This window comes from Vitis riparia, chromosome 12 (genome assembly GCF_004353265.1).
Source record: "Vitis riparia cultivar Riparia Gloire de Montpellier isolate 1030 chromosome 12, EGFV_Vit.rip_1.0, whole genome shotgun sequence".
Taxonomy (NCBI): Eukaryota; Viridiplantae; Streptophyta; class Magnoliopsida; order Vitales; family Vitaceae; genus Vitis; species Vitis riparia.
The window spans coordinates 6,852,598-6,924,686 of NC_048442.1; the positions used below are offsets into that span (position 1 = coordinate 6,852,598).

The 72,089-nt window shown below is 34.5% G+C and overlaps 2 protein-coding genes across 7 annotated transcripts; both read left to right on the forward strand.

Moving 5' to 3' along the window:
• Positions 1 to 9,551: 9,551 nt before the first annotated feature.
• On the forward strand, positions 9,552 to 24,410 carry LOC117926195 (putative disease resistance RPP13-like protein 1). Of its 6 annotated transcripts, XM_034845272.1 has the most exons (22): positions 9,552 to 13,531; positions 13,627 to 13,672; positions 13,797 to 13,878; positions 14,002 to 14,053; positions 14,134 to 14,195; positions 14,320 to 14,463; positions 15,211 to 15,265; positions 15,486 to 15,543; positions 15,817 to 15,888; positions 16,167 to 16,254; positions 16,957 to 17,196; positions 17,286 to 17,462; positions 17,567 to 17,667; positions 17,755 to 17,824; positions 17,912 to 18,182; positions 18,534 to 18,637; positions 18,730 to 18,896; positions 19,318 to 19,404; positions 22,693 to 22,950; positions 23,129 to 23,197; positions 23,291 to 23,518; positions 24,057 to 24,410. In XM_034845272.1, exon 1 carries the CDS (start codon positions 9,672 to 9,674, stop codon positions 13,527 to 13,529), a length of 3,858 nt encoding a protein of 1,285 aa, XP_034701163.1. In that variant the 5' UTR covers positions 9,552 to 9,671; the 3' UTR covers positions 13,530 to 13,531; positions 13,627 to 13,672; positions 13,797 to 13,878; positions 14,002 to 14,053; positions 14,134 to 14,195; positions 14,320 to 14,463; positions 15,211 to 15,265; positions 15,486 to 15,543; positions 15,817 to 15,888; positions 16,167 to 16,254; positions 16,957 to 17,196; positions 17,286 to 17,462; positions 17,567 to 17,667; positions 17,755 to 17,824; positions 17,912 to 18,182; positions 18,534 to 18,637; positions 18,730 to 18,896; positions 19,318 to 19,404; positions 22,693 to 22,950; positions 23,129 to 23,197; positions 23,291 to 23,518; positions 24,057 to 24,410. The 6 variants fall into 6 exon arrangements, with proteins under 6 accessions (XP_034701163.1, XP_034701166.1, XP_034701167.1 ...); XM_034845275.1 differs by lacking the exons at positions 22,693 to 22,950; positions 23,129 to 23,197; positions 23,291 to 23,518; positions 24,057 to 24,410 and having other exon boundaries at positions 16,957 to 17,041; positions 17,166 to 17,196; positions 19,318 to 19,667; XM_034845276.1 differs by lacking the exons at positions 22,693 to 22,950; positions 23,129 to 23,197; positions 23,291 to 23,518; positions 24,057 to 24,410 and having other exon boundaries at positions 17,006 to 17,041; positions 17,166 to 17,196; positions 19,318 to 19,667.
• Positions 24,411 to 40,956: 16,546 nt separating this feature from the next.
• On the forward strand, positions 40,957 to 44,466 carry LOC117925932 (putative disease resistance RPP13-like protein 1). Its single transcript, XM_034845038.1, has 2 exons — positions 40,957 to 42,909; positions 43,101 to 44,466. Exons 1-2 carry the CDS (start codon positions 41,093 to 41,095, stop codon positions 44,464 to 44,466), a joined length of 3,183 nt encoding a protein of 1,060 aa, XP_034700929.1. The 5' UTR covers positions 40,957 to 41,092.
• The last annotated feature ends 27,623 nt before the right edge of the window (positions 44,467 to 72,089 follow it).

Sequence of the window (72,089 nt, forward strand, 5' to 3'; positions counted from 1 at the left end):
CTTTCACTTTTTCTTTCCTCTACATTTCTTCTCTATTTTTTTTTTTTTTTTTTTCAAAATTTTAAGGAACCAAACATAGTCTTAAAAGTCTTACTAATTGTTAATTGCCACCATATGTGTGTGTTAAGAAGTTGCCAAAAACCGAAGGCTATGTTTGGTTTCTTTCCTAGAAAATTTGATTTTCCTTCTAATTCTTTTGGTAGAATCAAACATGGAAAAAAAAAATTTTCATTTTTTTTAAAAAAATTTTCTAAGCATTTTGTGGAACAAAACATAGCTGAATAGATGGTTTTCTACTAATTATTGAAAAGGTTGTCGGATCCATACTAACTTTAACAAACCAACCAGAAGGATCTAAGCATATCCGCCTTAAAGTTGTAAGCCTTATTTTCTGTGGCACTCCTTCCCATTGCACTTCACTTCCTACACTGCTCTTTCTATCTACAATTTTCCCATTTCAACTCTGCAAGCTCTGCTTAACATCAGTCAGGGCTTTTTCACATCCATGATGAATCAACCCGATAACACTAAAAGCTTGTTTAGAAGTGAATTTGAGGGGATTATAAGTATTTTATAATAGTAGAAAGCATTTTCTTAGAGAAATTTAAAGAATGTTCTATAAAACTTAATGCTTAGGGGCTTTCAATGGCTTTAAATTAAATTATAGTTAAGTTATTAAATCATATTAAGTTATAAAGTTGATATATTAAAATTATTTTTATCTTTAATTGTAATATTAAGTTATTTTATATGCATAATAACTTAAATTAAGTTGTTAAATCATATTAAGTCAATAAGTTAATTTATTAAAGTTACATTTGGTTTTCAGGAAGTAGTAAAGAAAGAAAAATGTTAAAGAAAACTGATTTTTTTTTTAACATTTGGTTGTCCTTTAAAAAATACAAAAAAAAAATATATATAATTAAAATTCATTGAGAATTCATTAATTTTCAAATTATTTAATCTTTATATCAAAAAGTTAAAATAAGTGAAATGAGTTGAAAGTAACATATAAAAACAACGTATTAACTATATATATATTTATTTTCTTTCACTTTTCCTTCCTATTTTCTTTTCCTGGCATTTTTCCTCAATTTTTTTAGGAACCAAACATAGTTTAAATTCGTTTTTAGTATGTTTGAATACATTTCTTATTTTATATTTTTAAAATAATAAAATAATAATAACTTTTATATGAGATATAAGAACTCTTACAAACTTATATTGAACAAGTAGTAGTTTTAAAAACTGTTTAAAAAATTGAGATATTTATAAATGTTTACCATCTCAAATTTAAAAATTTTTCAAAGTAATTTTTAAGTATAGATATACTTTTTTTGTATAAGCTGTTCTATTTTTATATTGAAGGTTTTTATTTTAAAACAAAGAACAAGAAATGTATGGTATATATATAATAACTCATGCTTGCCCCAAATTGTTCTTATAAAAAGACACAAAAGGGAGAAAATTGGAAATGGGAAGAGAAAAAAGAAATATAAAACTCAAACACAAATGTAAATTAAGAAAATACTTTTATCATATCATTATATTGTTACATATAAAAGAACATGTATCAAGGGCAAAAGAAAATCGAATGTATATGAGTTCAAACATCATCCCTATATAAATCGTCCTCAACCAGTAAAAACAAACCTAAAAAGAATATTTCGTACATATTTGACACAAACTCACCACTCCAATCTAATTGAAGTGTCTTGATATGTTTACCCAATAGGTTATTCAATTTTATCTTAAATTCAACAAATTTGTCTAAGGCATGAAATTTTCTATGTACTAGGTACACATATCCAAAGTTAGAGCATTCATCAATAAAAGTGATGAAGTACCTTTGTCCTCCCCATGCATGAATACTAAAAAGTCCACACATGTCAGTATGCACTAACTTTAAACATTGCTTTGTTTCAATGTCCTTTAGCAATAAAGGGCCTCTTGATCATTTTACCACCTTTACAAGATTTATAAATTGGAAGATCCTCTAGAATCAAAGTGTCTAAACTTAACCAATTTTTAGATCCTGTTTAGATTAATATGACCTAGACTTTAGAATCCAAATATTTGATTAGTACTAGGTTGTTTTCTTTTAGTGAGATCTGACTATTTTCATTACTTAGTAAAAATGGTAATGGAGCAAGAAGTAGTATCTCCCACTAGCCGACACAACTAACTTTGAAACTGAAGTTAAGGTAAGTACATACCTATCATGTAACCTTCTCACTTATTAAATACTCTGTAAAGAATTATAACTTGTGGGCGTGGAATGTATCCACCATTGCATATTCAACAATGAAAATATGATGTGTTTTTTTTTCTCTTAGGTAATTCGAGCATTCCTTTTCCAATGTCCCAAAAGGCTACAAAGGAATTGTTTACCCCTGAGCTTGCTTTTTATTATCTTTCTTGAACTTTCCTTATTTGGTGTTGTTCTTTTTTCTCATTGGTAGAAGATCATGAAGAACCCTTGACTCTCATATGGACATCCCTATGATCTTTGAGAATCCCCATAATCATCTTAAAGGCATCTGGTAAGGTCTTTAAGGTCATACAAGGCTTGGTATTCATAATAGTTCTAAGTGTAGCTTGTCTAGCTAACACACCCTCATCACCAAATATCCTTTGCAATCTAAAGAGATTATAAAAACCCATAATAATAGACATGTTGTTGTTGCAACACATTATCCAAAGATCTAACTATGAGACACTTGGTCTTTTGATCTGTCTTATACTGAATTTGATATACCGCTTTTTTTTTTGTTAGGTTTTTTTGCAAGGGATAGCTAGCTCCACCTTAATTAGCTTCTCTACCATTAGTTACTATACGTAGATTATTTTTTTAGTAAAAAAGATTAGTGGGGTTTGGTATATTAACTGATTGTGATAATGAGAGTGATAATAATAGGTAAACATGATATCTATAACAAAGAATATGAGCATGCATTCATTATTGAGTATTCAAGGCAAACAAAAGTTGAACAAATGTAGTGCTCTTATGACTACGTATCCTTTGCTAGGTATCTTAGCATCATAAGTATCAAATCTATGTTGGGTTGTTCATGATCTTATTACTAGGTAAAAGACCCTCGTAGATTGACCTCCCTGCCTTAAATTTGAAAATTTTCCTTAGGCAAGATCAACACACCTTTTAGTTTAGGCCTTAGTTCATGAAAGCCCCTATGTTAGCATGCCACTATCATATTCTAAGTTAACTGTATAACTAAGATTCTTGACATCAAGTATAGAATCCCATTGTTGGGGATGTTGTTTCCATTACATACATATGTAGTTTTGTACTTAAGAAAATCCATATGCCTTGATACCTTGGCCCAACCCATCTTTAGGGTTGTTATGGCTTAAATCAAGATGGGTTTGATCTTGGAGGTTATGGGTTTGCCTATTGCTCTCTTACACTACTTTTGAGTTAATTAAGAGATTTTTTTTAAATTTTTTTTTAATTTTTTAACATTAGTTATTACCTTGATGAATATATTATCTTCTATGAAAATTTCCAAAAAATATTTATTTCATAATTGGAAATCTAGTTCAATAGGAGAATATAATCTTCAAAAAATTTAAAATTTCTATGAGAGTATTTTATCCAAAAATAAAATTTGATACAATCTCTACTCTCAAAATTTAAACCTATTTTATCTTTGAAATATTTTCAAATAAATTTATTTTTATCAAATTACTAAGGGCATACTTGGTACTTGTTTTCAAAAATAGTTCTGAAAAACAATTTTTGAAAATTGTTCTCTAATGTTTTGTAGAATAAAAGTTTGTTTGGAAACCTAAAATGTTTTTAACTTTTTTTTAATATTTTTAAATATGTGTTAAAAATAATTTTTATTTTTAATCATTCTTAATGTTTGCATAATTATTTTTTAAAACATTCCTAAAAAAAGAAAAGCAAAAACAACAAAAAACAACTAAAGGACGTTCTTTGAAAACATCGTGTTTTATGTTCTTATAAAAAACAAAAATTAGTTTTTGATAGCCAAACAATTTTTCTAGTCGGTTTTTTTTTTTTTTTTTTTTTTTGGGAGAACATAAAATTGTTTTACAAAATAATTTCCAAATAGACACTAAGTTTCTTTAAATCTTTTTGGTAATATCCTTTAATAATAAGTTACCTCTTAAAATTTTTTTATACTATTTATTTTCCAAATTGAAAACTCTAGTGTAATAAGGAAACTTTCAATCAATGAGATTTTGAAAAATTAAGAGTACCTTATTCAATTAAGAAAAGATTTAATTCTTCTATGATTCTCAGAAAATATTTTTAAGAAAAATGTTTTAAATCCTTTAGAATAAATTTAGAAAGAAATGTTAGCTCTCATATTCAAAATTCAATAGAACATTTACTTTAATTATTTCTAGATTTTCCAATTTAATAAATATTATTAAATATGAAATCTCATTTTCATAGTGATTTATTTCATTAAAAATGATCAAAATACAAAATTTTAGTAATTACCTTAATGATAAATTGTCTATCTTGAAAATTTTTTAAAAAATTATTAATTCTCCAAATTAGGCATTATTGTAATAAGAAATTTTCAAAAAATTTGAAAAATAAAAATCTAAAGAACATTTTATCCAAAAAGGAAAACCTTTTATTCTATAAAGATTCTTATTAGAATAAATTTAAAGAAAATATTTTAAAAATCCTTTAAAATAATTTTAGAAATGAAATTTAGCTCTCATGATTTTATTTTCCAAGTTTTATTTAATTAATATACGCAATTCTAAAATATATAAAATATTATCTTTTTTAATCCAATTTTCAAGAAAATTTGTTTTTCATTAAGATTACTAAATATTCCCATTTTATGCCACATATACCATATATAAAAATTATATATAAAGAATAAAACATAAACATGGAAATTAAAATAGAAATGAGTCCCATGACTAAGGGTTCTATGGTGAATTATTTTGGTAGTTTCCTTTTTGGAATTAAATATCCAAAACATGTAAAAAAAAAAAAACATAGAAGCTTGTTGCCAAAATTTGAGCCCAAGAAGATGCCAAAACCGAGCCTAAACCACCAAAAAGTACTTGATCCAAACTCAATTCCGAAGCAATATTTAACTTTGTGCAGCCTTACTTCAATTGGTCATATCTCCCTTGCTTCAATTTTGATTTGTGAATGGTGTGAAGCCTTGGATTCAAGTATATGTGTCTTGCCTCATGAAACTCATGGGAGATTACCCCAATTTTGAGTCAAAGTGAGAGTTAATGTGTTGCCATAGATTAAAAAAAAAAAAAAAAACTTCCAAGACTCATATTTTATTCATGGGTCACCATAAATGGATTAAAAAAAATGAAAATTTTACAATAATAAAAGTTTAGATGTTTTTATAATGGAGCTTACAACCTATCTATTGAAAGGGAAAAAATTTACAAAGGAAATAAAAAACCTATACTCCTTTTGGAGTTTTCAACCCATCTAATAGATCAGAAGACAAACACCACGTCCAACCATATTTAATTGAATAAATTGAAACATCTCATACATTCATCCTTAAGGCTATGAAATGAGTAAGATAACCCTATAAAACTAAGTTAGCATACCTTAGAATAGGTCTAACATGCAAAATCCTAATCCAGGGCTTTGATACTAGTTGTTGGAATCTCTAGATTGCTCCATTCCAAGCCTTAGATTGTTGAGGTGAAAGTAAAACTATCTTAGGGATCTCTAAATCTATGCAACATAAGTATTCAAAACATTGAATCAAATAAAACTGTAGATCTATGTGCTAAAAAAACATACTTATGATTCGAATGTTTCTAGATAAATTGCAATTGGTAAAGAAGCTAATGGGGATCTAAAAATCCAAGAGATTTTCCACCTGATGACTATTTTTCTTGGATCTAGGAACTTGAGGTTGGTGGTATCCTCTCAGAGAGATAAAGACTAGGGTTACTCTCCCTAGATTCTGAAAAACAAAAGAAGACTACTAAACTCCTAACCTCCAAGGGGGTTTATATAGGCTTCCTTATAGACTTTAGTGACTTAAGCCAATCTTAGGCTTGGGTCATTTAATCCAACCCACTTGGGTTTTAATTGATTAATTAACTTTATTAGGCTCCAATTAATCAATTAGTTTAGTATAAAGATAACATTCACAAACTCTTTTTGAACCTTACTTTTTTACTCAAATTTCCTTATGTACACATGTGAATAAATAACATAACCCTTAAATACTATGCCTCCAATTTTTAAATCTAATTCTGAAGTAGACTTAACATCCTACTATAGAGAGTCAATTGCACCCCCATATACTATGATATTAGATTGAGATAGGACTTAGGTCCATTACCTACTATCCACTACATGTAGACTCTCGATGAGTTGGTGCCCATAATCTAATGAGGTATATGCCATCAACCTTTCAAGATTACTTCTCTAACCATTGAGTTATGGATTATGTGATCAACTAATATACTCTAACTCATAAGAGCATATGTCAAATTTTACATAAGGAATTATTACGATGCCACAGATTTCATGACTAGAAGTCCTTAGGATCATCAATGGGGAAAACACTATCTCAATTTCATGAGATACCATGGTATATTTATTAAGAATACTTATTGTTACTAGCTTCCATCAATAGTGACCCAATCCGTAGGGAATATATGACCACCTTAAGGTCTTACTCATTGTTCAAAGCCTCTTGATGACTTCAACATAGACTCCATATTCTTTCGAGGTTGAAAATCCATGCAGTATAATAGCTTAATTAGTGAATCATGACTACCTGATAACCAATTGTAGGTCTTATCTAATATGTCATATATACTAACTTCCATCAACAGTGACCCAATCCATAGGGAATATATGTCTGCTTTAAGGTCTTTCCCATTGTTCAAAGCCTCTTAACGACTTCAACATAAGCTCCATATTCTCTCAAGGTTGAAAATCTATGCAATAAAATAGCTTAATTAGTGAATCATGGCTACTCGATAACCAATTGTAGGTCTTATCCAATGTGTCATATATACTAGTGCAATCATCCTACCCATCTTGATGACCAAAACAACTCATCCCTCTAATTAGAAGATAGTACACTATAACCTTATATGAATTGCCTAAATCCACGAACCAACCGTGAACTACTCATCAATCTTGTAAGGAACCTATGAGTTGGATTTTTCATGTAACTCCTAATGCACCAAAGTCATGTATAATGTAAGGGATGTAGACTTGGATACTCAAATCAATATGAATACAAACAATGCATAGAAGAATGGAAACTCAAGTCTAACTTTGTTACATTATGTCTTACTTTTAAGGGCTCTATCACAACACACTCACAATAGGAACCACATCTCCATGACCAAGAACAATCATCCCTCTAATTAAGAGGTAGTGCACCACAACCTTAAAGGCATTGCCTAAATCCATGAAATAGTTGTTAATGAGTTATCAACTTGCAAGGTATACATGACTTGAATCTTTTGTGCAACTCCTAATTCACCCCTAAGTCATGTACTATACAAGTGATGCAAAACCTGAATGCTTAGAAAGGTTATTATACCATCAACTAATCTTGTACTTCACCCGATTCTTAACACTTTATTAATATTATATATTTTCCTCTTTCTCTCGGATCGACAAGGCTGATTCCCATACTTCTTTCTTATTTTATTTCTATTCTTTTTTTTTCCTTCACTCAACGCATGCACACACATCTATCTTCCTTCTCTTCCTTTTTCTTCCAACCTACACTTCCAAAAATCATATCGTATACTCTCTTCAAGGCACCAAAAGTAAAATTTTTGTTGTTTTTTTTAATACCTAAATTCCATGCACAACCACAAAATCTTGTTTTTTTTCTTTCTTTCTTTCATGTCATCACATGGTCACAAATCCTTTTCTTTTTATTTTTTTCTTTTCAATGCCCTAAGCCCACCAACAATAATAGTTTTTTTGTTTTTTGCTTTTATTTTTTATTTTATGTTCAAGATTTAAGACTTATTTTGTTTGCATGTACTCAATGAATATTTCGAATTTCCTATCTCTATCAATAAATCAACCCATGTTCTTAAATTTTTAATCTTTTTGATCTAAAAAATTAAATAAACAAATCTTAATGTAGATTGAGATCTTCTAAATAATTTTTAAATTATTCAAAACTAATTAACGAAAATAAAATATTAATTTAAGAGTTAAAATCTTATTTAGAAGACTAATCTTTATATCCTAAACCTCCAAAAATTTTAACTCTATGTTGCCCGTTCTTTAATCTTTGTGTAAAACGGTTTTGCAATAGAGAAGATATTAAAAATCTAATTTATACATAATACTTTTAATGTGAAAGGATCTTTATACTTTTATTAAATTTATTTAATTAATTTTATGTTTACAATTTACTATTTATCCTTGGAAATTAATTCGGGCTATTATAGAAAAACATGAAAAAGAAACAAGTTAATTTGTATAAAAAATATATTGAAAAAAATTAGATAAAAAAGTCTTAAACTCCCAATTTCATGATAATATTTTGAAATGTCTCTTCAAGTCACAACTTCAAAATAATGTATTGAAATTATATCTTTATGATTTTAAAACAAGTTGTGATGTGGAACTTAAGTTTCAACTTAAGTTTTAAAAATATATAAATAAAGGAAAAAAAAATATTGCTCACCCTTTTCTTTTTTACTTTTGCTTTTATGTTTTACTCTTTTTAATAAAAAGGAAAAAAATGAAGTAAATTATAACATTTGAGTCTCAATATAACAACCAAGTTTTTTCTAAAGCATTGTCAACCTAATATTAAGGCTCAAATATCAAATAACTAGCCTCTTTAAGTAAGATTTTCTATAAAAAAAAAATATATAAAGATATATATGACAAGCATATATACATTGGCAGAAGTTTTTATGTTATAGCTAGAGTTGGATAAAATTTAATTTATCTAATGCCTTTCGCAAGATTTTTTTTATTTATCTAATTTTTTATTAAAAAAATCTTAATAAATCATTATATAATATAGGATTGATAGTAATTTTTTTTAAAAAAATTAGGCCTAGTATGGTAGGAAAAGTGTGGAAATCCACACTTTTCCCTTTGTTTTTTTCTTCCCTCTTTTGGGAAGGGAGTGAGAAGCTTCTCTTTCCCGGAACATTGCATATTGCAAATAAGTCTCCCATTAATTCATTTTTTTCTTCAGAGGGTGGTCCACACTCCTTTCTATCTTGTCTTTTTGTAGTGGACTATTTTCAACATTTTACAACTGAGATGGGTGATTTTGTCAATATCATAAACTATTCAAAAGTCCCTTAATGTTATACACTATTGAAGGGAAGACCTTTCCAACATTTGAAGCATCCAGAAAGCCTAAAATCAATAATTTTATTATTGCTCCAAAAGCCTGCTGTTGGGTTTACCATGTAGACCTGCATGTAGATTATGGGTCCTGGAAATTAAACATGTGAAAGGTTGATGAATGTTTTCTTATTTACTTATAAGGCGGGGACCAAATTGCAACCCATATGAATTCATCTGTACGTTTGGCATTAGTTGATAGCCACCGTCCTCATCTTACCTCTTTCTTCTAAGGCCCAGGCTCTTCCTCGTTGATTTGCATCTGCTTTCTTTCATTTTTCTCTGATCCACTGTTCACTTTCCTTGCAAATCAACAGACATGGCCGGGGCTGTAGTAGGAGGAGCACTTCTCTCGGCTTCTCTCCAAGTTCTATTTGACCGGATGGCTTCTCGCGACGTCCTCACCTTCCTCCGGGAACAGGAACTCAGTGCTACCCTCTTAAGGAACTTGCAGCTGAAATTGCTGGAAGTTCAGGCAGTGCTGAATGACGCCGAGGCCAAGCAAATCACGAATTCAGCTGTCAAAGATTGGGTCGATGAGCTGAAAGATGCTGTGTATGATGCGGAGGACCTGGTGGATGATATCACCACGGAAGCTTTACGACGCAAGATGGAGTATGATTCTCAAACTCAGGTACGGAACATCATCTTTGGTGAGGGAATCGAGTCCAGGGTAGAGGAGATCACTGACACACTAGAATATCTTTCACTAAAAAAAGATGTTCTCGGGTTGAAAAAAGGCGTTGGAGAAAATCTGTCAAAAAGATGGCCGACGACTTCCTTGGTAGATGAGTCTGGGGTGTACGGTAGGGATGTTAACAGGGAGGAGATAGTTAAGTTTTTGTTGTCCCAGAACGCAAGTGAGAATAAGATAAGTGTGATCGCCCTGGTGGGTATGGGCGGTATTGGAAAGACCACACTTACTCAGCTGGTCTATAATGACAGGAGAGTGGACATATATTTTGACCTTAAAGCATGGGTTTGTGTTTCAGACGAATTTGATCTTGTCACGATAACGAAAACAATTGTTAAAGCAATCGATTCTGGGGCTTCTGATGACAATGATTTGAATCTGCTTCAACTTAAACTGAAGGAGCGACTTAGCGGGAAGAAATTCTTACTTGTCCTTGATGATGTTTGGAACGAAAACTTTACTGATTGGGATAAGCTACAAACTCCATTCGTTGTTGGCCTAAATAGGAGTAAGATTATTGTAACTACAAGAAGTAATAACGTTGCATCAGTCATGCATTCAGACCGTATTCATCATTTGGGACAGTTATCCTTTGAGGACTGCTGGTCGCTATTTGCAAAACAGGCATTTAAAAATGGAGATTCTAGTCGGCATCCAAAGCTAGAAGAAATTGGCAAAGAGATTGTAAAAAAGTGTAAAGGATTGCCTTTGGCTGCAAAGACCCTCGGGGGTGCCTTATATTCAGAATTACGAATAGAAGAATGGGAAAATGTATTGAATAGTGAAACTTGGGATTTACCAAAAGATGAAATTCTCCCTGCCTTAAGGTTAAGCTATTCTTTCCTTCCTTCACATTTAAAGCAGTGTTTTGCATATTGCTCAATTTTTCCTAAAGACTATGAATTTGAAAAGGAAAACTTGATTCTATTATGGATGGCAGAAGGTTTTTTAGAACAATCTGTTGGCAAGAAAACAATGGAAAAGGAGGGGGATGAGTACTTTCATGACCTAGTGTCAAGGTCATTTTTTCAGAAGTCTAGTAGCCACAAATCATATTTTGTAATGCATGATCTCATCAACGACTTGGCCCGACTTGTTTCCGGAAAATTTTGTGTTCAGTTGAAGGATAGGAAGATGAATGAAATTTCTGAAAAGTTTCGCCACTTATCATATTTTAGAAGTCGATATGATCTCTTTGACAGATTCAATACCCTTACTAACATCAATGGCCTTCGGACCTTCTTACCCTTGAACCTAGACTATTCGCCTAGGTATCACTTGATGGATAAGACTTTAAAGAATGTGCACCCATACAATTATAGTGTTTTACCAGGGTTTCGATTAAGTAATAGAGTTCCAAATGATTTATTATCGAAAATTCAATATTTGCGAGTGTTGTCATTGTCTTACTATCGGATAATTGATTTGCCTGATACGATTGGAAATTTGAAACACTTGCGCTATTTGGACCTTTCCTACACATTCATCAAAAGGTTACCGGATTCAATTTGTAGTTTGTATAATTTACAAACATTAATATTATCTTTTTGTCGTTGTCTTGTTGAATTGCCTGTAATGATGAGCAAATTGATTAGGTTGCGCCATCTTGATATTAGGCATAGCCAAGTGAAAGAGATGCCAAGTCAAATGGGTCAATTAAAAAGTTTACAAAAATTGACTAATTATAGAGTGGGCAAGAAGAGTGGGACAAGGGTTGGAGAGTTGAGGGAGCTTTCCCACATTTGTGGCATTCTTAGCATTGAAGAGCTACAGAATGCGGTCGATGGTGGGGATGCCTCAGAGGCTAATTTGGTAGGCAAGCGGTACCTGGATGATTTGCAGTTGGAGTGGAATGACGGATATGGTGTTGAACAAAATGGAGCAGACATAGTGCTGAACAACTTACAACCTCATTCAAATTTGAAGAGACTCACGATTCACGGGTATGGTGGTTTAAGATTTCCAGATTGGTTGGAAGGTCCTGCAATCCTGATCAATATGGTGTCCCTGCGTCTCTGGCGTTGTAAGAATGTGTCAGCCTTCCCACCGCTTGGACAACTACCCTCTCTTAAACATTTATATATCAATGGGGCGCAGGAAGTAGAAACGGTCGGTGCTGAGTTTTATGGGACTGATTCTTCCTCAACTAAGCCTTCCTTTGTTTCCCTAAAAGCTCTATCATTTGATTATATGCCAAAATGGGAGAAATGGTTGTGTTTGGGAGGCCAGGGTGTAGAATTCCCTCGTCTCAAGGAGCTTTATATACAGTATTGTCCCAAGCTAAAAGGGGACTTGCCAAACCATCTGCCATTGTTGACGAAACTAGAGATTAAAGAATGTAAGCGGCTTGTGGCTCCACTTCCAAGGGTTCCAGCCATCCGGGAATTAACGACGAGGAATAAAGGCCGTGTGTCTTTGATGAGCCCAGCTAGTGATTTCATTTGTCTTGAGAGTTTGATTACTTCTGACATCTCACAGTGGACGGAACTGCCACCAGTACTGCAGAAGCTCTCGATTGAAAAAGCCGACTCTTTGGAGTCCCTACTGGAGGAGGAAATATTGCAAAGCAATACTTGTCTTCAAGATTTGACAATCACAAAATGTTCTTTTTCCAGAACCTTGCGCAGAGTTTGTTTGCCCATTACATTGAAATCATTGCGTATCTATGAATCGAAGAACCTAGAGTTGCTCCTACCTGAGTTCTTCAAATGTCACTTCTCTTTACTTGAAAGGTTGGACATCCTCGATAGTACTTGCAATTCTCTCTGCTTCCCGCTCAGCCTATTCCCAAGGTTGACTCGTCTTCGGATCCTCAGGCTCAAAGGCCTTGAATCCCTCTCCTTTTCAATTTCAGAGGGGGATCCTACATCTTTTGATTACTTGTCCGTCATTGAGTGCCCAAATCTTGTGTCTATTGAATTGCCAGCGCTCAATTTCTCACGATCTTTCATCGGCCATTGCAAGAATCTCAAGTCGCTGTTGCACAAAGCTCCATGCTTTCAGTCATTAGCATTGGAAGGTTGTCCTGAATTGATATTCCCAATACAGGGTCTTCCCTCCAACCTAACTTCACTTTCAATTATAGACTCTGAAAAATTCAGATCCCAGATGGAGTTGGGTCTGCAAGGTCTGACGTCTCTTAGACATTTCAGCATTTTAAGTGAATGTGAAGACTTGGAGCTATTTCCAAAGGAATGCCTGCTGCCCTCCACCCTTACCTCTCTCGAAATCTCACATCTTCCAAATCTCAGGTCTCTGGACAGTAAGGGGCTTCAATTGCTCACCTCTCTGCAAAACTTGGATGTCAGAAATTGCCCGAAGCTCCAATCCTTGACAGAAGAGGGGCTGCCCACGTCCCTCTCTTTTCTAACAATCGAAAACTGTCCGTTGCTGAAAGAACGGTGCAACTTTGGGACAGGTGAAGATTGGCACCATATAGCTCACATTCCACACATTTTGATTGATGACCAACTTTTGCAATGAAGGTATTTATTCTGTCCAATAAATAATTTTTTTTGGAAAAAAAGAAAAAAAGAAAGAAGGAAGTTGAGCTTAAATACCCAATTTTGTTTTCTTTCAGGCTTTGTACATGTTTCCTGAAGCTGGTGCACCAAGCAGCTCTATGTGTATGATTTCTTGGTCTACTAAAATATCATAGCAGGTTTTTCTGATAAGCAATAGGAATATCTTTTGTTGTCAGTTCCAAGAGTAGAGACTGTGTCTGGAAATCGCATTTTTGGTAATGTGCAGATGAAGGGATCAATTCTGACGTGTGGCTAATTAGACTCCTGATCAGATCTTGATAATCTGATTTAAAATCATCGTAAATCAGGTACATGTTGTATGCTCAAAATAATTTTCTTCCAACAATATTGATGTACCCACAATTCATTGAGTAGACAAATCTGTGCTTCAAAATTTCTGATATTTATTTATTTATTTTTAAATTTCTAAGGTTTAACATATGGGCATCGACACTTTCTGAAAGACTCGAAGTAGCTCTCCAGGTATAATAAGAGACTTGTCTTCTTGAAATCTATGAGCCTCAACTTCTTTCCATGGGCTGATTTATTGATATTCATAGCAGGCTATCAATTTGATTTGCAAAATGCTACAGATGTGGCTGTTCAATTCTCACATCAACGAATTGTAAGATTTACTTTAATGCATTTTATGTACTACGTGTATATGGCATCCAAATTACTCGGTACATTAACATTTTCCATCACGTAAAACCTTTCTTGACTTTGTGCTCCCTCTGGTTATTGGTCAGGTTCATATATCCCAAGCTTTTAGCCTTGAGTTTCTCAACATTGTCGGAGGCTTTTGGCAACTGTCCAACCATTTCAACTCCCTTCAAGAATTGTTCAATATGCTTCTGCCTTCAATTTAAGATTTTTTACTCAAGTCTAGAAGGGTATATTTTTTACCTGCTGGTGTATTTACAATGCTAGAAAATAAAGATTTAAGACATATTTGGTAACTATTTTTTAAAACAATTATAAAAAATAGCTTTTGAGAACAATTTTTGAAAACTATTCTCTGATATTTTGTAGAACAAAAGTATCTTTGGAAACTTAAAATGTTTTAAACTTGTTTTTAATATTTTTAAATATATTTTAAAAATAATATTTATATTTAGTGTTTTATTTTTAATCATTTTAAATGTTTGTATAATTATTTTTAAAGCAGTATGAAAAAATAAGTAAAAACAATAGAAAACAACTAAAAGATATTTTTTTGAAAATACCCTATTTTCTATTCTAAAAACAATTTTTTGTTGACAAACATGTTTTCTTAAAACTATTCTCTAATGTTTTGTAGAACAAAAAATTATTTGGGAACCTAAATATTCTTAATATGTTTTCTATATTTTCAAATATATTTTAAAAATAAAATTTTATATAGAATGTTTTATTTTTAATCATCTCCATATTTGTACAATTATTTTTAAAAAATAACCCTTAAAAAAAAAGTAAAAAACAATTAAAAATACAGCATTTTCTGTTTTTAAAAGAAAATAATTGTTTTCCCGTTATTGAACATATATTTTTGTTTGGTTGTTTTGATGAGCAACAACTTCCAAAAATAGTTATCAAACAAGGCCTTAACTTTTTAACCCCCAAATTGCAATTATTTTAATCATATATGCATTGGTTTGCAGGTTATTTGGGAACAGATACCTGCAACAATGTCTTATTTTTTCCAAAAAGCAATGGGTATGTCATTTTTATTTTTGTTTCTTCTTGTAGAGTGACGGAGTGGGTGTTTCTATTTTCACATGCACTAAATTTAATTCAAGTAAATAGAAAATTGAACCTACCTCTCAAGACCTCTCAACATTTATTAATGGGTCTTATCAAAACTTAACACTCTGCATTATGTTGTGATTTTGCTTTCTTCAATATTAAATAAACCTTTGTTTCTTTTTCAAAACAGGAGCAGCTCGGAGAACTTCTAAGAAGAAACAAAGTTTCCTTGCAACAACTGAAAACATGTCAGTATAGAATTCTCCTTGGAACACTATTGTTCCAAAAGGCCTATATTTTCCAAACTTGATATACTTGCATCAACTTCTTCAGCAATACCTTCTATTATCATGACAGCCTCTAATCATACACTAACTATTTTTTCATATCGGCTTTGCCTTGAGGAATTGTGAATTAATTGGATCAACTCATACCACCACTCTCCATGCATAAATTTTAACAAGTACAAATATTTAAAGTTGAATGGTTTAACTATTAAATTGTGTTGATTACCATTTTAGATCTTTTGGAGCAGTCCCAGGAGGAAGATTTGCCATTGCCTGCCCATGCAATAGACGGGTCTTTAGTTGCAAGTGAGATTTGAAGACTTGAACTCTTTTCAGGAATTCTTCTTAAGGCACTACAATAAATTTCACATTTTGCTACCATAATTTTAGGCATAAACAAATTTTTATGGAAAAAAGAAGATTTTTGTAACAAATTTTATTTTTATGACAAATCGGATTTCTTTTAAAGATGAAGCTTCTATTCCTAACAAAATATGATATTTAGCCACATCATATATTTGTGTCAAATAATAATCAGATAACAAAATATATCATACTAGTGAATGCCCTTTGCCTAATGTCAGTGCTCTCCTCGTCGTCCTTCTTGCTATGGCGATGAATCCAATGATCTCCCTCTTCAGTCGCAGCAACAAACCCTGCCACTATGCGGAGGTATTTTCTTTTACTGTCTGTTTGGCTTCTTCAATTCAATTTTGAAGATTAGTTATTGTGTATGTGTTTGTGGACAATTCTGTTTTGATGTTTGAACAAGAAATTCACAATGATGAATGTGATTTGGGTACTACTTAGAGACCAGTTGGTGATTCTAGTTGAAGCCCTCTTGTTTTCTTGTGCAGTACTGTCTTTATCATCACACAAAATAAATGAAAATGGACGAGCCAAGACACTAAAATGAATGGCCTCACTAGAGATCAATCTGAGAAAACTTAGGATTGTCCTTGGTTGTTCGGGTATAAAGATATAGTAATCAGGTTGTGAATAAGTTTTAGAAACACCCTCCTCTGTTTTATTCCATTTAGCAAAAAGCGACGTCTAATACAGGGTTTCACTGCCCTTAGACCCAAACACAACTCCACGCCCGACACACAATAATACCATGGTTGAAAATACATATACATATAGGAGAAAGTTTCCCAAAGAGCTGCATAAATGTGATGGTGACTGCAATAGAATGAACAATTCTAGGCTCTGTAAAAAAAAAAAAATACTATACACTGCACCAATTTGAATTGTAGTGATAAATTTCTAGTTGTTTTTTCTCATTGTTTATCAGATTGATGTTCTTGCCATGTCTGCGTGTGATACTTCTTCCAATCTGTTCTTGACACATGGTATGTTTCGATTCTTGTCCAGTTTTCTGTAAGCATGGGATGCTTATCTGCTTCACCATTTTTCATTTTAGGTTTGAGGTAGCCAGCTTGTAGGGCACAAATCTGAAGTAAGTTCATTCGAACTCAACAGAACCTTGGATGCATTTTCCTTTGATGACTAAATGACAACCTATCTTAATCCTTGCTTTTAAATCCTCTGGTGTGTGGACTGAAATGGTCCCATAATGATAGAGAACTTGCATCAAGTGGTAATGATAATCAGGTATCCATCCCACCAGTACTTTTCCCACTTCATTTTTGCAATTCAACTTTAGTGAAGTACTAAATGAGAGTGTATTGTTGTGGAACCAGCATTCTTAGCAACCAGTTTTGAAGTTGACAGGGCACACAGCTACTGTGAAAGACATAGCTTGGTCACCTCACCAGAGTGGCCTCCTTGCATTTGGAGGTGGGACTGCGGATCAGTATATCTGCTTCTGGAGTACCACAAGTGGGAATCAATTAAACCATGTTGACATAGGAAGCCAGGTGTGTTTTCAACTTTTGTGGGGCATGACATAGAGTTTTAGTGCACTAACTGAGGACACCCAAATATACTATACTGAATCAAATTTCAATGGTTTCACCTTCAGGTATATAATCTGGCATGGAGTAAGATGTGAACGAGGTAGTCAGCACTCATGGCTATTCCCAAAATCAGATTATGGTCTGGAAACATCCATCAATGACAATGGTATTAATTAGTGAATTGCTTGAAAATTCTGGCATTATTTTCCATTACAAATGAACTAAATCCAACTTTCCTATGATTTTTGAATAGGTTGTAGCTCTAATTGGTGATAGTTTGCGGGCACTCTACCTATTTACAGATGCATAAGTGAATTCCATAAGTGAGTCCCAGGCATAACTTACTATTGCATATTCACATAATGCTCTCTATAAGAAAAACTTAGAAAAAGTGAAAACTGCTTTTGCAGACAATAGTGAGTGCAGCAGGGGATGAGACATTGCAGTTTAGGAATATCTTCCCTTCCATGAAAACACCAGTAAGCATGACGAAACTTTGAAAAAACAATTAGTGGTTAACTTCCATCATCCAAATACAGTTGTTTGGTCATTGGGACAAAGGCATATTTGATGAAAATTCTGCACATATGGACAGAGAAGTGGCGTAGAGACAGAATCAACTTGCAGCTTGGTACTCTCAGTAAGCTAATGCCTAAGTCTAAAAAGATATGAAGCTAAAAGGTACTACATCTTTTTATCTTTCAATCATCCCTTTTCTTCTCCATTACTTGATTCAGCTCAATTTTTGAAAATTTAGGCACAAATAAATTTTTATGGAAAAAGAAAGATTTTTCGAAATAAAGTACTATATGGGTTAATTGTGGTGTGTTTTCAATTTTTGGTAACCCAAATAAAGTAAAGACATACGAGGTTTAAAATTTTCTTTTCTTTTGTTTTCCATGGTGTTCTGGAAAGCCAAACCGAAGGTTTCAGCTCTTTGTGGTTTTGAAATTCATGCTATGCATATATATGAGTCATTGCAGGAGGAGTGTTTTTTGAGTTCACTATATCTCTCTGTCACCACTGCTGCAGAAATTTCTCATTCAACTACGATGACCAAAGTTGTAGAAATTTCTCATATTGTAGTCTTCTTCTGAATCAGATAAAAGTCAAGAGACTTTCTCACGATGATTCTGGTAAATATGAAGAAAAAAAAAGAACATTGAATTGAATTTTTTTCTGTCCAGAAATCCAATCGGATTCAACGACCCAACTGAATATTTTTCAGGTTCACTTGGATAGACCTGAAGCCAAGAACGAACGCCATTGGGAAGGAGATGCAGAGAGGCTTACAAAACACTTTTGTAGCTATTATCATTGGGGTTGGATGATAACTTCCATTTGGCTGTGAAGAAGGTAGATGGTAGAGGCCAGGATGCTGAGAGAGAATTTGAGGTATATATCATTGTTGGCAGCTTAGGTGGTTTTCAACAAGCCGCATCTCGACTAATCCCCTACCCTGCTCATAAACATGTCAAGCTAAGAGCTTAAAATCCACTAAAATTTGTTGTAGCCCAACGTCTTCTGCAATCCGCATTTTATTTCATACCTCATCTGGTGGCCTTGCTGGCCAATTCCACCAGCAGGACAATATTTGCTGAAGGGTGAAACACGTTTGATAAATAACATTCATTAAATTCGAGTTTTTTTAACATTTTTTTCCTCTTATGTTTCTATGACACGAACTAGTAGGTTGTGAATTAAGATCTCTGCCTTACTAGTCAAAGAATTGTCAGATCATTTCACAAATAAGTCTATGAGCTTTACCAGAAGGAGTTTTTGGAAATTTACAGAAGTAGCTTTGTTTTCTTTACAGATGCTTGTCCTGGACTCTGCTGAGTCTCTGATCTTCCAAGTGAAAAGCCCTGCAGAAACGCTTCTGATCATGCCTTGGAGACACATGGTAGGTAGTGGCCATTTTTGAAGTTCTCCGAAGATCAAATAACTTGTAGACTAGTTCACTGATGTTTATAATGTTCCACTATCAATACTCTTCGAGCAAGAACAGCAGCATAGAGAAACCATCAGGAGATACCCACAAGACTACCCCTCTGATGTTCCTATTTAGGCCAGATTGTGGATGAAAATCTAGGAATTCTAACTTCGGAAAGATTTAAATTTCAGAAATGTTCATGGGAAGCTTATAAAGTTGTATTGCTTTTTTTACAATTTTTTTTTTTGGTATTTAACCTCATTATGCATTTGACATATTTTATCAGAAATTTTATTTCATGGTGAAAGGGTGATCTTTCACCATAATATTATTTTATTTTATTTTATTTTTTTATGACAAAAAAGTGACCCTTTACCATGATTATTTTCATTAAAAAAAACCAACATATTGGTATAAACTTATTTTATGGCAAAAAAAAAAAATGATATGTTTCCACAAATTTTATTTTATGGTTAAAAATAACAAGTTGCCACAAATGTTGTTTTGTTGAAAAATTATTTATTTTTGCTATAAAATTAAATTTTATGATTAAAAATAATTGCCCATGGGCTTATAGCAACAAAATCACTACAAATAATTTTTTTGTGAAAAAATTTCTTCTACCACAAACTACATTCCTTTAATCACAAATTAATTTGTGGCAAAGTCTCATATTTGTTGTAGTGAGAGAGTGAGCTTTTTAGTCCCAAGTATGTGACAAGGAAGAAATAACATGGAGCCACTTGTGGATCTTATATTAAAGGAAGAAGATAGTTGTTTCTTTGAAAATAAGAAAATAGCACCAATCTTGGATTAAGTTTTTTTGTGGAGTGAGATTCCCATGAAGAATATTAATTGTAATTATTGATTTGACCTTCAGAGTATTTGTTTTGTTTCTTATTTTGATGTTTGAGAAATTAATGTGTTGTTATCTTGAAGCAGTTAATTTGAATTCTCTTGTTAGCTTGTATTATTGATTTTATATAGAAATGATGCCTCTTTATTAAGTTTTTTCATCCATCTAGAATTTGCTTTTTGGCTAGATGCCAAAAAGCAACAATTACCCTTCACATTGGATAACATTCTATTTATATTTCACTACTATGTAATGTAATAATTCTTGCATCCTCATTCATACTTTTACTTACACACTACCTTGTGTTGGTAGAGTGCTTGTACGTGTGAGTGTTTAAAGTGAAAAAAGAAATCCCACATTGGAAAGTGATGAGCACTTTTAGTGAGTATTTATATTAACCCACCTCTCTTAGCTTCATGAGCTCATGGAGAGGCCAAAGAGGGCCTCATGTGCTTACAGGGTCCAAGCCCATTCGAAAGGGAATTCGGGTGGCTCAGGTAAAAAAAACCCTTAATGCACGATGTGTCTACACACGCATCATACGAGGGTTTAATTCCCTCAATTTTGGTTTTCAAATCAAGTCCAATGACCTTTAATTCTCTTCCATTATGAGTTTGTTATCTGGTGTAAATAGATTTTTATTTGGGTTTTAATTCTGGAGTCATTTGGCCTTTATGGCTTATAATCGTTCTACTCTTTAAGGCTTATAACTGTTTTGGCCTTTAAGGCCCTTGACTATTCACTTAGAGAGACTGCCTAGAGTGTCCTCTTCAGTGTTACACACCTATATGCCACTACATCTCTCTCCTGATTGCTCTCGCATTCAACCACTGCTTATTTCTCTCTCATTCTACCATTGTAGCCTCAATTTCTCGATGCAGTTTTCTTAATAAAGACACGCTACCTGAACACTACTGGTTTTATTAAAAAAATAAAACAAACATTCTTTTCATCCTTTCGTCTAGAGGAATATCAGTTCGAGTTGTACTACTCCTTGCTAAAGGTATGCACTAAAAGCAAGGTTTTTTGGTTGTTGAATCTTGGAGGGAGGTTGTTGGTTCCCTTTGCACCGTGTTTTGATACCCAAAGAGGGCAAATCTACTTTAAGGACAATGATTATCACGCTTCAGCTTTATCTAATAAGTGTCCTCTCTCACTTTCCTATTTCTATTTGTTTGTTTTGGGCTTAGTCAACTTTCTTATCCCATTCTTTGAGACCTAATTTTTTTTACCAACAATCTTAAAGTATACCGTTTTTTAAAAAGAATGGAGACCTTCCTAGTTCACACCCATCGTGATACCTCTAAGATTGATTCATTTAATGGAATATTCTTTAAGAGATGGTAGGAAAGGGTCTTTTATGCTATTGACGTAGTGAATTTGAGACATATTTTGATTGACCCAAAACCTAAACATAGGTCTAAAAATTTTCCTACCTAGGAAACTGGAAATAAGCAAGTTAGATGTGTCCATTCATAATGCACTCTCTAATGAACTTTTTGATGTCTACTGTCGTTATAAAGTGGCTAAAGATATTTGGGATGCCATGAAAAATAATCACATTTTGGAACCTAAAAATACGTTATAAGGAATTTTAGAAAAATTCCAAATGACCAAGGATAAAGATGTTTCATCTCAAATCCATGACTACCACTTGCTTATAAATGACCTTGCTAATGAAGACCTTAAATTGCCTGAACCTTTTGTGGCTAGATACTTGATTAAGACTTTTCCAAATTCCTAGAAAGACTATAAAAATAATGTCAAATACAAAAGAAAACAAATGTCCCTTGAAGATGTCATAATCTATATTAGGATTGAGGAACATAACAAAAATAGGGACAAGGTTGAAAAGGCCAAAGAACTGTCTTCCAAGGCTAATGTGATAGAAGATAAACCTAAACCCAAAAACAATAAGTCCAGAAAGCAAAACTCAAGGACCAAGCCCAATTCAACAAACAAGGTCCATAACCCGACAATAAAAAAGAGGGGTAACTATTTTGTCTATGGCAAACTTGGCCATCATGTAACCCAATGTTGCCATAGGAAGAAAACTGATAAATCCAACCCTAAAGCGAATCTAGCAGAGACAGAGGTAATCATTGTTGTAGTCTCATATGAGATGAGCATGGTCACCAGTATGAAGGACTAATCTGAAGTAAGTTCATTAGAACTCAAGAGAACCTTGGATTCATCTTCTTTTGATGACTAAATGACAACCAATCTTAATCCTTGATTTTAAATCCTCTGGTGTGTGGGCTGAAATGGTCCCATAATGAGAGAGAACTTGCATCAAGTGGTAATGATAATCAGGTATCCATCCCACCAGTACTTTTCCCACTTCATTTTTGCAATCCAACTTTAGTGAAGTACTCAATGAGAGTGTATTGTTGCGGAACCAGCATTCTTAGCAACCAGTATTGAAGTTGACAGAGCACACAGCTGCTGTGAAGGCCATAGCTTGGTCACCTCACCAGAGCGGCCTCCTTGCATTTGGAGGTGGGACTGCCAATCTGTATATCCGCTTCTGGAGTACTACAAATGGGAATTAAACCATTTTGACATAGGAAGCCAGGTGTGTTTTCAACTTTTGTGGGGTTGCAAATCTAACTGGTCACAGTTTGCGAGTACTCTATCTTGCCATGTCATCAGATGGTCAGGTACAGTGCTATCTCCTCCATAGTTGGAGCATTCTACTATAGTTTATAACCATATATACCTATTTACAGATGCATAAGTGAATTCTATAAGTGAGTTCCCAGGCATAACTTACAATTGCATATGCACATAATGCTCTCTATAAGAAAAACTTGGAAAAAGTGAAAATTTCTTTTGCAGACAACAGTGATTGGAGCAGGGGATGAGACATTGCAGTTTAGGAATATCTTCCCTTCCATGAAAACACCAGTAAGCATGACCAAACTTTGAAGAAACAATTAGTGGTTAACCTCAATCATCCTAATTAACATTTTAATCGTTTTTTTTTTTTCCTCTTTTCAGGCACCAGTCAAAGATACAGGTGTTTGGTCATTGGGATGAAGGCATATTTGATGAAAACTCTGCACACATGGGCACAAATCTAAAGTAAAATTTAGCTGTGTTGTTTATATTTAACCACAGCCAGGCAGAGAAGTGGCGTAGGGACAGAATCAACTCACAACTTGCTACTCTCGGTAAGCTAATCCCCAAGTCTAAAAAGAGATGAAGCTAATCCCCAAGTCTGAAAAGGTACTACATTTTTTTCTCTTTCGATCATCCCCTTTTTTCTTGATTGCTTGATTCAGCTCATGTCTGAAAATTTAGACACCAATAAATTTTTATGGAAAAAGGAAGATTTTTCCTAATATGTACTTTCAGAAGTTGGTAGCTTGGGTGGTTTTCAACAAGCCTCATCTCCACTAATCTCCCACCCTGCTCATAACCATGTCAAGCTGAGAGCTTAAAATCCACTGAAATTTGTTTTATCCCAACGTCATCTGCAATCTGCATTTTATTTCATACCTCATCTGGTGGCCTTGCTAGCCAATTCCACCAGCAGGACAATATTTGCAGAAGGGTGAAACAAATTTGATAAATAACATTCGTTAAATTCAAGTTTCTTAACCTTTTTCTTCCTCTTATGTTTCTACGACATGAACTAGAAGGTTGTGAATTAATATCTCTGCCTTACCAGTCAAAGAATTCTCAGGATCATTTCACAAATAAATCTGTGTGCTTTATCAGGAGTTCTTGGAAATTTACAGTAGTAGCTTTGTTTCCTTTGCAGCTGCTTGTCTTGGACTCGGCTGAGTCTCTGATCTTCCAAGTGAAAAGCCCAGCAGAAACGCTTCTGATCATGCCTTGGAGACACATGATAGGTAGTGGTCATTTTTGAAGTTCTCCAAAGATCAAATGACTTGCAGACTTGTTCACTGATGTTTATGATGTTCCACTATCAATCCTCTTCAAGCAAGAACGGCAGCTTAGAGAAACCATCAGGAGGCACCCACAAGACTACCCCTCTGATGTTCTTGTTTAGGCCATGCTTGTGGATGAAGATCTCGGAATTCTAACTTTGGAAAGATTTAAATTTCAGAAATGGCCATGGGAAGCTTATAAAGTTGTATTGGATTTAAAGTTGTATTGGTTTTTTTACAATTTTATTTTTTATATTTAATCTCATTATGCATTTGAAAGCTTATAAAACATATTTCACCATAAATTTTCTTTCATGGTGAAAAGGTGATCTTTCACCGTAATTTTTTTCTTTTTTTTATGACAAAAAAGTGATCTTTTACCATGATTATTTTCATGTAAAAAAATGACATATTGGTATAACTTGTTTTATAGCAAAAACAAAAATGATTGTTGCCACATTTTATTTTGTGGTTAAAATAACATGTTGTCACAAATTTTATTTTGTGAAAAAATTATTTATTTTTGCTATACCAATAAATTTTATGGTTAAAAATAATTGCTCTCCGACTTATAGCAACAAACTCACAACAAATAATTTTTTCTGGAAAAAAATCTTCTACCACAAAATACTCTCTTTTAATCACAAAATAATTTGTGGCAAAATCTCATATTTATTGTAGCGAGGGAGTGAGTTTTTAGTCCCAAGTATGTAACAAGGAAGAAATAACATGGAGGCACAGACACTAATACATCTTATATTAAAGGAAGAAGATAGTTAGTTTTTTGAAAATAAGAAAACAACACCAGTCTTGGATTAAGTTTTATGTGGAGTGAGACTCCCATGAAGAATCTTAATTATAATTATTGATTTGACCTTCAAAGTTTTTGTTTTGTTTCTTATTTTGATGAGTGAGAAATTAATGTGTTGTTATCTTGAAATAGTTAATTCTAATTCCCTTGTTAGCATGTATTATTGATTTTATATAGAAATGATGCCTCTTTATTAAGTTTCTTCATCCATTTAGAATTTGCTTTTTTGCTCGATGCCAAAAAGCAACAACTACCCTTCACATTGGATAACATTCTATTTATATTTCACAACTACTGAATAACATAATAATTCTTGCATCCTCATTCATACTTTTACAAACTACCTTATGTTGGTAGAGTGTTTGTGTGTGAGTATTTTAAAGTGAAAAAAGAAGTCCCACATTGGAAAGTGATGAGCACGTTTAGTGGATATTTATACTGACCCACATCCCTTAGCCTCATGAGCTTGTGGAGAGGCAAGAGGAGGCCTTGCGTGCCTAGGGGGTCCAAGCCCATTCAAAAGGAAATTTGAATGGCTCAAGTAAAAAACCCTTAATGCACGATGTGCTAGCACATGCATCCTGCGCAGTTTTAATTCCCTCAATTTTGGTTTTCAAATAAAGTCAAATGACCCTTAATTCCCTTCCGTTCATAGTTTATTATCTTGTGTAAATGGGTTTTTATTTGGGTTTTAGTTTTGGAGTCGTTTAGCCTTTATGGCTTATAGTCGTTTTGCTCTTTAAGGCTTATAGTCAATTAGCCTTTAAGGCCCTTAACTGTTCTCTTGGAGAGACTGCATGCAGTGTCCTCAGTGTTACGCACCTATTTGCCACTACATCTCTCTCCTGATTGGTCTCTCATTCAACCACTGCTCCTATCTCTTTCATTTTGCCATTGCAACTGCAGTTTCTCGGTGCAGTTTTCTTAACAAAGGCACCTTACCTAAACACTATTGGTTTTATTAAAATAAAAAATAAAAAAATAAAACAAACATTTTCTTCATCCTTTCATCTGGAGGAATATCCATTCAAGTTGTACCACTCCTTACTAAAGGTGTGCACTGAAAGTAAGGTTTTTTGGTTGTTGAATCCTAGAGGTCTATTGTCAGTTCCCTTCTACACTATGTTTTGATACCTAAGAAGGGCATATCTACTTTAAGGACAGTGGTTATCATGCCTCAGCCTAATCCAATAAGTGTCCTCTCTCACTTTTCCTATCTCTATTTGTTTGTTTTAGGCTTGGTCAACTTCCTTATCCCATTTGTTGAGACTTAATTTTTACCAACAATCTTAAAGTAAACTGTTTTTTAAAAAGAATGGAGACCTCCCTAGTTCACACCCATCTTAAAACCTCTAAGATTGATCCATTTAATGGAACATTCTTTAAGAAATGGCGGGAAAGGGTCTTTTTTGCTATTGATGTAGTGAATTTGGGACATATTTTGACTAACCCAAAACCTGAGGATAGGTCTAAAAATTTGCCTACCTAGGAAACTAGAAATAAGCAAGTTAGACGTGTCCATTCTTAGTACACTCTCTAATGAACTTTTTGATGTCTACTTTCCTTATAAAGTGGCTAAAGATATTAGGTATGCCATGAAAAAAACTTACATTTTGGAAGATTTTAGAGCCTAAAAATATGTTGTAAGGAATTTTAGAAAATTTCCAAATGGTGAAGGATAAAGATGTTTCATCTCAAATCCATGACTACCACTTACTTATAAATGACCTTGCTAATGAAGACCTTAAATTACCTAAACCTTTTTGTGGCTAGATACTTAATTGAGACTCTTCTAGATTTTTGGAAAGACTATAAAAGTAATATGAAGCACAAAGAAACAAAAATGTCCTTTGAAAATGTCATAATCCATATTAGGATTGAGAAACATAACAAAAATAGGGATAAAGCTGAAAAAGCCAAAGAACTATCTTCCAAGGCTAATGTGGTAGAAGATAAACCTAAACCTAAACCCAAAAACAATAGGTCCAGAAAGCAAAATTGAAAGACCAAGCCCAATTCAAAAAACAAGCTCCATAACTCAACAATAAAAAAAAGAAGGGTAACTGCTTTGTCTATGGCAAACCTGGCCATCATGTAGCCTAATGTCGCCATAGGAAGAAAACTGATAAATTCAACCCTAAAGCAAATCTGACAAAGATAGAGGTAATCATTGTTGCAATCTCCTCTGAGGTGAGCATGGTCACCAGTGTGAAAGACTGGGTGGTAGACTCTAGGGCTACCAAGCACATATGTGGAAATAAAAGTGCATTAACTTCTTATACCATTGTAAAAGAAGGAGATAAACAAGTGTTCATAGGCAATTCTTGAATGTCCTCGGTGATTGGGAAAGGGAAGATTCTCCTTAAGCTAACCGCGAGCAAAGTGCTCACCTCTAGTGATGTCCTTCATGTGCCAGATATTCATTGGAACCTAGGATTAGTATTTTTGCATAGGAAGACAGGAGTGAGGATCTTGTTTGACTATGATAAACTCGTCTTAATAAAGAATGATGTTTTTGTGGGAAAAGGCTATTATAACCATAATTTATTTATGTTGAATGTTTCCAATATTATCAATGACAATGCATCTTCTTCTTCTATTTACATAGTTGATTCTTGTGATATTTGGCATGGTAGATTAGGACATGTGAACATTTTTTATATAAAAAAATGGTTTAATTTCTAAATTGTCCTTAAAAAACCATGGAAAATGTGAAGCATGTGTAGAATCTAAAACCACGAAGAAGTTTTGCAAATCCATAAAAAGAGAATCTAAACTTTTAAATTTAATTCACAATGACTTAGGAGATTTGAAAAGTACAATGACTAGAGGTGGCAAACATTTTTACATAACTTTCATAGATAACTACTCAAGGTATACAAGGGTGTATCTTTTGAGAAACAAAGATAAAGCAAGAAATGCTTTCATCAAGTACAAAAATGAAGTAGAAAATCAAGTAAGAAAATTAAAAGGCTTAGAATTGACAAGGAAAGACAGTATGAGTCCAACCTCGTTAACTTTTTTTATGAAGATCACAGGATCATTAATGAAATTACTTCAGCTTATTCCCCTAAGTCATATGAAGTAGCAGAAAGAAAAAACAAAACCCTAAAAGAAATTATGAACTTAATGTTAGTTAGCTCAGGAACACCCTTGAATTTATGAGGGGAAGCTATCCTCTTTGTGTGTCATATTCAAAATATGATACCTTATTAAAAAACCAATAAAACACCTTATGAGTTATGGAAGGGTTATGCACCTAACATTGCATACTTGAAAGTATAATGTGCTTGGCTAAAGTTCTTTTTCTTAAACCCAATAAACTAAAACTAGGTCCTAAAACTTTTGATGCAGTGTTTATAAGGTATGTTGAGAATAGTGCAACATATAACTTTTTGGTTATCAAATCAGAAAACAACCTGGCAGAAGTGAACGCAATAATGGAAACAAAAAATGTTGATTTCTTTGAAAACATCTTTCCTATGAAACCTAGTGGTAGGGAACAAATCTAGAGAACACTTAGAGTGGAGTTTAATAAGTTTTCAAATTTGAACCTAGAATGAGTAAAATAGATGAGGAAAGAAACAAACCTTGGAGATGGTTTCTACACCTTCTTAATAGATAAGGAGCTTAGATCCTACAAAGAAGCTATAACTTCTATTGATGCACCATTCTGGAAGAGGCCATTAATAGTGAGATCGAATCAATTATGTATAATCGTACACGATAACTAGTATATTTACCTCCTAGTGTAAAGACTATCGGTTGTAAGTGAATCTTTAAAAGAAAGTTAAAACAAGATGGGTCCATAGAAAAGCATAAGGCACATTTAGTAGCCAAAGGCTTTAAACAAAGGAAATATATTGATTACTTTGACACTTTTGTCCATGTGACTAGAATTTTCTTAATTAGAGCGTCGATCGCTCTAGTCTCCATTCATAATCTAGTGATACACCGAATGGATGTCAAGACTGTGTTCTTGAATGGGGAATTGGAAGAGGAAATTTATATGGACCAACTCAAGGGTTGCGTGGTTCCAAGGAAGGAGGAAAAAGTGTGTAGGCTAGTGAAATCACTACATGAGTTAAAACAATCACTCAAACAGTGGCACAACAAGTTTGATCATATGTTATTAACTAATGGATTTTCTATTAATGATGCTGATAAATGTATTTACAACAAATTTGAGGATAACATATGTGTCATCATCTATATGTTGATGACATGTTGATCTTTGGAACTAGCTTAAAGGTTGTTTGTGAGACCAAGAAATTCCTAAGGTTCAAGTTTGACATGAAAGACCTAGCTAGGAAAGACAAAGGTGGTTCTAGGAATCAATATAACTAGAACACCTAATGGGCTTAAACTATCTTAAGAACACTATGTTGATAATATCTTAAGGATGTTTGAACACTTTGACTATAAACCAATGTTAACTCCTTATGATTCTGGCTCACAGCTAAAGAAGAACAAAGAACATAGTATTGCCCAAACTAAGTATGCTCATATCATAGAGAACCTAATATACTTAACAAATTGTACCAAATCTGACATCACTTATATATGTAGTAAGTAGATTGAGTCGGTACACCCAATGTCCTAATCAGGACCATTAGACTATTGTTCATAGAGTACTTAAGTATTTAAGAGGAACCATTGACTATAACCTGTGCTATAGTGGATTTCCAAGTGTCCTTAAAGGATTTAATGATGCAAATTAGATATTTGATTCAAGTGAGATGAAATCCACTAGTGGGTATGTCTTTACCCTTGAAGGAGGTACAGTTTCTTGGAAGTTTGCCAAGCAAACATGCATCACTCGGTCTGCCATAAAAGTTGAGTTTATTACTTTAGAAGAGACAAGTTATGAGATTGAGTGGCTCAGAAACCTCTTAGCAAATATCTCTTTATAGATGAGACCAACATCCTCTGTCTCAATGTGTTGTGATAGCTAAGCTGCAATAGCTAAGACTAAGAGTAAGATATTTAATGGGAAGAACATGCATATAGGCCTAAGACACAATATTGTGTTGTAGTTGCTTGAAACATGGAAGAAACTTCGAGAAGATTAGGGTTTATGCTTAATACAAAAGTCAAGAGTTATGGAAACCCAACCGATTAGATTGGAGACCCTATGAAGTAGGTTCATATGGGTAATAACAAATCATTTGTGACTGAGATGTTCTATCAATTTTATCTGAAAGTCCATCCCTATAATGTAGATAGATCAATGTCTAATGATAAGTATATTTACAGTTAATGAATACCATATTCCTTATGGATAGTGTGTTTAGTTGTAGAAAACACTTGATGGATTCACTTATATGAAAATGGAGGTGGGGTTGCTTCTTTTGAGAACTTAGACAGGTTCTCTAGAACTCTTATGAATATCTAAGTAAGGCGTATGACCTATTTTCATCGACCTGTTTTGTACAACTCATAGTTGAAATGCCAATGTGGATTGTAGGCTCCTTGAATTACATAAAGAAACACAAGTTCATAAAAATTTATTTTCATCAGGTTTCTATAATTTAATACTTATTTATCCTAAGGCTGGTTCATACCCTATCGGTACTAGTTTTGATGCATTGGATTCTAGTTTTCCTCTAATCATCTTCTTCTTCACACATACACTTTGTAGGGGATTGTTGGTAGAGTGTTTGTGTGTGTAAGTGTTTTAAAGTGAAAAAAGAAGTCCCACATTGGAAAGTGATGAGCACTTTTAGTAGGTATCTATACTAACCCACCTTCCTTAGCCTCATGAGTTTGTAGATAGGCAAGAAAAGGTCTTGTGTGCCTAGGGGGTCCAAGCCCATTTAAAAGGGAATTTGGATGGCTTAGGCCGAAAACCCCTTAATGCCCAATGTGTCCACACACACATCTTGTAGGAGGCCCCTTGCGTATGCACACGAGTCCAATGACTTTTTGCATTTTGAAAACCAAAATTTTTATTTTAAATTTTGAATTCAATTTTGAGTTTGGAATTGGTAATGGAAAAATTAATTTTGCATTCTTCCATTGGGTTTTTAATTTGTGTTTTCAAATCAGGTCAAATGACATTTAATTCCCTTCCATTCTAAGTTTATTATCTAATTTAAATGGTTTTTATTTGGGTTTTAATTTTGGAGTCATTTGACCTTTATGGCTTATAGTTATTTTGTTTTTTAAGGCTTATAGCCTTTTAGCCTTTTAGCCTTTAAGGCCCTTAACTGTTCTCAGAGAGAGACTGCCTATAAATGGGCTTCTTCTCCTTAGCGTTATACACCTATTTGCCAAGACATCTCTTTCCTGATTGCTCTCATATTCAACCATTGCTCCCGAATCTCTCTCTCTCTCTCATTCTACCACCGTAACCTCAGTTTCTCGGTGTAGTTTTCTTAACGAAGGCACCCTACCTAAACACAACTGGTTTTATTTTAAAAAACAAACAAACATTCTCTTCATCATTTCGTCTGGAGGAATATCAATTTGAGTTGTACTACTACTTGTTGAAGATGTGCACTGAAAGCAAGGTTTTTTTGCTGTTGAATCCTAGATGTAGGTTGTCAACTCCCTTTTGCATCGTGTTTTGATACCTGAGGAAGGTGAATCTACTTTAAAGACAATGATTATCACGCCTCAACCTAATCTGATAGGTGTCCTCTCTCACTTTTCTCATATTTGTTTGTTTGTTTTGTGCTTAGTCAACTTCCTTATCCTATTCTTTGAGACCTAATTTTTAACAACACCTTGCTCTATTTTTTCTATAAGTGTTATGACCAAAAGCAACAAAGAGGTATGTCACACCCCAAATTCTAAAATTATGGTTTAATTATAATATTAAAGGATTAACCCATAATTCCATGATTTGAAATGTGAATTAATGAATATGCTATAATGTTTATAATATAAAATGCTAAACTTTTGGTTTTCATGTTAAAAAATTCTAGTTCTTTTGTACATGTAACAAGTAGAAGTTTTTTTTTTTCAAATACTTATTTGTTTATCCTTACATTTTAATTATTTTAAGTAGCAATAGTTGAAAGTTTGTAGATCTTGCTTATGAAATACCTAGCAGGGATGAATAAGTGTTTAAACTTTTTGGTCCAAAAAATTAATTTTTTTTTAATTTTGTGATAACCACTTTTCAATTTAGGAAATCTTAAAGACATTCAACATAAGACACATAGGATTTTTACATGGAAAACCACTCACACAACATGCAAATATAAAAACCACGAGGTCAAGACCTCGAATCAACAATCTACTATATGAGAAAGTAGTACATAGAATTATAGACTACCTTAGATTTACTCTACAAAACCTATACTACAATCCATGTCTACGATGCAGCACCTCGTGTCCACCAATGGATCTCTCCTCAACGCATGAGGGGATATAGATCTCCTTTATAACCCAACAAATGGAAAGACAAGCTTATTTGAGAGTTTTGGGTTAAGCGCAAGGACTAATGACTTAAAAGTTTAGGTTCATTCACTTTTCAAAAAACTCTCACAATAGGCATATATAAAATCTAGTGGACTTAGAATAAATTTAAAAGTCATATATTTTAACAAAAATTTTTAGAAACTGAAAAATTTTAAAAAGGTTTGGAAAGATTTCATATTTTAAATTAAAAAATATTTGGAAAGATTTTCCTTTTAAAATTCTTTTCCAAATTCCTTAAAAGAGTTGGAAAGATTCTCCTTTTTAAAATTCTCAATTTAAAATTTTTTTCCAAATTATTTTTATTATTTGAAAATATTTTTTTAATTCTCAATTTTAAATCCTTAATTTAAAATTCCTTTCTAAATTATTTTTATTATTTAGAAAGACTTTTCTTTTTAAATTCTCAATTTAAATTCTTTCCAAATTAATTTTATTTCTAATTTTCATAAGTCCATTCTATGTCTTTTATGTCATTATTCTCAAATGACTCAACCACACTTACATGTTTAGTCTCGAGTTGATTTTGTAGCAACCTCGAATCTTTAAAGGAATAAAAATCATGGGAAAGTACACAAAGTCTTAAACTAGGATGGATGAAACAAAATTGTCAACTTAATCTAAATAGCCTAATGCACTTTTCCTATTTAATTCTTTTTTTAAATATAGATAATATGGTCCTATGGATGGAGAGTTTTCAAGTACGTACCACATGTTTTATTAGAAATTTCACTAAGTATGTGAAATAGTTAATTTTTTAAAATTTCATAACTTAATACAAAAAAATGGCAGATATTGTTATTTTCGTGTTGGTAATACTCAAAATAATTTTTCTATATTTTTATCTTTGATAATTTTACTTAGGTGAACTTTTTTTTTCTAAAAAAATCAGTAAAAGCTATCAATTTATAACAAAAATTGAAAAATCAGATTTTGATTTACTTGGAATTAGGTTTTCAAAGTATTTTTATTAAATTCAAAATGGAGGGTATTTTGTTATTTACATTGTAAACTTAAAGTAAATGCAGATATAAATGACAAAATAATAAATGAAGTCGACATAACATAAATGTAATGTTGAGGATATAACTATGTTGAGGTGCTAGAGTTAGTGTGGTTGAGTTGAGAGGTACGCCAACTACACTAAAATGTGCACCATTTTTGCTGCACGTTGTGCACCTTAAAACAAGTTTTGCACACCTTACCTTTTAAACATATTCTGGACACCACTAGTTAATTTGTGCATCTCACCAATTTAAACAAATCCTATGCACCATCACTTAAGTTGCACAACTTATCCTTTAAATAAATCTTGCACACCTTAAGATAGAAGAATCTTGCGCACTTAAACCTGTTGTTCCTTTATTTGTCACACCTCAACTTGTCGCAATTAGCGCCTCTATTATACTTTAGATGTTTCCCATTTTTCATATTTTCTCCATTTTTTGTACATTGAAAATATCTAAAAATCATTTCTAAACACTTATTGAATAATTTTAAACTTTAAAAACTTATTTACAACTAAAAACTTATATTTATAATCAAGATCAAATTTATACATATCCAAAAAAGATGAACGTTAATCGGGTTCCTTTAAGCAATAGTTATTTTTACAGAGTTATGAGTATAATTCTTTATTCCTTTCATGTACAACTAACTAGCAAAAAGCACTCCAAATACATTAGAAATGCATAGTAACAATAGTTACAAAATATTTTCAAACTTCATATATATATATATGTATGTATATATTGGTGAAATTTCATTTTTCCAAATGAATTCTATTGTGTTACTATAAACAAGTATTAAATAATTGTTTTATAAACCTTTTAGTTATAAATAAACTTTTCTCTACTGGGCTATCACTCATTCTTTTCTTTAAACCGATTTCCAGACCAAGCTAAAGGTGCATATATAGCATTTTTACACTAAGTCATTTTCAACTTATTATATACCTTCATGTACCTCGACAATTAGCATTTTGTTTTCAACCATGAATATCTATATTTTAGGGACTGTTATTCAAGGACATACATTTATACCTGCTATTCTATCCCCTCATGGATATTCTTAAAGTATGTCTTGGGTCTTTCACCTTATAGTATTTTAACCTTCTTCTTCTAAGGACACTCATCCAGGGATCATTTCTCTCATTATTTTCCATAAGGTAAACCTATCATGGTGCCATGATTTTGAATTCATAATGCCTTCAACATTCTTCATGTTTCTCATACTACATATCCAAGTTAGTTTCCAGCAAAACAAAGCCTATTACACATAACAAATTATATCACAATAACGAGCAATAAATTCTTAGCATTTCAATCAACATACTTTGCATTTAGTCATTATATATGCTTAGGATTTCCGTGCACATCCATAATTCAACATGTTAATTAATTTCACACCTCAAAACATCAAAATAATATTTCTAGATTTTTATCTTTGATAATTTTACTTTGGCAAACTTTTAGTAGAAGATTAGGTAACTCAAGTGCTTTAGGATTTATAATTGACTCTATCGACAAATAACATATCATTGTTAGAAAAAATTCCCAAAGGACATTGGTTTCAATCAATGTAATTCTTGATGGAACTAAAGCCCCCTTAACGTTTAACACTCATCACATTACTTTTATGAAATTTGCCTTTAATCATTATTCTAAGTTGAAATTTCTTAAGGTTTAACACTCACCACATTATTTTTTATGAAATTTGTCTTTAGTTATTATTCTAAGTTGGGATTTGGCTTAACCTAGAATCAGCAATTAAGATAAACTCATACTCTAAATCCACTAAGATTTGTCATGTGTTAAGTTATCAATTGATTTAAAAGTTTAAACTATTAAATTATAATATGAAAAACAAAACTAAAAGAATCTAAAAACTTCCATTGTGATTTAAAAATTATCTTTTTATATTTTTCTATGAAAAGGGTGTTGAAAATGAACCAAAACTCCTCTCTTTTTCTTTTCTTTTTTTTCACAAGAAAATTTTGATAGGAGAAGAGTGGTAAAGAATGACATAAACAATTATTTTGAATGTATATTAATATGTTATTTAAAAAAAAATTGAAATGAATATAAATATTTATGTAATAATACAAATTTAATATTTTTAAGATAATAGAATGGTATAATATATAGAATAAAATTTGATTTTATGCTATAATATATCTTTTAAATAGTAAATCATAAATATTATATATTTATACTATTAAATAAACATAAAAAAATTTAGTAATTATTTTAAAATTTGATATTATGATATCAACATAATTTGATTGTGGTTAAACTATCAATCTAACTAATAAATCATAAATCAATAATTTTTTTCATTTAATGACCAATCCAATTATGAAAACATTATATTAAACCATGAGTGTATCAAATTCCTAAAACATTATATTCCCTAAAACATCCATTATATACCTCTGAATTTGAGTGAACAATTAAACCGAATTCTTTTATCAATAACATTATATTGTCTTGCTATTATCCATTCTGTTTTACATGGTACGACAAGAAAAAAATATATGTTTTGTTTTAAAAGAAAACACAAATTTGTCTTTTTAAGTGACGTTTAGTGGTCAACTTCTTTGAATACCATGTGCCCATTTTTATTTTCAGATTGGCATTTTGAATCTTTGGAGAAGTCCCAGGACGAAGATTTGCCATTGCTTAAGTTTCATACTGAGTGAGACTTCAATTTGGTTGTTTGAGAAATGTGTTATTATCTTCTAGTCCCTTGTTGAACTTTCTGATCTTGCATAGAAATGAATTTATTTTTATTCACACAGAAATTGCTTCTTTGTTATATGATTTGCTCAAGTTATTTTTACATGGCGATCACTAAAATTACTTCAACAAAAACTTTGGATTGTCCCAACGGCATGAGTTGACTCAATTAAGGTGTTTGTTCCCTTTTCCTTTCCTTTTTGCTCTATTGAAGAGTGACATCATAGGTAAATGACAAGGTTTTTTAAAAAATACCATAATTTTAAAAAATAATTTTCAAAACATAAAACTTTCAAAAATGTTTTTAAATCTATGACAATTTATGACACTAAGACTCCTCACATATTTTTATTGTATTTTGCTAAAACTGTGATTTAAAGGTAGGATTTTAGTGTATTTGAAGTATATTTTGTTGAAGTTGTGATTTGAAAATACAATTTTAATGTAATGGTAATGCATTAAAATAAAAAATAATATAATAGTAATAATAATATATGATTTCAATAAAGATAGAAAAAACAATAAAAAAAAAACATGAAAAAGAAATAAAGTAATCTATATAAAAAATATATATTATAAAAATTAGATAAAAGAAAAAAAAATCTTAAATTCACGATTTCTTGATAATACACTGAATCGTATCTTCAAGAAATAATTTCAAAATATTACATTAAAACCATGTCCTGAAAACACGATTTTAAGATAATGTATTGACATCATATCTTCAAGACACGATTTTAAGATAAGTTGTGATATAATGGTTTTGGTAAGCTTATATGATATAAAGGAGTATAATGTTGTCAATAGTTTTAAAACTACCACCTTTTATAAATGATTTTTTATTTACTATAAAATTATCAAAAATCGGATAAATGACAGGAGCAGTGTGGCAACACTCCCCACCCTTTTATTTTTTTGTTTCTTTTTTTGCTTTATGTTTCAACTTCAGTTTTAAAAATATATAAATAAAGTGCACTCCTCTAGCATTTCTTTTTCACTTTTGCTTTTATGTTTTACTCTTTTTAGTAAAAAGAAAAAAAAAATGAAGTAAATTATAACATTTGAGTCTCAATATAACAACCAAGTCTTTTCTAAAGCAATGTCAACCTAATATTATGTTCAAATATCAAATAACTAGCCTATTCAAGTAAGATTTTCTATTAAAAAAAAAAAGATAAAGATATATATGACAAGCATATATACATTGGCATAAGAATTTATATTATAGCTAGAGTTGGATAAAATTTAATTTATCTAGTGCCTTTAGCGAGGATTTTTTTATTTATCTAATTTTTTTAATAAAAAAATCTTAATAAATCATTTATTTTGATATTAATATATAATTTAGGAGAAGTGTGGAAATTCACACTTTTTCCTTCTGTTTTTTTATTCTCTCTTTTGGGAAGTAAGAGGGAAGCTTCTCTTCTCATAAGGGTGGGTAGGCCAACCTCATTAAGAAAATTGAATATTACCCGATAAGTCTACCACTAATTGTTGCAACCCATGTTCAACATCATTTTCTTCTTCAAAGGGTGGCCCACACTCCTTTCTATCTTATCTTTTTGTGGTGGACGTTCAAGGGTCTCTTTTCAACATTTTACAACTGAGACGGGTGATTTTGTCAATATCATAAACTATTCAAAGGTCTCTTAATGTTATACACTATTGAAGGGAAGACCTTTTCAACATTTGAAGCATCTAGAAAGCCTGAAATCAATAATTTTATTATTGCTCCAAAAGCCTGTTGTTGAGTTTACTAAGTGGATTATGGATCCGGGAAATTAAATATTAAAAAGGTTGATGAATATTTTCTTATTTATTTATAAGGCAGGGACCAAATTGCAACCTATATGAATTCATCTGTACATTTGGCATTAGTTGATAGGCCACCGTCTTCATCTATCTCTTTCTTCTATCCAAGGCCCAGTGTTACAGACTTAGTTGTTCACTAAGCTCGTGCGGCACTTAGGCAAGTCAAGACGCTTGATCTTGCTAAGTCAGCCTACCTCCAATGCTTAGCTTGCTAGGCTAAGATGCTCGCGACTCGGAAGCTTGAGAAGCTTAGTAGGCAACTCCTTAAAGAATGGAAGCTCTTTATTACTCAAAGAAGCCTTTACAAGTGCTTGGAAGCTCACTTGCTTGGTTAGAAAGTGATTTGGGTGGTGCCTTGGCCAAAGGAGGCCCTCACCTATTTATAGGCACCAATGGAACTCTCTGGAACCTTGGAGGGTTCCTTACAAATCAAGAATATTCTAGAACTCCCTACACTAATCTATGTACAACCCTATGTACAAGAATATGCAAGAGATCTTTAGAATCTTCTAGAAAGCCTTGGACTCCTCTCATGCCTTCTACCATAGTGTAGAGATGTGTGGACATCTTTAGGCATTTCTAGAACCTTCCACACTCTTCCCACCAATGGCTTAGTGTAGATGGCTCCAGGAGTCTCCAAAAGCTTCCCTCCTCCTATATAAGCCCATGGGGAGGGTCATTTGAAGCATCTTGTGACACTCTCCCCCACCTATGCCGTCGACGTCCTCGTCGTTGCCTCTTTCTGAAACCTCTCGATGTGTTTCCAGAACCTTCTCAAGGCATCCACATGTTCCCAGCTTGCCTGCCTTTTAGGTAGTCCTTTCCATTGGACTAGATACTCTATCACAGGAGGGACCCCTTGTCTCCTGGTGACCCGTTCAGCCAGGATATTCTTCATCTCCTTCTCCCGTGAGGCTTCAGATGGATGCAGACCCGTGCGCTTTAGATGCTTAGAGTGCTGCTTCCTCTTACCCATTAAGTTCACTTTTCCCTTGGTGACCTCTTCCATGTGTGTGCGGGCTACCTCAGCTCGCTCCCCTTTTTCCTCCTTTACTTGCACCCTTGCTAGTAAGGAGGTCTTAGGCATACTAGGCTTTGGGTTGAATTGGAGGGCACCTAGTAGCTGCATTGAGCCCATATGTGTTTCGTCCTCCTGCTCCCTCTCCTCGATCATGGCACTAAGCGCCTTCCTCTTTGGACAATCCCGTGCCCAATGTGGACCGTCACATAAGAAGCATTTGATTTTAGGCGTGAACTCCTTTCTTTCCGCCTTACCCCTTCCTTCTTGGACATTCGGCGTCTTGCCTGATCCCTTTTTAAAAGCATTGTGGTCCCTTGGAAACTCGTCTCCCCCACCCATGGTGTGGCTATCCTCCAAAGACTCATCCTTGGAGGAGTCTCCCCTCTTATAATCCGTTAAAGACTCTACTACTGCCATGGCAGTGCCTAAGTCTTGAACACCTCGACACCTCAATTCCTGCTTGGCCCACTCTTGCAGGTTATCCATGAAGTTGAATAACAACTCCTCCTCAGTCATGTTAGGAATCTCAAGCATGAGCGAAGAGAATTCCTTGACATAGTCGCGTATCGAGCCTGTGTGCTTGAGACGCCTCATGTTTTTCCTAGCCAGGTAAGCCACGTCCTCGGGGTAGAACTGCCTCTTGATCTCCCTCTTGAAGTCTTCCCACGTCTCTATGGTGCAAATGCCTTTCTCCATATCGGCAAACCTTCGACGCCACCATAGAGTAGCTGTGTCAGTAAGGTAGAGGGTTGCAGTTCTTACCTTAGTCACCTCATCAGTCAATGCGATAGCCTCGAAGTATCGCTCCATATGCCATAAGAAGTTATCCAACTCCTTAGCATCCCTCTTACCACTGAACGTGTGTGGCTTGGGCACCTCCACCCTTGGTGCCTCATGAGTGGCCATTACTCGTGCTGATAGCGCAACCTTGTAGAACTCCTGCCTAACCTCCTGGTCTCGGGACTCCATTCGAGTGGCCAAGGCCTCTATCCTTGCCTCCATGCTAGCAAGCATGCTTAAGACCTTTCCTTGGAAGGACACAAACTCCTCGTGCGACACTAGCTGAACCTGTGAGACTGGCACCCTCTCACGAAGGTCTTGGATCTGCTCCCTTAGATCCTCTAAGCCCTTCTCCATGCCTTGCTCGATCAAGTCCAACCCCTCCCGAGTGTCCGCCATGGCTAGCTCCACCTTGGCTAACCTTGCCTCCATGTTGGCAACGACATCACGAGATTTATCCTTCTTGCCCCTGCCCTGTGCAGTAGGCTCGGTCTCTCTCCCACAGGTTTGCTCGCTAATCTCCTCCACGTTAGAGCCCGACATGCTTCCTTTGCTATGCCCACTTCGTAACCGCGCTCTGATACCACTTGTCACAGACTTAGTTGTTCACTAAACTCGTGCGGCACTTAGGCAAGTCAAGACGCTTGATCTTGCTAAGTCAGCCTACCTCCAATGCTTAGCTTGCTAGGCTAAGATGCTCGCGACTCGGAAGCTTGAGAAGCTTAGTAGGCAACTCCTTAAAGAATGGAAGCTCTTTATTACTCAAAAAAGCCTTTACAAGTGCTTGGAAGCTCACTTGCTTGGTTAGAAAGTGATTTGGGTGGTGCCTTGGCCAAATGAGGCCCTCACCTATTTATAGGCACCAATAGAACTCTCTGGAACCTTGGAGGGTTCCTTACAAATCAAGAATATTCTAGAACTCCCTACACTAATCTATGTACAACCCTATGTACAAGAATATGCAAGAGATCTTTAGAATCTTCTAGAAAGCCTTGGACTCCTCTCATGCCTTCCACCATAGTGTAGAGATGTGTGGACATCTTTAGGCATTTCTAGAACCTTCCACACTCTTCCCACCAATGGCTTAGTGTAGATGGCTCCAGGAGTCTCCAGAAGCTTCCCTCCTCCTATATAAGCCCATGGGGAGGGTCATTTGAAGCATCTTGTGACACCAGGCTCTTCCTCGTTGCTTTGTATCTGCTTTCTTTCATTCTTCTCTGATCTAGTATTCACTTCCCTTGCAAACCAACAGACATTGCCGGGCCTGTAGCAGGAGGAGGAGCACTTCTCTCGGCTTCTCTCCAACTTCTATTTGATCGGATGGCTTCTCGCGACATCCTCACCTTCCTCCGGGGACAGAAACTCAGTGAGACGCTCCTAAGGAAGTTGCAGATGAAATTGCTGGAAGTTCAGGCAGTGCTGAATGACGCCGAGGCCAAGCAAATCACGAATTCATCTGTTAAAGATTGGGTCGATGAGCTGAAAGATGTCGTGTATGATGCGGAGGACCTGGTGGATGATATCACCACTGAAGCTTTACGACGCACGATGGAGTATGATTCTCAAACTCAGGTACGGAACATCATCTTTGGTGAGGGGATCGAGTCCAGGGTAGAGGAGATCACTGACATACTAGAATATCTTGCACAAAAAAAAGATGTTCTCGGGTTGAAAAGAGGCGTTGGAGATAAATTTTCACAAAGATGGCAGACAACTTCCTTGGTAGATGAGTCTGGGGTGTGCGGTAGGGATGGTGATAAAGAGGAGATAGTTAAATTTTTGTTGTCCCATAATGCAAGTGGGAATAAGATAAGTGTGATCGCCCTGGTGGGTATGGGCGGTATTGGAAAGACCACACTTGCTCAGGTGGTCTATAATGATAGGAAAGTGGTGGAATGCTTTGCCCTTAAAGCATGGGTTTGTGTTTCAGACGAATTTGATCTTGTCAGGATAACGAAAACAATTGTTAAGGCAATCGATTCCGGGACTTCTAAAAATTCGTCTGATGACAATGATTTGAATCTGCTTCAACTTAAACTGAAGGAGAGACTTAGCGGGAAGCAATTCTTTCTTGTCCTTGATGATGTTTGGAATGAAAACTATAATAATTGGGATAGGCTACAAACTCCCTTCACTGTTGGCCTACCTGGAAGTAAGATTATTGTAACTACACGTAGTGATAAGGTTGCATCAGTCATGCGTTCAGTCCGTATTCATCATTTGGGACAGTTATCCTTTGACGACTGCTGGTCCCTATTTGCAAAACATGCATTTGAAAATGGAGATTCTAGTCTACATCCAGAACTACAAGAAATTGGCAAAGAGATTGTGAAAAAGTGTAAAGGATTGCCTTTGGCTGCAAAGACCCTAGGGGGTGCCTTATACTCAGAATCACGAGTAGAAGAATGGGAAAATGTATTGAACAGTGAAACTTGGGATTTAGCAAATGATGAAATTCTCCCTGCCTTAAGGTTAAGCTATTCTTTTCTTCCTTCCCATTTAAAGCAGTGTTTTGCATATTGCTCAATTTTTCCTAAAGACTACGAATTTGAAAAGGAAAACTTGATTCTATTATGGATGGCAGAAGGTTTTTTGGACCAATCTGCAAGCAAGAAAACAATGGAAAAGGTGGGTGATGGCTACTTTTATAGCCTAGTATCAAGGTCATTTTTTCAGAAGTCTAGTAGCCACAAATCATATTTTGTAATGCATGATCTCATCAACGACTTGGCTCAACTTGTTTCCGGAAAATTTTGTGTTCAGTTGAAAGATGGTAAGATGAATGAAATTCCTGAAAAGTTTCGCCACTTATCATACTTTATAAGTGAATATGATCTCTTTGAGAGATTCGAGACCCTTACTAACGTGAATGGCCTTCGGACCTTCTTACCCTTGACCCTAGGCTATTTGCCTAGGTATCACTTGATGGATAAGGCTTCAAAGAATAGGCACCCATGCACTTATTTTTATTTACCAAGGTTTCCATTGAGTAATAAAGTTCCAAATGATTTATTACCGAAAATTCAATATTTGCGAGTGTTGTCATTGTGTTACTATGGGATAATTGAATTGCCTGATACAATTGGAAATTTGAAACACTTGCGTTATTTGGACCTTTCCTACACACCCATCAAAAGGTTACCAAATTCAGTTTGTAGTTAGTATAATTTACAAACATTGATATTATCTTTTTGTGCATATCTTGTTGAATTGCCTATAATGATGAGCAAATTGATTAGGTTGCGCCATCTCGATATTAGGCACAGTAAAGTGAAGGAGATGCCAAGTCAATTGGGTCAAAAAGTTTACAAAAATTGACTAATTATAGAGTGGGCAAAGAGAGTGGGACAAGGGTTGGAGAGTTGAGGGAGCTTTCCCACATTGGTGGCATTCTTCGCATTAAAGAGTTGCAGAATGTGGTCGATGGTAGGGATCCCTCGGAGGCTAATTTGGTGGGCAAACAGTACCTGGATGATTTGCGCTTGGAGTGGAATGACGATGATGGTGTTGATCAAAATGAAGCAGACATAGTGCTCAACAACTTACAACCTCATTCAAACTTAAAGAGACTCACGATTCAAGGATATGGTGGTTTAAGATTTCCAGATTGGTTGGGAGGTCCCGCAATGCTGATGATCAATATGGTGTCCCTATGTCTCTGGCGTTGTAAGAATGTGACAGCCTTCCCACCGCTTGGACAACTACCCTCTCTTAAACATTTATATATCAGTGGGGCGGCGGAAGTAGAAAGGGTGGGTGCTGAGTTTTATGGGACTGATTCTTCCTCAACTAAGCCTTCCTTTGTATCCCTCAAAGCTCTGTCATTTTCGTTTATGCCAAAATGGAAGGAATGGTTGTGTTTGGGAGGCCAGGGTGGAGAATTCCCTCGTCTCAAGGAGCTTTATATACAGTATTGTCCCAAGCTAACTGGGGACTTACCAAACCATCTGCCATTGTTGACGAAACTAGAGATTGAAGAATGTGAGCAGCTTGTGGCTCCACTTCCAAGGGTTCCAGCCATCCGCGAATTAACGACGAGGAATAATAGTGATGTGTTTTTGAGGAGCCCAGCTAGTGATTTCATGCGTCTTGAGAGTTTGATTACTTCAGACATCTCACAGTGGACGGAACTGCCACCAGTACTGCAGAAGCTCTGGATTGAAAATGCCAACACTTTGGAGTCCCTACTGGAGGAGGAAAAATTGCAAAGCAATACTTGTCTGAAAGATTTGACAATCAGAAATTGTTCTTTTTCCAGAACCTTGCGTGGAGTTTGTTTACCCATTACATTGAAATCATTGTCTATCTATAAATCAAAGAACCTAGAGTTGCTCCTACTTGAGTTCTTCAAATGTCACTTCTCTTTACTAGAACATTTGAACATCTACGATAGTACTTGCAATTCTCTCTCGTGCTTCCCGCTCAGCATCTTCCCAAGGTTGACTTTTCTTCAGATCAACGAAGTGAGAGGCCTTGAATCCCTCTCCTTTTCAATTTCAGAGGGGGATCCTACATCTTTTGATGAGCTGTTCATCAGTGGGTGCCCTAATCTTGTGTCTATTGAATTGCCAGCGCTCAACTTCTCACGATTTTCCATCTACAATTGCAAGAATCTCAAGTCGCTGTTGCACAACGCTGCATGCTTTCAGTCATTAACATTGGATGGTTGTCCTGAATTGATATTCCCAGTGTAGGGTCTTCCCTCCAACTTAACTTCACTTTCAATTGGAAACAGTGTCACATCCCAGATGGGGTTGGGTCTGCAAGGTCTGGCCTCTCTTAGGCATTTCAGCATTCGAGGTGGATGTGAAGACTTGGAGCTATTTCCAAAGGAATGCCTGCTGCCCTCCACCCTTACCTCTCTCTGTATCGCAGGTTTTCCCAATCTCAAGTCTCTGGACAGTAAGGGGCTTCAACTGGTCAACTCTCTTCAAAATTTGTATGTCATAAACTGCCCTAAGCTCCAATCCTTGACAGAAGAGAGGCTGCCCACCTCCCTCTCTTTTCTAACAATCGAAAACTGTCCATTGCTGAAAGATCGGTGCAAGGCTGGGACAGGTGAAGATTGGCACCATATAGCTCACATTCCACACATTATGATCGATGACCAACTTTTGTAATGAAGGTACTTATTCTGTCTTATAAATAGTTTTTTTTTTTTTTAAGAAAAAAAAAAGTTGTGCTTAAATACCCAATTTTGTTTTCTTTCAGGCTTTGTACATGTTTCGTGAAGCTGGGGCACCAAGAAGCCCTATGTGTATGATTTCTTGATCTACTGGCAATAGGAATATCTTTTGTTGTCAGTTCCAATAGTAGAGACTGTCTGGAAATTGTATTTTTGATAATATGCAGCTGAAGGGATCAATTCTGATGTGTGGTACATGTTGATAATCTGATTTAAAATCATCTTAAATCAGGTACATGTTGTATGCTCAAAATAATTTTCTTCCAACAATATTGATGTACCACGATTCATTGAGCAGACAAATCTGTGCTTCAAAATTTCTGATATTTATTTTTAAATTTGTAAGGTTAATATGGGCATCGACACTTTCTGAAAGACTCGAAGTAGCACTCCAGGTATAATAAGAGACTTGTCTTCTTGAAATCTATGAGCCTCAACTTCTTTCCATGGGCTGATTTATTGATATTCATAGTAGGCTATCAATTTGATTTGCAAAATGCTACAGATGTGGCTGTTCAATTCTCACATCAACGAATTGTAAGATTTACTTTAATGCATTTTATGTACTACGTGTATATGGCATCCAAATTCCTTGGTACATTAACATTTTCCATCACATAAAACCTTTCTTGACTTTGTGCTCCCTCTGGTATTGGTCAGGTTCATATATCCCAAGCTTTTAGCCTTGAGTTTCTCAACATTACAGGAGGCTTTTGGCAACTATCCAACCATTTCAACTCTCTTCAAGAATTGTTCTCAGTATGCTTTCTTCCTTCGATTTAGGGTTTTTAACTCAAGTCTAGAAGGGTGTATTTTCGCATGCACTAAATTTAATTCAAGCAAATAGAAAATTTAACCTCTCAACATTTATTAATGAATCTTATCAAACTTAACATTCTGCATTGTGATTTTGCTTCCTCCAATATTAAATAAACCTCTCTTTCTTTTTCAAAACAGGACCAGCTCGGAGAACTTCTAAGAAGAAACGAAGTTTCCTTGCGACAACCGAAAACATGTTAGTATAGAATTTTCCTTGGAAAACTTTTGTTCCAAAAGGCCTATGTTTTCCAAACTTGATATACTTGCATCAACAGCTTCAACAATACCTTCTATCATCACAACAGCCTCTAATCATACACTAACTATTTTTTCATATCGGCTTTGCCTTAAGGAATTGTGAATTAATTGGATCAACTCATACCACCACTCTCCATGCATAAAGTTTAACAAGTACAAATATTTAAAGTTGGATGGTTTAACTATTAAATTGTGTTGATTACCATTTTGGATCTTTTGGAGCAGTCCCAGGAGGAAGATTTGGCATTGCCTGCCCATGCAATAGACGGGTCTTTAGTTGCAAGTGAGATTTGAAGACTTGAACTCTTTTCAGGAATGCTTCTTAAGGCACTACAATAAATTTCACATTTTGCTACCATAATTTTAGGCATAAACAAATTTTTATGGAAAAAAGAAGATTTTTGTAACAAATTTTATTTTTATGACAAAAAGGATTTCTTTTAAAGATGAAGCTTCTATTCGTAACAAAATATATCATACTAGTGAATCCCCTTTGCCTAATGTCGATGCTCTCCTCGTTATCCTTCTTGCTATGGTGATGAATCCGATGATCTCTCTCTTCAGTAGCAGCAACAAACCCTGCCACTGTGTGGAGGTATTTTCTTTTACCGTCTGTTTGGTTTCTTTAATTCAATTTTGAAGTTGAGTTATTGTGTGTGTTTGTGGACTTTTCTATTTTGATGTTTGAACAAGAAATTCACAATGATGAATGTGATTTGGGTCCTACTCCGAGACCAGTTGGTGATTCTAGTTGAAGCCCTCTTGTTTTCTTGTGCAGTACTATCTTTATCATCAGGGAAAATAAATGAAAATGGACAAGCCAAGCCACTAAAATGAGTGGCCTCACTAGAGATCAATCTGAGAAAACTTAGGATTGTCCCTGGTTGTTCGGATATAAAGATATAGTAATCAGGTTGCGAATTAAGTTTTAGAAACACCCTCTGCTTTATTCCATTTAGCAAAAAGCGACGTCTAATATAGGGTTTCACTATCCTTAGAGCCAAACACAACTCCATGCCTGACACACAATAATACCATGGTTGAAAATACATGTACATACAGGAGAAAGCTTGCCAAAGAGCTGCATAAATGTGATGGTGATTGCAATAGAATGAATAATTCCAGGCTTCGCAACCAAAAAAAATATACACTGCACCAATTTGTATTGTAGTGATAAATTTCTAGTTGTTTTTTCTCATTGTTTACTAGATTGATGTTCTTGCCATGTCTATATATGATACTTCTTCCAATCTGTTCTTGACAAATGGTATGTTTCGATTCTTGTCTAGTTTTCTGTGAGCATGGGATGCTTATCTGCTTCATCATTTTTCGTTATTCTTGAAGATCCTTTTAAGATTTAGCTGTGTTGTTCTCATAAGTAGAATTTTAGGTTTGAGGCAGCAAGCTTGTAGGGCACAAATCTGAAGTAAGTTCATTAGAACTCAACAAAACCTTGGATGCATTTTCTTTTGATGACTAAAGGACAACCAATCTAAATCCTTGATTTTAAATCCTCTGGTGTGTGGGCTGAAATGGTCCCATAATGATAGAGAACCTGCATCAAGTGGTAATGATAATCAGGTATCCATCCCACCAGTACTTTTCCCACTTCATTTTTGTAATCCAACTTTAGTGAAGTACTCAATGAGAGTGTATTGTTGTGGAACCAGCATTCTTAGCAGCTAGTTTTGAAGTTGACGGACCTCTCAGCTGCTGTGAAGGCCATAGCCTGGTCACCTCACCAGAGCGGCCTCCTCGCATCTGGAGGTGGGACTGCCGATTGGTATATCCGCTTCTGGAGTACTACAAGTGGGAATCAATTAAACCATGTTGACAAAGGAAGCCAGGTGTGTTTTCAACTTTTGTGGGGCATGGCATAGAGTTTTAGTGCACTAACTGAGGACAACCATATATACTATACTGAATCAAATTTCAGGTATGCAATCTGGCATGGAGTAAGAATGTGAACGAGCTAGTCAGCACTCATGGCTATTCCCAAAATCAGATTATGGTCTGGAAACACCCATCAATGACAAAGGTATTAATTAGTTAACCGCTTGAAAATTCTGGCATTATTTTCCATCACAAACGAACTAAACCATCTTTCCTATGATTTTTGAATAGGTTACAACTCTAACTGGTCATAGTTTGCTGGTACTCTATCTTGCCATGTCATGGGATGGTCAGGTACAGTGCTATCTATATATAACCATATATACCTATTTATAGATGCATAAGTGAATTCTATGAGTGAGTTCCCAGGCATAACTTACAATTGCATATGCACATAATGCTCTTTATAAGAAAAACTTAGAAAAAGTGAAAATTGCTTTTGCAGACAATAGTGACTGGAGCAGGGGATGAGACATTGCAGTTTAGGAATATCTTCCCTTCCATGAAAACACCAGTAAGCATGACCAAACTTCAAAAAAACAATTAGTGGTTAACTTCCATCATCCTAATTAATATTTTCATCCTTTTTTTTTTATTTCTCTTTTCGGGCACGGGTCAAAGATACAGGTGTTTGGTCATTGGGACGAAGGCATATTTGATGAAAACTTTGCACATATGGGCACAAATCTAAAGTAAAATTTAGCTGTGTTGTTTATATTTAACCACAGCCAGGCAGAGAAGTGGCGTAGGGACAGAATAAACTCGCAGCTTGCTACTCTCAGTAAGCTAATCCCCAAGTCTAAAAAGAGATGAAGCTAATCCCCAAGTCTGAAAAGGTACAACATTTTTTTCTCTTTCGATCATCCCTTTTTTTCTTGATTACTTGATTCAGCTCATGTCTGAAAATTTAGGCACAAAATTTTTTTATGGAAAAAGAAAGATTTTTCCAAATAAAGTACTATATGGGCTAATTGTCGTGTGTTTTCAATTTTTGGTAACCCAAGTCTAAAATTTTCTTTTCTTTTGTTTTCCATGGCGTTCTGGAAAGCCAAACTGAAGCTTTCAGCTCTTTATGGTTTTGAAATTCATGTTATGCATGTATATGAGTTATTGCAGGAGGAGTGTTTTTTGAGTTCACTGAATCTCTCTATCACCACTGCCACAGAAATTTCTCCTTCAACTACTATTACCAGAGTTCCAGAACTCTCATATTGTAGTCTTCTTCTGAATCAGTTAGAGTCCAAAGACTTTCTCACGATGATTCTGGTAAATATGAAAAAAGAGAACATTGAATGGAAATTTTTCTGTCCAGAAATCCAATTTGATTCAACGACCCGACTGAGTATTTTTCATGTTCACTTTAATAGGCCTGAAGCCAAGAACGCCATTGAGAAGGAGATGCTGAGAGGCTTACAAAACACTTTTGTAGCTATTATCATTGAGGTTGGATGATAACCCCCATTTGGCTATGAAGAAGGTAGATGGTAGAGGCCAGGATGCTGAGAGAGAATTTGAGGTATATATCTGTTGGGCTCCCTCTTATGTGAGGGAGTGGACCCCATATGCTTGGGGACCAAGTCAGTTACATTAAAAAAAAAAAAATCTAGATAAGAAAAAAACATAGAGAAGAGAAGAGAGAGGAAAAACGCATCTGCCCAGATTTCATCAACAAGCCGATTCCTCTTCATCTGTGGTCCGATCAAGTTGAAATTTGGCGGAGAGGTTTAGAGCTCAAGTAGTTATAATCTAAACGGTGGAGATCAGATTTTGAGCTCGGGAACTGGTATTACTACCTATGAACAGTAACATCGTTTTTTGGTATACTTTCTCCAATTTTCTTTGTTTTTTTTGCCAAGAAAGATTGTATAATCCAAGGTTATATGTGCTCTTGGTGTATTTGGCAGTCTCTAAATATTATTCTAGAAAAGACAGGTGTAACCCATTATTGTTGATAGTGGAAGTTTGAACTGGACTAGGTCCCGTGGTTTTTCCCTTCGCATTGAGGGGTTTTCCACGTAAAAATTTCGGTGTCTGAATTATTTTTTTGTTGCATGAGTTTATTTATTTATTCCTGCTAGTTGCTATTACCTATTTAATTTTGCACAAAGAAATAGTAGAAAAAATCTGATGTTTGTTGGAATATTGTGAATTCACCCTAACAAGTGGTATCAGAGCCAAGTTGATTAGCAATGGGATCTCTTGTGTGAATTAAATGGAGGAGGTTGGCAGTGGAATGATTAAACTCACAGCTTCCAATTATTCAATTTGGAATACTAAGATGGAGGATATTGTATATTGCAAAGAGTTATTTGAGCCCACTGAATGCAGGGGTTATAAGCCAGTTACTACAACTGAGGATGAGCGGAAGAAATTAAATAGAAAAACCATTAGACAAATTAGCCAATGGGTTGATTAGAGTGTCTTCCATCATGTAGTCAAGGAAGTTGATGCATATAGCCTTTGCCAGAAATTAGAGTCTTTATGAGAGAAAGACTGCACAGAACAAAGCCTTTATGATAAGAAGGCTTGTGAATTTAAAGTACAAGGATGGTAATAGTATTGCAGAGTATCTCAGTGATTTTCAGGGACTGTTGAATGAGTTGTCTACCATGAAGCTTGAGCTAGATGATGAGGTACAATCTTTATTTTTGTTGAGTTCCTTACCAGACAATTGGGAAACTTTAGTGGTATCCTTGAGTAATTTAGCCCAAAATGGTGTGATAACTGTCAACATGGTAAAAGACAACATGTTTAATGAAAAGGCAAGAAGAAAAGAGTTAGGTATTTCCTCTAATACAAAAGCACTTGTTACAGAGAAGCAGTGGAGAAGTAAAAGCAGAAAACCTTCCAGTGATTATAACCGTGACAAGTCAAGAGGAAAGTCAAAGTCCCGTAAAGAGATAAAATGTTTTTACTGTGGCAAGCCAAGGCACATTAAGAGATAGTGCAAAAAATTCATAAGAGAACAATTTAAAGAAAAATGTGGAGAACGGAAAGAGGACAAAGACATTGCAGTAGTTGCATCTGATGGTGATACGATCATTGTTTGTGATGATGCATGTGTAAACCTTACATGCCAGAATTCCACTTGGGTGGTTGATACAAGAGCGTCATTTCATATCATTGCACATAGAGATTTATTCTCTTCCTACACCAATGACAGTTTAGGTTGGGTTAGGATAGGAATTGAAACAAAATGTGAAATTATTGGCATAGGAAATGTAGAGCTAGAAACTAGCATTGGGTGCAAATTGGTTCTAAAAGATGTTAGACATGTTTCTGAAATGCCCTTTAATTTGATCGCTGTTGGGAAGCTTGATGATGGGGGCTACCATAGTCACCTTGGAGAGGGTAAGTGGAAGCTTACTAAGGGTTCTCTTGTTTTAGCTAGGGGGAAGAAAAACAATACTCTCTACAAGACAGAAATGAGACTAGTGAATAGATATGTGAACATTGTTGAGAATGAAGCCTCTACTAAGCTATGGCATAAGCGGCTTGGTCACATAAGTGAAAAGAGACTTTAGGTTCTTGCCAGAAAGAAGCTTCTACCAATTAAAGGTACGTCATTATTACCTTGTACACATTGTCTGTCCGGAAAGCAAAGTAGAGTTGCATTTCGTAGATTTCCTTCACGTAGAAAACCAGATATTCTTGATTTAGTTCACACTGATGTTTGTATTATGCAAAGTAATACTCTTGGTGGTGCACTTTATTATGCAACTTTTATTGATGATCATTCAAGAAAGGTGTGAGCATATGCTTTGAAATCCAAAGACCAAGTACTTAATGTATTCAAAGATTTTCATGTGAAGGTTGAGAGACAAACTAGCAAGTAGTTAAAATCTGTCAGAGCAAACAATGGTGGTGAATATAGGGGGCCATTTGAGCAATACTGCAAAATTCATGGCATCAAGCTTGAGAAGACGATTCCTAAGACCCAACATCAAAATGGTGTAGCTGAGATAATGAATAGAACCATCTATGATAAAATCAGGTGTATGCTCCCTCATGCAAAATTGCCTAAGTCTTTTTGAGGTGAGGCCATGAGGATAGTCGTTGATTTGATTAATCTGTCTCCACCATATCCTTTAGAGGGTGATATTCCAAAGAGGGTTTGGACAGAAAAATTTGTTTCCTTTGAGCACTTGAGAGTGTTTGGCTGCAGGGCATTTGTTCATATTCCTAGAGACGAGCGGTCCAAACTTGATAGCAAGACTAAACAGTGTATCTTCCTAGGTTATTCAAATGAAGAGTTTGGGTATAGGTTATGGGATCCGACTACTAAAAAGATTATAAGAAGCAAAGATGTTGTCTTCTTTGAAGATCAAACCATTAAAGAGTTGGATCGGGTTAAGAAGCCAAAGCCTTTTATTGAAGAACGAGTTGATTTGGGTCCAGTCTCTCTTAACTCTGTGGGACATAATGAGCACAGGGAAGTTGTACAAAAAAAACAGGTTGATACAATTGACAAAAATGATGAATTTGTAGTTGATGATGTAGAAGAAAATCTTATAATTGAGAATGATGGCCTAGAATAGCAATAAGAACAAGCTACTTTAGAGTTGCCTATTGAAACACAGTTAAGAAGATCTACTAAAGAACGTCAACCTTCCAAAAGTTATACTAGTGATGAGTATTTGTTGCTTTCTGATGGGAAAGAGCCAGATGCTTTTTGATGGGGAAAAGCCAAAAATTATCAAGAGGTTCTACTGCATGATGAGAAAAAAAAAAAAAAAAAGTGGTTGAGAGTTATGCATGAAAAGATGAAATCTTTGCATAAAAACAACACTTATGAATTAATGGAGTTGCCTAAGGGTAAGAGAGCATTGAAGAATAAATGGGTATTGAAAAGGAAGTTTGAACCAAATATATCACAATCAATGTACAAGGCAAGATTGGTTGTGATGGGTTTTAGTCAAAAGAAAGGCATTGACTTTGAAGAGATTTTCTCGCTCATGGTTAAGATGTCTTCGATCCGAGTTGTGTTAGGCTTGGTTGCCAGTATGAATCTAGAGATTGAACAGCTTGATGTGAAGACTGTTTTCCTCCATGGTGACTTAGAGGAGGAAATATATATAGAGTAACCAAAAGGGTTTATAATCAAAGGCAAAGAACACTTAGTGTGTCGACTGAAGAAAAGCTTGTATAGTCTCAAGTAGGCATCGAGACAGTGGTACAAGAAGTTTGATTCCTTCATGGTTGAACATGGGTATGATAGAACTGCTTCTGACCATTGTGTGTTTGTGAAGAAATTCTCTGATGTGGAATTTATTATTCTCTTGCTATATGTGGATGACATGCTGATTGTTGGTCGTGATACTGGTAAAATTGATAAACTAAAAAAGAAGTTGAGCAAGTCCTTTGAAATGAAGGACTTGGGGTCTGCAAGTTAGATTCTTGGTATAAAGATTTCTCGAGATAGGACGAATGGAAAATTGTGGCTATCTCAAGAAAGCTATATTGAGAAGGTTTTAGACAAGTTCAACATAGGCAAAGCAAAACCAGTGAGTTCTCCACTTGGAATTCATCTAAAGCTAAGTTCCAAACAAAGTCCTTCAAGTGAGAAAGAAAAAAAAGAAATGCAAAAGGTGCCCTATGCATCAGTAGTGGGTAGCTTAATGTATGTCATGGTGTGCACGAGGCCTAATATTGCTCATGTTGTTGGAGTTGTCAGTGGGTTCCTTTCTAATCCTGGCAAAGAACATTGGGCTCCAGTGAAATGGATTCTCAGGTATCTGAGGGGTACTTCTAAGACATGTTTATGTTTTGAGACTAACAAACTTGTGCTTATAGGATGCACAAATGCAAATATGGCTAGGGACGTTGATTCCAAAAAGTCTACTTCTGGTTATTTGATCACTTTTTCAGAGGGAGCAGTGTCATAGCAATCAAGGTTGCAAAAATGTGTTGCTTTGTCTACCACAAAGGCTGAGTATATTGCTATCACTTAAGCTAGCAAGGAGTTACTATGGATGAAGAAGTTCCTACAAGAATTGGGTTATGCATCAGCAGTGGGTAGCTTGATGTATGCCATGGTGTGCACGAGGCCTGATATTGCTCATACTGTTGGAGTTGTCAGCAGGTTCCTTTCTAATCCTGGCAAAGAACACTGGGCTGTAGTGAAATGGATTCTCAGGTATCTGAAGAATACTTCTAAGACATGTTTATGTTTTGGGACTGACAAATCTATGCTTGTAAGATGCACAATGCATATATGGCTGGGGATGTTGATTCCAGAAAGTCTACTTCCGTTTATTTGATCACTTTTTCAGGGGGAGCAGTGTCATGGCAATCAAGGTTGCAAAAATGTGTTACTCTGTAGACCACAAAAGCTGAGAATATTGTTATCACTAAAGCTAGCAAGGAGTTACTGTGGATGAACAAGTTCCTACAAGAATTGGGTCTACAGCAAGAAAGGTATCTACTCTACTATGATAGTCAGAGTGTTATTCATCTCAGTAAGAATCCAACTTTTCACTCTAAATCCAAGCATATTAATGTGAGATATCATTGGATTCGTGGTGCACTAAAGATGAAATTGTTTTGCCTTGAGAAAATCCATACTGATGAGAATGGATCAGATATGATGACAAAACCAATACCTACAAAGAAGCTACAATTCTATAGAAAGCAAGCGAGCTTGGTAGAGCCCCTCACATAGTCTCGAGAGGGAGATTTGTTGGGCTCCCTCATATGTGAGGGAATGGGCCCCATATGCTTAGGGACCAAGTTAGTTACATTAAAAAAAACAAAAAAAAAATTAAAAAAGGAAAAAAACAGAGAGAAGACAAGAGAGGAAAAACGCATCTACCCAAATTTCATTAACAAACCATCCCGTTTCATTTGTGGTTCGATCAATTTGAAATTTGGAGGATAGGTTTGAAACTCGAGTAGCCACAATTTGAACAGTGAAGATTAGATTTTGAGCTCGGGAACTAGTGTTACTGTCTGTGAACAGTAATGGCATTTTTTGGTATACTATTTACAATTTTCTTTGTTTTTTTTTTTTTTTTTTTTTGCCAAGAGAGATTGTATAATCCAAGGCTATATGTGCTCTTGATGTATTTGGCAACCTCTAGATATTATTCTAGAAAACACAAGTGTAACACATTATTATTTATAGTGGAAGTTTGAACTGGACTAGGTTCCGTGGTTTTTCCCTTCACATTATGGGGTTTTCCACATAAAAATTCCAATGTCTAATTTATTTTTCTATTGCATGAGTTTATTTATTTATTGTTGCTAGTTGTTATTTCCTATTTAAGATTGCACAAAGAAATGGTAGAAAAATTCTAGTGTTTATTGAAATATTGTGAATTCACCCTAACAATATCATTGTTGGTGGTGGTGTTGTTGTCCTAGACCCTGTTTCATTTTTTTCCCACTTTTTTTGGTAATATCCTTTATTGATAATAGGATGGTGGTTTAAGAAACCAGAATATATCTTCAGTGTTGGACTAATGAATGATGACTTGACATCTTTGTTTTGTCTATATGATTGCTAGTTGAAGTAACACTGCAAATAATTATCACATTAAAAGTGCATTTAATTTCCCTCATGCTAGTAGTTAAGTCATCTTTAAATATTCGTATGTACTTTCAGAAGTTGGCAGTGGGGCAATTTTCAACAAGCCTCATCTCGACTAATTCCCCACCCTGCTCATAACCATGTCAAGTTGAGAGCTTAAAACCATTGAAATTTGTTGTAGCCTAGGGTCCTCTGCAGTCTATATTTTATTTCATACCTCATGTAGTGGCCTTGCGGGCTAATTCCACCAGCAGGACAATATTTGTTGAAGGGTGAAACACATTTGATAAATAACATTCATTAAATTTTGAGTTTCTTAACATTTTCTTTCCTCTAATATTTCTACGACACGAACTCAGATCTCTGTCTTACCAGTCAAAGAATTCTCAGGATCATTTCACAAATAAATCTGTTTACTTTACCAGAAGGAGTTTTTAGAAATTTATAGAAGTAGCTTTGTTTCCTTTGCAATTGTTTGTCCTAAACTCTACTGAGTCTCTGATCTTCCAAGTGAAAAGCCTAGCAAAAACGCTTCTGATTAGGAATGGCAACGAGCAGGTTTGGGACGGGTCACCCCTATCCCATTCCCGTCCCAAAATATTTAGTTATTTTCCATTCCGTCCCAAACCCGGGGCGGGGCATTCCCATCCCCGTTATAGAGTTAAAATTAAAATCCCATCCCTAGCTTGTCCCGACCCGGGTATGTGTTGTCGGGTCGAGTCGGGTCGGGTCGGGGCGGGGCGGGGCGGGGCTGGGCTGGGCTGGGCTGGGGTGGGTTGTGTTGGGGTGGGCTGGGCTGGGGTTATTGATGAAACCAAATAGTTGTAAAATATCTTTCTTTAACAAGAACAATTGTAGAGCATTTGAAGATACCCGTTAACACCAATGTCCTCCATGTTATGAATGCACCCACTACAAAGGCAATGAACAACCCAATAACAATAAAGAGCTCCAAAGCAAGTAAATTGCCAATAAAAGGCTTGATGATGATGAACAAAAAACCAAATGCCCATTATAAGCTATTCAAATCCAAATTATTTTTGGAAGCAAGTTCAAGGAATAATACAGAAATTTAGAAGTATGGCATCCACCTTAGCTTGTTTCTCAAACATTGATGTGGTCCTACACTCCTACCTATATAGTTCAGAGTTCTTGTACACATCGGTGAAGTTAATGCCTAGAGCTGCTTCTTGTGCTACTGAAGTCACTTCCAACATCCAAGTTGTCGGATTGTAACCATCTTTTATCTTACTAACTCCATCAATTCCCTTCAGGAAACATAATAATACATGGCTTATTCCAGTAACAAGAGGCAAATATGGTGAATACCTAGAATCTCTTGTGTTTATTGACCATACCTCAAAGTTCTTAATCAGATGTGCAGAATGGTGTTCTAATGGGCCTGCATATATTTCCTCTCCTCCTCTTTTCAAAAGAAATAGCTACAGTTTGACATTGAAATACTTAAACCTTGTATAAATCCAAGAAATGAAAACTAGTTATTGGTTCCATAACCACTAGAAAGATATCTTACCTCATCAAAAGCATCAAATATATCAAAGCTTGGCTGCTGGATAGTACACACCACAGTTCATCCAAGGGCGCCCAGCTGCAATCTTGGCTTTCCTCCAAGGGCACAGCATACTACAAAAAAATTTGGAAGTTTTTAGAAAAGGAAAGTTAAAGTCCACAGATCTGAGACATGAGAGATATGGCCATAACTGAACTAGACAGTGTTCAATCAGATTAACAATGAAAAATAAATTTCGAGAAGAGCTCTTCATTCTAGTAGTGTGGATAGATATTCCTCGTACTCATAATCGGACTTCCAGATAGAGCAATCTCTTTTTCGTGAGCTTGTTGTATAACAATCTTTTCTCCAGCAATTCTAAAACATTCATGTATAGACACCCCAGAAGCAGAAGCATCCACAACTTCAGAAACATTGCTTTGGACAGATTGCAACATTGCACTTTGAATTATGCACCGATCAGTGTTCCCATTGAACTCCAAAGGCAACACAGTTCCATTCTTTCACAAATTTGATCAATTGGAGCCTAATAGAGCAGGCATCACCTCTATCTTCAAATCTGGCATTAAGAAAAGGATAAAGGGAATTTCCCATTTAGTATCAGAATATCAGCATAAAAGAAAGTTCTTTTAAGCATCGGTTCAAGTTCAAAAAGGTAAAACTCATGCCACAAAAGGTTTAATGTGCACCAACTTCTGCCAAACCTGTAGACAGTAAATTCTATTTACATTGTGGCATTCAAAAACCATGCATTCAAAAGCTAACTTCTCAACAGGAAAGACTCAAACAGGAAGACAAAATGTTGATATATTATTGATATGAACGAACTTTCCATTCGCAAAATGGAAATCTGTTTTTTTGTGAAGCAACTTTGGAAAATCAGCATTAAAGCACTCTCTTGGATAGCACCAACATTAATATTCCACTTCTAATATCACATTAGACTAAAAATTCATTAAAAATCATTCTAAGAAGAATTTAGTGTCTAATTTCATCCACTTGATATATAGATACATGCATATTTACATACATATATATAAAGAGCCAAACAGAAATTCACAGCAGAGCACCTGAGTGAAATACAAATGTCCTATATACACTGATGTCATGTGTCTAGGCCCAATTTTCTGACTTTTTTTTCTTTTTGAATTCCAACAATACTATATCTAAAAGAGATAAGAGATTTGAAGTTCTTAGATCTTCTACTTCCACACATGATTATTCACCTCAATATCAAGAAAAAATCAGCCCACTGCGGTCATCAGAGCTTCTTAAATTAATTAATAGGTAGACTATGCCACTTCCCACACAAAAATTTCTTATTTGACTTAGGTATGTATATAACATATGAATGAAACTTCACCAGAAACATAGAAAACCCAACACACACCAGAAACAAGAATACATATTAAAGAAAACAAATTTAAAAGAAGAACTCAATGCTTGAGACAAGAGAATAGTTAATCCTTAATAAAGTGTAAAACCCAAGAAATTTACAAAACATCCGGCACATTTGAGTTGGGTGCTTTTCATTTTATTTTATTTTCCTTCCTTTTCCCCAAGTAGGGAAAAGAGAGAAAATGAAGAAACGAAATGAGGAGTGGTTAGTTTGTGAGTAGTGACCATTTTGCAAGAAAAAACTCTTCCGTAGGAATGGGCATCGAAGCCATGTGAAAGAGAAACCTTAGAAAAATGCAGCAAAGCGTTGGCAACACAATACTTGCAACCTCGAGCTATCCGGCAAGGCAAACCTATGTAGTCCGCCAATTTCTGCATATGCGAAAACCTAGTACCTGTCAGTAATCAATTCCGAAAGAAACTTGCTTTTTAGTAAACTATATATGCTGATGTCCCTACTCCTACAATTAATGGATAATCAAGCATGTCAACACATGCAGGCACACATAAAAAAAGGATATATTACCACAAAAGCAAAAAAAAAAAAAACCTATATAGTTAAAATGGGCACCAACACATTGCAAAGTTGGTTGACGTTATTTCCTAATACACGATGAGTGTTTTACTTTTTTGTGATTTACATTCTGATCAATTTAAATAACAGCACAAACATCTCTTCTTGTAGAATTTCCTCAAGGAAAACCAAAAAAATTAAGCATAAGGGTGTTATTTTTGGTTAATAACCGGTAGAATCATCTAGTCTAGCATTCATTAGCACTAAGATAACAGATAACCCTGCATTATGAATTGCTTGAAAGGCCAATGTTCCATCCAATGATCCTGACAGAATAAATGAAATGAGAAGAAATCATTTATATTAAAAGAAATGACAAACCCAATCTCTCCACAAACACCAAATAATAATATTAACACAATTGTAGAATTGGTTTCCCTGTGGAAAATTTAGAATTCAAATAATCATCTTAATCAAGAAACTTTTTCTTTCTGATAAGCATGAAATATGACAAACATAACTGAAACAGTCAATAAAACCACACAAAGGGTTTTGCAGGCTTACTTGCACATACCCATTCCCCTCACTAGAGATGCTCATTCCAATTTTCAGTCCTTGCTTTAGTTTAACCTAATTCACATTAAAAACACCGAAGAGTTCTATTTTATAAAAAGAAGGGCGAGAAATCCTTCCAAAAATACAAGATCTGATCAAAACTAAAAAAATAAAAATAAATAAAAATGTGGAAATAAACTAAGACATCAAAATACCATATTTAAAGATGAGGTACTGCTGCAAATGCATATTGGTTTATCAATTGTAGAAGGGCATGAACAGATACACAAATATGACACAATGATACACAAAAAAGGCAAACCATTTATAGCTGCACAGTTGGTTTCTAAACAAGAATTATACTGATCAGACAGATACACGTACATGCTCACCAAAATTATATGTTCTGCATACTTCTGGACGAATAAATTGCCGGCCTTTGTGATTCTCTTTTAACCTCAACCAATCATCCTAGTAAGTGAAGTTTTGTCAAAGAAAATTTGTAGGACTAATTAAAACTATTTTTTATTAGATGCACAAAAAAATAATTTAGACCATAAAGGATATGCTTTTGGCCACTTTGGTGATAGCTCATCCCATATAGATTTAGACAGCATCCATCCGAGTCCATGAAAGAAATCTGATCGATAAAGTGTATCTGCAGAAGGTATCATATATAGATAAGAGTTTTTAAAGCTTCTGTTTCAAAGACAAATAAAATTTTCATTAACAAAATCTCTGATGCATTAGTCAGCTGTAGAGAGTGGTTTGTCAAGTCATACGTCTATAGCATAATTATGACTGAAATGAGGGTTGCTGAAATGTATAAGTGGCAGAACTGGTAAATGAGGGTTGCCGAAGAGTTCTATTTTATAAAAAGAACGGAAAATTTCTCAAAAACAGAACATTTCTAGCTGTTCCTAATTGGCAGGTTTGCAACCTGAGAAAACATTTCAATTAAACCTCAAAAAGTCGAAATTTAAGAGATAAAGCACCAGGTTCCACAAAGTCTTATCCCTACCTAGTGCATGCATCAAATTCTTTTGTCCAAAGAGAGACTTGACAATGTATCTGTAGGTGTGATAGATGAGACATAGTCATGGAATTCTTTAGTCCAAATGGGGACTTGGCTATGTATCTCTAGATGTAATAGATGAGCCTTAGTCATCTCCCTATTCTAAGGTCCATCAAATTTACTTAACGACATTTGGAAATGTTGAGAAGAAGGATATAGACAAATTGGTTGCAGCATCATACAAAGGAAAGACAAATCAGAAAAACCAAAGGAACATGCTATCATGACACGGAGAATTTCTGACAGGGATCAAAATTGAGGAAACACTGTTGGGCAATTTTATATAGATGAGAACCATTTCAGACTGCTAACGAGTACCTGCTTCATAGTTTAAGTATTCTGTAACACTAATGCTCTTCATCAATGTCCAGTTTTCTCTAGTTCCAATAAGTGTAAATGGGAACATCACCTGGAATTAAAAAATCAAGCAAAGGATCATGTGTAGGAACTAAATCCAACTCCAGTTACAATAAAAAGAAATAATGAACTGTTTATTCAGGCATAGGAGATGAACTCTTACAGTGTGGAATGGCACATTATCCTTGCCCATAAACTAATACAGATCCACATTTTCAGGGTTCTTCCACCTCTTTTCCCACTCAGGTGTATAGCATGCAGTGATTGAGACATAACCAATTGGTGCATCAAACCAGACATAGAAAACCTGTGATCAGAGTAGTATAAATTGTTTCAAACATTGTTTGCAAAAACCTTATAGAACAAGAAATTTCTCTACAGAAAAAGAAGGGGTCAATTCTACAAATTAAATCAAATGAAATTAAATCTTGTCCAACCTTGTCTTTATATTTTTCATGTGGAACAGGAACCCCCCACTTGAGATCCCTGGTAATACAGTGGGATCTAAGTCCTTCTTTAAGCCATGCATATGTAGCTTGGATAGCATTTTGGCTCCAGCATGCTGCAATGGACATGTTATTGATATATTCTTCCAATTTATTCTTTAGCAATGGGAGCTCGAGAAACAAGTGGTCTGTATCACGGATTTGTGGAGTGGACTGACATACCTGTTGATCATACAATCTTTCAAGTGAGACAGAAAATTTGAAAAACAACTGGATGTTTCTTAACCTAGTAGACAAATGAAAATTTTCAATGAAATGAAAAAGATGGTCACACCTTGCATCTAGGATCTTTCAGTTCAGTTGGATTCAATAGCTTTCCACACTTTTCGCACTGATCCCCATGAGCAGAGTCGTAATTACAATCTAGTGTTGGGCAGGTGCCTTCCACAAGCCGATCAGCTAAGAAACGTTGACATGTCTTGCAATAAACGTGCATTAGTATTGAACCTCAAATTAATGAATAGATGGTGCAGAATTTACCAATGAGAATGCCTTCTTCATAAACAAATTTGATGATGAAAGTGACAATTAATGGAAACCATAATAACATGTAATTATGGTTTCCTTGTAAACATGAGAGTTGATTTTGATGAAAAAACTCACTTATATAGGTGTTAAATGCCAATTGAAGGTTTATACACCTAACTAAAGATAAATAAAAATTCTTACCTTTGCAGTACCTAGTCTGCCTAGCTGTATAGCTAGATCAAATCTATAGTCAGGATCCGTGGCAACTTCCAGTGCATCCTCCAGCATACCTCGAGCTTCCAAGAAACGAGCCACACTAGCAAGTAAAATACATCTTCATCACATCTCAGTCAAGTTTCAGAACTATGGAAAAAAGAATTGAAACAACAAGAATAAGTGGACAAAAAATGTGGTCACAACATAAGTATATATAGAATGCACTTCCTTTTCTGCAATGCATTGACAGTATATGCAATATATGGACATGATAAGAGAAAAAAATGATAGGTGGATGAATGAAAAATCATAGCATGAGATTGTTTGCAACTTAAAAAGTTAGAGCATAAGGTATACATACATAGATTAATATAATCTGAAAATCAATTACCTCTAACATATTAGCAGAGAAATTGAATATTGTAGGTAGTGCTCTACCTCCTATATATGCTTTTGCATCCACTATTATATGCTCAAACCGAACTTCAATGGTTGGAATATCAAGTCCAACTCTGTTTTAGGCAATTAGAAACCAACATAAATACATGATACAAAAAGGCTTCATAGAAAAGAAGAAAAATAAAATAGCTTAGAATTCCTAAATCCCTTTAACCAAGCTGGACTTAGAAGGCCTGTTAATGGCCTTTGGACTAGGCTGACCAGACCCACTTCCTATAACATAGGATGTCAATCTAAAATAAAATATCAGGTTCATTTGAGAATTTGTACCTTCCTTCTCAAGGCATTGTTGGCTTCAATTAGCATATGTTCCTGCACCCACATTTCCTATCAAGGACTCTACCTTGCAAGTCTTGAACTTGATTGTAAAGAATGTGGTTCTTAGTTACAACCATGGTAATTAACATCATATAATACATGCCAAAATATAACATCCAAAATTAAAATATATCCATAAGCTTAACAACATTGAAAAAATAAAAAAGACATTACAAAGAAATTGTTAACAAAAAATAAAGAAAAATGTCTCTAACATCATCTTAAGTAAAAAATCTAAAGCACAAGTAAATCATCATTTTCATCCATCATTGTGAGTTGGGGCTGTGAGTCATGAATTGATGAATCACCTAGTAAAAAAAAAACACCAAAAAAAATATTAGAAAACTTTACTAAATATTTTAATAAAAAACAATTCATAAAATTGATAATTATGTAAATCGGTTACCTTCTTTTTCCTTCCATAACCAACTTTGAGCACACATTAAGGCCTCCAAAGTATCTGGATGAAGCCTACAGCGATGTTTTGATACCACCCGTGCTAAAGGCTGACTCAGATGCAACTGTAGATACCGGAATATCATAGATATCACGAACAATCATCTGCAAAGTCGGATACTTTATACCATTTGTCTTCCACCAACTTAAAACATCAAAATTTGAATTCCTTGGCAGAATAGACACCTCTAAGTAATAATCTAACTCCGACTTCGTATGACTTTCTCCAATGATGCTATGAACAAATAAGTCAAACTTTGAAAGAGGATCTTGTTCATCATAGTTTAACTCCAAAAGAGTTGAACCTAATGAAGTACCATAAGATGAAGTTTTTTGCCCCAAATTAGACTTTGATTGATACTCAGAAAGCAACTCATAACAAATTCCATGGATTTTTTCTATCTCATTTGAAGCTTCAAACCCATACATTAGTGGAAAGTAAAACTCTAAAATCTTTATCTTGTATCTTGGGTCAAATATAGCTGCTATTGCCATCACAATATGACACCCACTCCAATACTTGTCAAACTTTTGCAACATACTTGATGCCATTGTTTTCACAACATCATTTGAGCATATCAACCAATCATACAATGCCTCTTTGATTTCGCACACTTTGATGAAGAAAGTATTTGCAGTGGAATAATTTCATCCTGAGAACAACTCTGTTATGTTGTAAAACAATTTCAATCTTCCACATATTTCCTTTGCCATATTCCATTCTTCCTCTGATGGCACAACTATGTAGTATTTTTCACGTGGCTTCAAACGTGGGAACACATCTTTATATGTTATAGCAATTGATAACATCAAGTATGTGGAATTCCATCGTGTCTTACAATCAAGACTTAACTTTTTATTGCATGGAATACGCAATTGGCGAGCTGCATCTTCAAACTTTTCCATTCTTGATGGGGTTGCTGACCAATATGCAACACTCTCACGAATTTTTTCAATTTCTACTTCAATGACATCCAAACCTTCCTTAACAATGAAGTTTAACACATGTGTCGCACATCGCATGTGGAAAATTTTTCCATTCAATAAGAGTGAATCGCTCAAAGATAATTTCTCCACCAAGATATTGATCATTCCGTCATTACTTGAGCAATTATCCACAGTGATTGTAGAAACTTTTCTATCCATATTCCAATCCAACAAGAAATCCATTAATACATCTGAAAGAACTTCTTTTGTGTGTGGAGAAGGCACATAAACAAACCTAAATTAAGAATAAAAAATATCATTAACACAAATAATACCATTAAATGATCAAATAAAAAAACACTTTGGAAGTTAAAAAAAAATAACATAACTAACCTTACAATATGATGGTGCAGTAACCAAGACTCATCAATGTAATGTACAGTGATAGCCATGTAGCCTTTCTTTTGATTTGATGTCCACATATCAGTTATGATAGCAACTCTACTTTGAAGTTTCTCTAAGTAGCTAATCATCTTATCTTTCTCAACCTCATAAATCTTCATTATATCACCCTTAATTGTATTACGGGAAACCATCTTAAACAAGGATTGGAGACTAGTAGCAAATTCTCTAAACCCCACATGGTCAACGATTGAAAATGGGTACTCATGCAATATAATTGCACGTGCAAGCTTCTCTCTTGAGATTTCTTGATCAAAGGTAAAACCACCAATTTGAACTTTTCCATGACCTTTTCTCTCTACTGCCAATAATTGTTGCCTAATATCAACATTTCTTCGTTTCATGCACCTATCTATGTGTACATGTAAGTGTTTTGTCCCATTCTTGCTATCGGCCTTAAGTTTTCCTTTACAGTGCTTACAGATAACATACTCTTGTCCATCTTCTATGATTTTATCAAAATCATTCCAAACAACCGAAGTCAACTTTCTTTTTTTAGATACCAAGGTTCCATCAGTAGTTGAAGTACTGCCTGTCATAGGAGTTGAACCCGCACTTGGCATTGAAAAGTTTTCCCCTTCTTCTGATGTCATTTTTCTTAATATAAAATAAAGCCTATAAGTAAAACATTCAAACCTAAATTAATAACCTAAAGCTTGGATAGGGCTTGAAGCAAGGGTTTAAAAGGCAAGATTGTATTTAGGTTAACCTCTAAGAATTGCAAGATGTCAACATAGTTTCCATTAATAGGAAAATAAATGTAATAGAAAAGCATCGAGGGCAGTGCAACCGAAAGACACATGCAGTTTATATGGACAGCCCACAGGAAGTAAGAAGAAAATAAGACAAAAAAAAAAGACAGAAAACAAAGCAAACAAAGAATATTCTAAAAAGTAATAATCAGAAAACAAACAAAACCTTGAAATTAGGAATATTTAACCAATATCAAAACTATTAACGGACAAAATTTGCAAATCAAATTCTCTAAAGACAAAAGAATTTTAGGGAAGAATAATTCTATATTGAATGGCACAATATGGAGGCCACTAGCACAAAACACATACAACTGAAAAATATTGAATAGGATTTGACATGGAAGCAAAAGTGGCAGTTTCATAAAAATTAAACAAGGGCAAATGACTCATTTGTAATAGTTACTAGTAAAAAGCACATGAATATTAGTGTCATTAGATTGTATCTTAGTGTTACAATGAATTCTACATCTAGCCTATCTTCCTTTTCTTAATAGGTAACCTTCTTTTACATGGAATTGAACTTAAAACTTTCCCTTCCTTCTTGTCACCCAAGCCAAGCCTTAGGGGACATATTTTTATTTTCTTTTTGTGGAAGTATAGAGCTTATATACCTTTTCTTTCCTTTTTATGGAAGTATCTACATGAATTTAATTAATGAGAAAAAACTAAGAGAATGATCACAAAAAAACTACTACAGACTATAGGACTAGCATGTGCATGAATTAACAGCCACAAAAAAGGAAAAGATTCTAGAGAAGAATAAGTTAACTAACCAGGAGTTATTGTAGCACATTTCACAGCAACATCATACATGCAGCACATACAAGGTTAAATGAATGGAAGAAGAATATGACGTATGCTTTAAAGGTTTAGGGACTCTGCTAGAACAAAGGAAGTATAAAAATGAACTTCGCTTCCTTACAATTCTAAACCATCCCATTTTTTTTCTTTTGTCTACAGAACAAGTAATAGATTAACTTCAAAAGAACAAAACCAAAGAGAAACAAAACAGCAACAACAATACAAAAATGACAAACCATGGAGCCATCAAATCTCAAATGAAAATCATCTTAAGAATGATTACCAACTAGAAGGCCTGCTTCTACCCTAGCAAATAGAAGATTATCAGTGAAGCACAAGTCTTGTGACGTCCAAGACCATTTACCTCAAAATTTTATATGTTATGAAGGCTTGGTAGAAATTCAGCAACTAAACATTCAAAGCCTTCTACAACTGAAACCAATAAATATTCGTCCACAACATAAAAAATAATTTCAAATATATCAATAGACAAACATGATTGGATAAAAAATAGAAACACTAATAAATGACATAAATGGTAGATTTTTTTTATCCACCACCAAAAAAAAAATGACATAAAACATAGACATTTATGGATGAGAGCAGTTCACCAATTTTTTTAGACAAGACTGATAGCTGATGCAATTATAGTGAAAACCAGTGGCCTACAAGCTTTTGGAAGAAAACAGTAACTAGAAATTCCACACAATCAAACCTAAAAATCAGATATGAACTAATCTTAAGTCTCTGTATAAACACCCATAAGCCAACAATAATCAAATTAAACCAAAAATAACCAAATTCAACTGCAAATGGCAATCAACACCAATAAATAAATAACCTAAATCGAAATAAAGAACTCAACAAGCCAAGCTACAAAAGAGCTGCACGAATGAGAGGAATTAACTAAAAAATTTTCTTTTTGTAGAAAAATAAAATAATTGCTACACATTACAAAGCCAAAGGTTGGCAAGCAAAAATTAAAGAAACCCTAGAAACAATATGAAGGGAGTGGAAGCATTTGACGATAAGAGTTGCTTTGTTCCTATTAAGATTCGCAAGAAACGGATTCAAAACCCTAAATAGCAACCCGAAAACTAATAGAAAAAAAAAATCCTTCAATAATCTGAAACTGGAAATGGAAAAATCTAAATCTCGTATCTCTTTCTCGAATTAAAAACGGACTACAACGCCAAATCAAGGCATTGTTCAACCAACAAATCAACAAAAAATCTTACCGGTTTGTAGATACGTGAAGATAATAGTTGTGATTCTTGTGAATATGGGATAAACAAGGATGAATCAAGAGGAGATGGAGGAAATGAGATTATTGAATGGATTTTTGAATGGATTATCTGATGGGTTTCTCCATTGAGTGGGAGGAAAAACCCTAGCGTCAACAGGAACAAGAACTGAGAGAAGAAGACCTGAAATGAGGAGAGGAAGCTAATATTTATAAGTGGGGGGTAAAGTTGTAATTTCATATTCGGGGCGGGTCAAATTATAACTACACCCGACCCCACCCCGAACCTGATTCGGGTTTTTAAAAAAAAACCTGAACCCGGCCCATCCCCGATTACCATGTTCCTATACCCGTCCCAATAGGGGCAGGTCGGGGCAGGTGACCCGGGAAATCCGCGAAATTGCCATTCCTACTTCTGATCATGCCTTGGAGACACATGGTAGGTAGTGGCCATTTTTTAAGTTCTCCAAAGATCAAATAACTTGCAGACTTGTTCACTAATATTTATGAGGTTTCACTATCAATCCTCTTCTAGCAAGAATGACAACTTAGAGAAACCATCAAGAGACAACCACAAGACTACGCCTCTGATGTTCATATTTAGGCCATGTTTGTGCATGAAAATCTAAGAATTCTTACTCTGGAAAGATTTAAATTTCATAAATGGCCATGGAAAGCTTATAAAGTTGTATTGGATTTAAAGTTGTATTATTTTTTTTTTACAATTTTTTTTATTTAATCTCATTATGCATTTGAAAGCTTATAAAACATATTTTATCAAAAATTTTATTTCATGGTGAATGTATTTTTTATGGCAAAAAAGTGACTTTTTACCATGATTATTTTCATGAAAAAAAAATGACATTGGTATAAAATTGTTTTACAACACAAAAAAAAAATGATATGTTGCCACATTTTATTTTGTAGTTAAAAATAACATGTTACCATAAATTTTATTTTGTGGAAAAATTATTTATTTTTTCTATAAAATTAAATTGAATGGTTAAAGATAATTGCTCATGAACTTATAGTAACAAACTCACTACAAATAATTTTTTTGTGCAAAAAAATCTTCTTCCACAAAATACTCTTTTTTAATCACAAATTAATTTATGACAAAATCTCATATTAGTTATAGTGAGGGAATGAGCTTTTAGTCCCAAGTATGTGACAAGGAAGAAATAACATAAAGGCACTTGCAGATGTTATATTAAAGGAAAAAATGGTTGTTTCTTTGCAAATAAGAAAACAGCATCTGTCTTGGATTAAGTTTTATGTGGAGTGAGACTCCAATCTTAATTGTAATTATTGATTTGACCTTCAAAGTTTTTATTTTGTTTCTTATGTTGATGTGTGAGAAATTAATGTGTTGTTATCTTGAAGTAGTTAATTTGAATTCCCTTATTAGCTTGTATTATTGATTTTATATAGAAATGATGCCTCTCTATTAAGTTTCTTCATCTATCTAGAATTTGTTTTTTTTCTACATGCCAAAAATCAACAACTGCCCTTCACATTGGATAACATTCTATTTATATTTCACAACCACTATGTAACGTAATAATTCTTGCATTCTCATTCATACACACTACCTTGTGTTGGTAGAGTGTTTGTGTGAGTGTTTTAAAGTGAAAAAAGAAGTCCCACGTTAGAAAGTGATAACACTTTTAGTGGGTATTTATACTAACCCACCTTTCTTAGCTTTATGAGCTTGTGGAGAGGTAAGAGGGGGTCTCGCGTGCCTAGTGGATCCAGGCCCATTCAAAAGGGAATTCAGGTAGCTCAAGTAAAAAAAAACAAAAAAAAAGAAAAAAAAACCAAACCTTAATGCACAATGTGCCTGCACACACATCCTGCATGGGTTTAATTCCCTCAATTTTGGCTTTCAAATCAAGTCAAATGACCCGTAATTCCCTTATATTCCATTATGAGTTCATTATATGGTTTAAATGGGTTTTTATTTAGGTTTTAATTCTAGAGTCATTTGGCATTTATGGCTTATAGTCGTTTTGCTCTTTAAGGCTTATAATTGTTTTGTTCTTTAAGGCTTATAATTGTTTAGCCTTTAAGGCCCTTGACTGTTCTCCTACAGAGACTACCTACAATGTCCTCTTGGGTGCTACACACCTATCTACCATTACATCTCTCTCTTGATTGCTCTCTCATTTAACCACTACTCCTCTCTCATTCTACCACTGCAACCTTAATTTCCCAGTGTTGTTTTCTTAACAAAGGCACCCTACTTGAACACTACTGGTTTTATTAAAAAAGTAAAAAATAAAACAAACATTCTTTACATCCTTTCATCTAGAGGAATATTAGTTCAAGCTATATTACTCCTTACTAAAGGTGTGCATCGAAAGCAAGGTTTTTTGGTTGTTAAATCCTAGAGGTAGGTTGTCGGTCCCTTTTTGCACCACATTTTGATACCCAAGGAGGGCGAATCTACTTTAAGGACAGTGATTATCACACCTCAACTTAATCTGATAAGAGTCCTCTCTCACTTTTCCTATCTCTATTTATTTGTTTTAATCTTAGTCAACTTCCTTATCTCATTCTTTGAGACCTAATTTTTTTACCAACAATCCTAAAGTACACCATTTAAAAAAAAAAAAAAAAGACCTCCCTAGTTCACACCCATCCTGACACCTCTAAGATTGATCCATTTAATGGAACATTCTCAAAGAGATGGTAGGAAATGGTCTTTTTTGCTATTGACGTGGTGAATTTGGGACATATTTTAACTGACCTAAAACCCGAAAATAAGTCTGAAAATTTGCCTATCTAGGGAACTGGAAATAAGTAATTAGACGTGTCCATTCTTAGTATACTCTCTAATGAACTTTTTAATGTCTACTATCCTTATAAAGTGGAAAAAGATATTTGGGATGCCATGAAAAATAATTACATTTTGGATGATGCAGGAACCTAAAAATATGTTATAAGGAATTTTAGAAAATTCCAAATGACCGAGGATAAAGATGTTTCATCTCAAATCCCATGACCACCACTTGTTTATAAATGACCTTGTTAATAAAAACCTTAAATTGCCTGAAGCTTTTATGACTAGATACTTGATTAAGACTCTTCTAGATTCTTAGAAAGACTATAAAAATAGTATGAAACACAAAAGAAAATAAATGTCCCTTGAAGATGTCATAATCTATATTAGGATTGAGAAACATAATAGAAATAAGGACAAGGTTGAAAAAACCAAAGAATTGTCTTCCATGGATAATGTGGTAGAAGATAAAGCAAAACCCCAAAACAATAAGTCCAAAAAGCAAAACTCAAGGACCAAGCCTAATTCAACTAACAAGATTTATAACACAACAATAAAAATTAAAAAATAAAATAAAATAAAAGGTAACTGCTTTGTCTGTGGCAAACCTGGCCACATGTAGTTCAATGTCTCCATAGAAAGAAAACTGATAAATCCAACCCTAAAGCAAATCTAGTAGATACAGGGAAATCGTTGTTGTAGTCTCCTCTAAGATGAGCATGGTCACCAGTGTGGTAGACTCTAAGGCTACCAAGCACATCTGTGAAATTAAAAGTGCATTCACTTCTTATAGCACTGTAAAGGAAGGAGAGGAACAAGTGTTCATGGGCGATTCTAGAATGTCCCTGATGATTGGAAATGGAATATTCTCTTTAAGCTAACCTCGGGCAAAGTGCTCACTTCAATGATGTCCTTCATGTGCTTGATATTTGCTAGAACCTAGTATCAGTATTTCTACTTGGGAAAGTAGGCATGAGGATCTTGTTTAACTATGATAAACTTGTCTTAATAAACAAAGATGTTTTTATGAGGAAAGGCTATTGTAACTAGGGATGACAATGGGGCAGGTTTTTTCGAGTATTGGTCCCGTCCCTAATGGAACAGGGTTCAATTTTAATAAATGGGTTTGAGAAATTTTTTTAAACCCGAGGCGGGTTCAAGTATTGCCCCGTCCTATCCCGTCCCCGCCTCGATTATATATAAAATTAATTTAATTTAAATTTTAAAATTAATCTAATTTAATTTAATTTTACTATTTTTAATATATAGATAATAATAAAATATTTTTAATAAAATAATTTATAAAAATATAATAATTTAATTATTTATAAAATATATTTATTTTAATGTAATTAAAAATTTTAAAAATAATTTAAAAAAAATCAAAATTCAAAAAAAAATTAAAAGGACGGAGCGGTATGGGAATTTATCATACCCGTCCCGCCCTGTTTAATTTTTTAAATGGGGCGGGGATGGGAATTATTTTGAATAAACAAGGCAGGATTGGGATGAGTGTCACGCCCCAAGACCCACTCCAAGGGCGTGACGGTTATTTCATACTTCAAACCCGAAGGCTTTCAGTGTAACCTGACCCAAACAATTATCTTGTAATCGGAAGTTATCAATTACCAAATACCTGTTCAGAGTAGCGGAACAAAATCTAAAATCCTCAAAATTCAATTTCAAAACTAAAACATCCACTATCCAAAATCCATTGTCCAAATATTTGCAAACTTAAACAATTCAAGTACTAGAACAAATTTCAAAATCTCCAAAACTCAACTTTGATCGAACATAAAATTTGAAGGATC

Excerpts from the sequence above, each read along its gene's own strand:
- LOC117926195 (XM_034845272.1), top strand. The coding sequence starts at position 9,672 with ATGGCCGGGGCTGTAGTAGGAGGAGCACTTCTCTCGGCTTCTCTCCAA.
- LOC117925932 (XM_034845038.1), top strand. The coding sequence starts at position 41,093 with ATGGCTTCTCGCGACATCCTCACCTTCCTCCGGGGACAGAAACTCAGT. Across the intron at positions 42,910-43,100 it reads TCCTACACACCCATCAAAAG|AGTGGGCAAAGAGAGTGGGA; the intron begins GTTACCAAATTC and ends GACTAATTATAG.